Source organism: Lemur catta, chromosome 3, assembly GCF_020740605.2.
Source record: "Lemur catta isolate mLemCat1 chromosome 3, mLemCat1.pri, whole genome shotgun sequence".
Lineage (NCBI taxonomy): Eukaryota > Metazoa > Chordata > Mammalia > Primates > Lemuridae > Lemur > Lemur catta.
In genome coordinates, this window is record NC_059130.1 from 65331417 (window position 1) to 65403505 (window position 72089).

The following is a 72089-nucleotide window of genomic DNA, read 5'->3' on the forward strand; positions in this document are numbered from 1 at the left end:
CCCATTTTTTGCTTTGCCTTTTCACTCTTTTAATGGAATTCTTAATATAAAAAATTAATGATTTCTATGTGGTTGAGTTTTCAGTCTCTTTAGTGGTTAGTTTTTTGTGCCTTATTTAAGAAATATGATCTAATACATACTTCCTTATCACCAAATTATAAAGATATCCTTCTATTTTGTCTTCTAAAAAGCTTTTTGGAATTTAGCTGTTTAGTCTACCAGGAACTGATTTTTGTATATAATTTTAGGAAAAGATTTAGTTGTATATTTTTCCTTATGAATTACCAGTTCACCTAGCACCATTCATGAATAGTCTATTGTTCTCTCATTCATCTGCAATGCTACCCCCACCGTATTGCAAATATTCGTGTATGTTTGAGTCTGTTTCTAGACTGTATTCCATTTTATCCATTTATTGATGCATCTCAAGTCAAGTTACAGTCCCTTCATTAATAATATGTCTTTTTACACCTGTTTTCCCACCTTCTCCTTCAAGAATGTCTTGGCTATTTTTGGCACTTTGCACTACTGTGTAAGTTTTAAGATGAAAGTGTCAACTTCTTCATGATGCTACTTCTCATTCTCAAATTATATTTCAAAATTGAAATACAGTAGATTCCCCTCATGAAATGTTTATTATTATTCAAAATTGAGCACACTAAAAGTTATATGTTTTTTCCATGCTCTATAAACCAGAAAAAGCTTAATGTAACAGTTAACCCAAACAGAAAGTATTAGACTAACATTAGAATAATGAAATAATACCACACTATAACATCTATGTCAGAGTTCCAGTTATATTCACCCAATCAAGCCAACTAGTCCTTCATGTCCTTTTCATTACCAATTTTTACCAACAGATATTCTAAATTGCCCTTTCCAATTCTTTTTTGGAGGATGGAGATAGAAAATATTTTTTAATAAGTTTGGTGCAGTTTTTCTTTTCTTTTCTTTTCCTTTTTTCTTTTTTCTCTTTTTTCTTCTTCTTTTTTTTTTTTTTTTTTTGGCAAACATACTGGAGAATCATGCAATGCTGCCAGCATTAGACGTATCCAGGGCCACAGTTTTCATACTCCTTTGCAACTAGTCATGTAATCCGAGAAACTTTCATCTTGCCTTTCTTGTGTCCTGTGTCCCTTGTGTTGTCTTCAAAATAAAGACACATGCCATCCTTTCTTCTCTATGATTTTCATTGTCAAGTTATTAATATCACTGCTGGATATACCATCTTTCTGAGCTCTGGTTTGCCTTTCTTGACCGTAGCCATCACCATGTCACCCACACCAGGAGCAAGAAGTCTGTTCAGCTGCCCCTTGATCCCCTTCACAGAGATGATACACAGATTTTTGGCTCCTGTGTTGTCAGCACTATTGATCATGGCTCCTACCAGAAGATCCAGGAAAATCTAGAATTTCACACTAGAGGACCCGCCACGTCCTCTCTTAGACGTACTGAATGCTGGAAAAAAGCAGAATGACTCTTTCCAGTTCTTGATCAAATAGCTAATATATACTGATATGGATGAGTCTATATGATGTTAAACTCTCATAGCTCATTTTTGTACATAGACAACAGTGCTGTGTATGCTCTGATTTGATAAAATATAACCTAGGAGATTGAATTTATTCACTTTCTGTTGTTCCAAATCTTTATGGCAGCCTAAGTCATTGCTATACCCAAAGGATAAGCAAAGTCAAAGTCCAACATTTATTTATTAGAGTCAGAACACAGATGAGGCCACCTGGGGCTACTAGCAAGGATCTTACATAATCTAACAGCCATTCTTTGCCATCAAAGAATCTTACCCAGAGGCATCTTTTGGAAATTCTCTTGTTATTATCATTCAGGATAGTGTACATTACTACATGAGCAATTTCCATAAAGGAGCATGTCATGATTCCACCCAATATTTATAGCTCAAGTAACAATGGCCCTGTTTATTTCATGCACCCAAGTAGATATATCTAAGGAATGGACCAGTGATCAGCTGTTGTATTCTAACCCCTCAATGAGCCAGCAACCAGGTTTTATCTGGTGGTCATTGACATGGCCTGTTTGAATTCTGGTTTAGCCATGTGACTTGCTTTGACTAATGGCAAGTAGGCAGGAAGAATGAAGTATTAGTTGTAAGCCTAGGCTTTAAGGAGCCTTGCACATTTCTCCTTGCTTTCCTGTAATTCTGCCACATAACAAGAAGAGCTTCTCCCAGAAAGCCACTGTCTCTTCAACCTGGGCCTCACAATGTATATGTATAGAGGGAAACAGCCCCTGCCAAGCCACCCCAACAGCACAGTCTGAATCAAAGCCTCTTGGGTTAGCCTACCCTGGATGACAAACCTGCAGCCAATCCTCAGACATAGGTGACAACAAATGATTCTTGTTTAAGCCACTAAGTTTTGGAGTGGTTTCTTAGCAATAGTTAATCAAATATAAGATACTAATAAGTTAAATGTCTTATATCTCTAATTCAAAATATCTAATTGAATAATTAATGTGGACTTGTGGATTTAAGTTAAAATCTTAATTTGTGTCATATATTGGGAAATTTAGAATAACTTTAAGTTTACTGTGATTACAAGGTAAAGATATTAGATCTATAAACTCATCCAGTACTCAGGAAGGTCTAAGTCAAACAATTGAGCCACTAAAATAGGAAATTAAATATAGTAAAGTTCTATATGGAATTTAAAATATTTGAAGAGATTTAATTCACTAAAATTTATAATGGAACAAAATATTTTTTCAAAAGTCCTTAAAAATGGATTGTTAATATTAGGAAAGGTAAGTATGTGCATACTCTATGACTCAGAAATTTGGTCCTAGATATAATATATACTCAACAGAAATGTTTCCATATGTTCTCCAAAATGTACATACTGGAATGCTTATAGTAGCATTATTTGTAGTAGCCCCACACTGGAAACTACTCAAATGCCCATCAATGTTAGGACAGAGCAACAAAACAAATCAAACAAATATATTATCACATGAAAAAAATAAGACCCAAAAGAGTAAACAGTGTATAATATTATTTATTTAAGAAATAAAAGCAGGCAAGACTAATCTATGCAATTAGCAGTCAGAATAGTGAATAGCTTAGGTTATAACTAGACTGGGACATAAAGGGGACTTTTGTGATGTCTGCCGGTGGCATTCTGTTTCTTACATGAGTGCTAGTCTCTTGGGTTTGTTAAGTATGTGAAATGCATTGAGCCATATACTGATGAGTCATGCACTTTTTATGTATATACTAAATTTTAATAAAAAGTAATTGTTAACAATTTTAGACTCATTAATAAGATTTTTTTAGCTACTCTGACTTTTTTTTTTTTTTTTTAGGACAGTCTCTGTTGCCCAGGCTGGAGTGCAGTGACACAATCACAGCTCACTGCAACCTCAAACTTCTGGGCTCAAGCAATCCCCCCACCTTGGCCTCCCAAAGTCCTGGGATTACAGGCATGAACCCAGCACACCCAGCCCACAAACCTTATAATCTAAAAGAGGAACTAGATAAAAAAAAAAACTCCCCAGAGTCTGTAAGATATATACAGTGATGCCTCTTAGCTCAGTTAATCCAACAGTGGCCATGTCCATGATTAACTCTCTTCTTCCAATAATAAATCACCCTCCTCGACAAGGTATGACCTCAGAGGGGCTAGTCATATTCCCTTGCTCCTCTGGACAAAGTAATTGCTCCTGGGGGTAGACATATGACTCAAGCCAGATCAGTTGCAATCTTTTTTTGGTGTATTTCACAATGACACGAGGAAAGTGTCATTGTCCTTTTCTTTTCTGGTCACAAAGTTGGATGAATGTGAGCCTGAAGCTTGGATTCAGATCATTTAAGATTATCAAGAATGCTAGCCTGAGATAATGACAGCAACGTGGAAAAAGAAGAAACGATAGGAGTGAGTGTGTGTGTATGTGTGTTGGGGGGGGAGGAAAAAAGAGAGACAGACAGAAACATAGAAGGGCAGAGACAGAAAGATAGAGAGAAAAATAGTTTTGAATTCCTAGAGTCAAACATCCCTGAAGCCAGTTCAATCCCAGCCCTTTCTATAAACCATAGGGTTTGATGACTTGATCTAGTGCTATAGTCCTCTTTTTCTATTTATATAGTTCAAGTTGTTTTTATCTAAACTAAAATAGCCATAAGTGATAGAGCAATCAAGCTATAGTCCCTTTTAGTTTTAGTCTTGTGAAATTCTTACTAATACTAATTACCACATTCTGGAAGAGGGGTTCAAATATTAAGCAAAAAATGACTTTAGGTTAAAGAACATAACATTTAGGTTAAAGAATATAACATGGGGACCCACAGGGACAAAAATTAAGTACTTGGGAAAGAAAAAAAGAAGGGAAAATTAAGATTAAAAGAGTATGCTGCCAAGTCATGTTATAAATATTTTCCAAAATCAATGTCTCTCTCTCTCTCTCCCTCTCTCTCTCTCTCTCTCTTTCTCACACACACACACATTAAACCCAGGTTTTATAAGAAACTTTGTCTTTTCACAGATACAGAATATAAATTCAAGAGAAATTATTATGGTTTTTCACAATTGTGACTTTGCTGCTGTTCCCAGTTATTTACAGGTACTATGATTTGGTATGTGTGTCTCCATCCTAGGCATAAACAAGGTACACTTCTTCAGTCTCCATTACTTCTATTTTTTCTGTTTTCTCCTTTCTCAATGTCACTCTTCTGTGATGAGATGAAAATTATTAATATGTGAAGGTTTCATATATATATTTTCTATTTATTTTCTTGTTTGAATTCTCCGATCCCTGAGAAAAGAGAAACAAAATATTCTCAGTAGATTATCTGGAAAAAAGTAACCAGAGGGAAGAGGAACATCGGGCCACTGGAGGTCTAAACCAACCTTAACATTAGTAGCCCATGCACCACAGGAAAAGAAGAGATGGGGAAACCAAGATAGCAGAGTCAGGACAGCAAAGTTAGTAATAGGAGAGTTTCCCAGCAATTTGAGAGTAATAGAGAATTGGAGAAAATGTAACATTCTTATTTTATCCAAGCACTAAAATAAGATTTGAATGTAATAATCTGAAACTTCTGTCTAATCTTTGAATGGAACACTGCAGCATGTACTATGCACAGGTTGATTACAGAGAATATACACAATGCCAAATTCTGAGGCCATAAGCATAAAAGTAACAAGGTCTAGCTAGCACTGACCACGCTGCATGAAGAGGGAGTAAGATGAGGAAGAGGAGTAAAAAGGCAAGTCAAAAAAGACAGAAGCATCAGGTCCCAAGGAAGGGGCAAATAATGAAGGATCACATCTGATCAGGAACATTGCTGATTCAATCCAGTTCTAGGTACCAAGGAAAGAAGCACATTCAGAGGGCAGAGACCAGGGATACAACTCGAATGTTAAAGTAGTATGACTGACAGAGGTGGATTACTTCAAAACTTCCGCCTTAAGACAAGAAGGAAGATAAAGTGCAGATTCCATAGGACGTACTCTAGGAGGAAAAGAAGAAGAAACTGGGGGGGGCGGGGCTGGGAAATACATACAGGCAGTGGGTTAAAAGGCAGGACTAATCACAGGGAAACAACCCATAAAGAGACAAAGAACTGCCAGGTATCCAGTAGATCCAGGCAGGATGTAGCCAAGTAGCTGTAGTTGAAACCTTCGAGCTTCTACACCACCAAATGCATCTACCTTCTTCCGTAGGAGGCAAATCTTCTAAGAAGTCATCTGCGGCCCACAGCATCTGTCTCAGTGCAGAGAGGATTAAAACATCCTTTACTGGGTCCAGCTCCCACTCGGAGGTATAATTGCTAACCACCAAGATGTCAGAAAGAGCAAATCCAAATTCTCTTTGGACTGCCTTCAGCTGTAATATATACAGTAATTAAAATCCCAAAATCTCAAAATAGTGAAAAATATTTATGTCAATATAAATTATGAAAGTAGTAACAAAAAGTAGTAACTCGGCAATAATTTTGCTGTCAGAAAAAAATGGAGATATGGTCCTATAAAGTACTTTTTTGAAGAACTTCACATATCAAGTTCTAATATCACTGCTAATTTTCATTTGGAATACATATATTGGATTCAATATGAATTAGAAATGAGTGATAACTAAAAGTTATCTATCTAGATAACTGTATAACTATAGTTCTATAGAAACTATTATGACATTGAGGCATTTCTAATATACTTACACTAGAGTCTGTAATTTTTCTGTTCCTTTTAAAAAATATTCTTAGAATAAGTCAATTTTATTAGACTACTTTAGTGTTTAATTCTTTCTGAGACTAGCTTATCCCTGGAGCCAGACTGCTTGGGTTCAAAATATGTCTTTGTAACTCCTTAGCACTGTAAGTAAACATTGGCAAATGCTTTACTCTGTGTGCTTTTGTTTTCTCATCTGCAAAACATGACAATGATAGTACCCATCTCATAGGACTGTTATAAGGATTGAATAAGAAAATCTATTACATATTAGTGCTGAACAAATGTTAGCTGTCATTACATCCTCCCAACTGGTATTTTCACATCCAGGTTACTTTTTTATTCCAATCTATTCTGCACACAGTGGCAGATTAATTTTTGTGAAGTTTAACTTTGATCATACCACTCTTCTTTCAAAAAATTGCTGTAATTCCTCATAATGTACTTCATTAAGTAAAATCACCTTATACCAATGTTCCTTTCTCCTTTTATCTCCCCCTACAAGGATCCAACCAGTCACTAAACTGAACTCCACGCTTCCCAAACATGCTGCCTTTTCCTCCATTAACATACTGACTTGTGCTGTCCTCATGGCCTGAATTTGTTTTCCCTTTTTCTATCTTCACTTTCTAAACCACTTCTCCTTGAAAACCATTTCCCAATTAATGAAATCTTCCCCCATCCCCTTTAGCAGGATATTCACCTTCTCTAAGCTTTTATAGCACTTTATTTTTAGTCATTTCATAATATTTATCATACTCCATCATATCATATTCTCTTGTCAACTTTTTCTTATTCCACTTCCCCATCCCCTCACCTTCAAATATAAAATTTTAAGTTTCTTAGTACAGGAAAATTGTTTTCATTATCTGTGTATCTGATTAGAGACTATCACACTGGCTCAATCTTAAAGGTAATCAATAAATATTTTTTGAATTGAACCTAATGGAATTAAATTGTGATGAATGGAATTTTGTCTTATCATTATTTCCTAAACAACACAGTATAACAAATATTTATATAGCATTTACATTGTATTAGGTATTATAAGTACTCTGGAGATGATTTAAACCATACGGGAGGATGTAGGGTTACATAGGTTATGTGCAAATACTATCGCATTTTATATCACGGACTTGAGCATCCACGAATTTTAGTATCAGCGGGAGGTCCTAGACCCAATCCCCTGCAGATATCAAGGGACAGAATGATTGTATTAATTTTTAAAACTTGGAAAATGAGCCCTAATTAAGCAATTTTTAAAATACTTCTTAAACTTGGTAGGTGTCTTTTTATTTTTATATGCAATAATATTAATGTGATAATAGTAACATACCCCAGGAATTGTGTTTACAAAGAGCATCATTCATTACCTTTAACTTGATAGGCACACATCTGTCTGTTTCTATAAGGTCACCTTTTGTAATCAGATCCATGCTATCCACATGAGTGAGCAAAGCCACGTGTACTATACCTATGCCAAACAGATACATATGGTTTTTATCATTTCAGACAGCATCAGTATTTTTAAGTTAATCACCTATCAATTATGCAATAGGCTACTTATGGAGCAATTTCATATTTGAGAAGTTCTTCCACCTCCACCCCCCACAAAAAAAAATTCCCTTGGAATACTCATTAGTACCTGGAATTTCTCTGACATGGGAAGTCACATTCATTGCTTTCCATGGTAAGAAATGAGGCTTCAAATAAATGAAACCACCTCTTGGAAGAGGTAACTAAAATTTATGCTACAATATTGGTGATTGATTTCACATTCTGTCCAAAAGTTGTGTTCTGATAAAGACTAGAGAAAGAACCAAAGGGCTCTAATAAACAAGATGGGGGAGAAGAGGCCTCAAGAAGGAGATAGAATGTGTCAAAGCATTACAAATAAACTGTTCCTGTTTCGTAAAGTTAGCAAGCACCTCCCCGCATACCACCTTTGCAAGGTTTTAAATTTCATTGAGCAGATAATTCAATTACTCTCTGATTCTAACTTAATCCAAATTGTGATAAACTGGCTCTTTCCTACTCAAAATGGGTAAGGCCAAAAGCAGTCAGAATGGGGCACCCTAATTCTCTAATCCTGGTTATGTTCTCCAAATCCTTTATTCTACCTTTTCCTACCAAACATCTTAACTTCCTGCTTCTTTTTTTTACTGATTTTTTTTTTTTTTTAACCTTCTAATCCTTTAGGGCTGAAGGGGAAATCTATGACTTTTGCTCAATAAATGCATGCCAGGATATAGCAATAACAGGTAGTTCGGATTGTACTACTCTTCATATATACATTAATTTGTTTAATCTTTACCAAAAAAAAACCCTCTAAGGTATGTGCTATTATATTAATTTTATTGATTAGAAAATTAAGGCATAGAGAGTTTAAGTCACTTGCACAAAGTCATACAGTGAGTGAGTGCTTAATTGGATTGAACCATGCTGGGGGGGCAGGGGAGATTGCAGTATGCAATTACTTAGAAGTTCTACGTTTCTACAGCCTGTCCAAAAACCATTCTACAATATGGTCTAATCAATTACCCTTCATCGAAAAGTGGAATGAGACTCACTCACCACACTTTATCACCTCCCTTCGAATACTTTTGATCTTTACCACTATCTCAGGAGAGAGATGTTCAACAGAGTTGGCATCAAACACAAACACCACACAATGGATTCTGTCCTTCACCAATGGAGAGCCAATATAGTTTTGATGACCTGATGTGATTGGTTTCATGGAATCAAACTGTAAGGCAGACATAAAGCAACATATTAATTCAGTAAATACTTACGAGCACATACTTTATGCCAGGCCCCGTACAAGTGAACAAAACAGAAAGGTCTCTAATAGCATGAGGCTAACAATCTGGTGGAAAAGACAGGCATTATGCAAGTAGCTTACAGTAGTCTTTTCACCTCTTCAAGTAAGTGAGGAAAGGACACGTAATCTGAGAGCTAAAATAAATGGGAGTTAGTCTGATAAAGAGGATTAAGAGATGGCAGAAAGTGTTCTAGAAAAGAGAAGCAATATGGGCAAAGATGGAGTTTAGAGCATTCAGAAAAAAAGCTGGTATGATACAGCAGAGGGCAAGGTGGGAGGGGGAAGAGGTTCAAGATGAGAAGCCTTTACTTTCGAAATAGCAGTTCCTCTGCTGGAACCTGGCCCACAATATACTGGCAAAAATATAAAACACTGTATTCCCAAGGTTTGTACCTATGGGACTATTTGTAGCAGCAAAAATTTGATATATCACTAAAATACAGTATTCTACTACTTCTCTAAGAGAGGAGGAGCCACAAATTTATACTTATTTTCTTATGTATTAAAAAAGGCAAGTAAACTATAAATTTTATAAGGTTACTTATAGAAAGAGAGAAGATATTTATTTGAAGGAGCAGAGAAGGAAGATAGGTTCTTTCAACACACTTTGGTTTGTATTAAAAAGATTTGACTTTAAAGCCATATAAATGTTAAATATAAAACAAAATTCAATTAAAAAAAATCAATCACTAATTTAATTAAACTGGTGAACTTTTGCATCCAGTTGAGATCATAACTACAGACACAAACTACTTCTGATTGACTTTAAAACACAATAATTTGTATATGCCTATAAGGAAACATGATACATCATAAATACAATATTAAAATCTGCAAAATTTTTAAATTATTTCTAGTTTTGATTGTGATTATATGCAATGATATTAAATTAGTTATGACATGATATTCTGTCATCTCTGGTATTTTTGAGAATGGGAATTCTCCATTTGGGAGAAAGCAGAGACACAGGATACATAGAAGAAGCGATCATGTAAAACCTTTCTAGCCCTGAATTTGAATGAGATGTTTCTGTATCCATTTATAATTTATTTTTCATGAAAATATATATCTCCTAACTCTATACACTGAAAAAAACAAGAAACAATGACCAACCAAGTAACAATGAACAGTTCTAATGCACAAAACTAGGACTTCTTGGAGAAATAACTGATTCAAAAGCTATGGCAGGAAAAACACAAGATGTAGCTGAGATATCTAGTCATACCAGAAATAAAAAAACATAGCAAAGACTTTTAGGTTCATGTCAAATGGACTCAGGATCCAAACTGTAGAGGCTCCCACTGGTACAAGGTGGTATACTTGGCATCAGCATGGAGAAAAACTACAATGGATTGAAACACATAAAATATGTTCAACTCATATTAAGCTCATAATGACAATAAAATAATAACTGTTTGCTACTGGCAAATGCGAAGGAAACAACTTACTACTTCAAAATCGTGTAAAAAGGAGAAAATATTCAAGCATAATTCTGCCTTTCCTTTTTAAACTGTACCAGTAGGTAATCAAATAGTGGAGGAGGGGAAGTTTCCCTTTCATGTGTAAAACAGTGAAAGAATGATAGAAATAGAATATCACTATTTTCATACTCTAAGAAATAAATGGATCTAGGCATTGAACATCAATGAATGCCAATATCAGAAAACTGAGAAAATCCAAAATTGTGTGCCTCCTCATAGAAGAACACAACACCATCTAGGAAGTAGAATCTGAATTGGAACATGCCTCTAGATTCAAATACCAATTTTCAGGACATATAGAAAACAGTGAACCATATAAAACTACCTTCAGGGATGCAAAGAGCAGAGTTCAGACTACACAGAAGTCTACAAAACAACTAAATTTCCTGAAAAAAAAATTGTAAGGAAAATAACAAAAGAGATAAAGGTAGAACATACAAGTTTAAAGAAGTTGAATAGATTTATTTGAATTATTTTTCAAACAAACTGTTAAAAATGCCTGATACATATAAGGCAATTAGAAATTTGAGCATTGAGTGATATTTGATAAGGAACAATTATAAGGATATTATGGCTATGTTTAAGAAAAAGATATATATGCTCCTATGTATATATTTATATGTGTATAAGTATATATTCAATAATCCATGAAATGCTATGATTTCTTGGGTTTGCTTTAAAATAATTCTGAAAAAAGAAGGTGGGTAGATATAGATAAAACAAGATTGGCTATCAGTCAAAAAATTTTTAAGCTGAGTACATGGAACTCCATTAAGCTATTTTGTCTACTTTTGCATAGCTTTAAGATTCTCTTCAATAAAAAAGTTTATTTTAAAATAGAATATTTAAAAATAAACTTGCAGCATCTATAAGATAACTTCATACTAAATGATAAAAGAAAAAATAGAAAAATAGAAAAGATAAAAGAAAAAATAGAAAAATAAAACATGCTGTGTTTTTGAATAAGCACACTGAATATGTAAAGATATAAATCAACTTTCAGTATCAAATGTTAATGTAATTTTAATCAAAACAACAAGAAATCAAGCACATATAATCAAACAAAACACAAATATGCTCAACTGGAAAAGTATATGTGTGAAAATTGTCGAGAAACACAAATGGGAGGCCAGGCACAGTGGCTCACGCCTGTAATCCTAGCACTCTGGGAGGCCAAGGTTGGTGGATCATTTGAGCTCATGAGTTTGAGACCAACCTGAGCAAGAGCGAGACCCCATCTCTACTAAAAAAAATAGAAAGAAATTATCTAGACAACTAAAAAAATATATATAGAAAAAATTAGCCGGGCATGGTGGCACATGCCTGTAGTCCCAGCTACCTGGGAGGCTGAGGCAGGAGGATTGCTTGAGCCCAGGAGTTTGAGGTTGCTGTGAGCTAGGCTGACGCCATGGCACTCTAGCCCGGGAAACAGAGTGAGACTCTGTCTCAAAAAAAAAAAAAAAATGGGAGAAATGAATGATGAATGTGACTTATCCAGTGATTTATCAAGTCATAATTTATTGCTTTGGCAATTAAAACAATTAAGATATATAGTAATTAAAATATCATAAAAAATAGATAAATACATCAATAGAAAAAATTAGAGAATACAAAAACTGACCCCTATATTTTCTAAGGCAAAGATACAAAAGGCATTCAATGAAAGATGCTGGCATGATTGACTACCCATTTGGAACAAGGTAGAGTAATGATCAATTTGAGATCTGAATGTTTATCAAGAGGACTACAAATTAACAAATAAAAAAGACAAACTGAGGTGGCTCTGTGATCTCACCTTCCTCTTGCCTGGGAGTACTGACAGTGATCAATGTGACCATCTTGAGAGTATAAGGATGGATGAAAGTTACATGTCTTAGTCAGGTGAGGCTGCTGTAACACATTACTAGAGAGTCGGTAGCTTAAACAAAAGCATTTATTTCTCACAGTTCTGGAGGCTGGGAAGCCTAAGATCAAGGTGTCAGCAGATTTGGTGTCTGGTAAGGGACCTCTTCCTGTTTTGCAAACAACCACCTTCGGGCTGTATCTTCACATGGCAGAGACAGAGATCATCTCTCTCATGTATCTTCTCATAAGAGCACTGATCCCATTCACGAGGGCACTACCCTCATGTCCTAATTACCTCCCAAAGGCCTCACTTCCAAATACTATCATATTGAGGATTAGGGCTTCAACGTATGAATTTTGAGGGGACACGTTCAGTCCATAACACCCCATGCTGAGGGTCTCAGAAAGTCAGAAGGACTTCTGAAATTAATAACCTCAGAGAGCTGCCACATGGCCCACAAACTGCCTACTTTCAGACTTCTTGTTACATAAGAAAAAATATCTTTGTGGGTAAATAGATGTAATTGCATTTCTGTTTCACACAGCCAAAAGCAAGTGAAGGTAAAGCAGCACGCATAACTGTTATGACAGAAGAGTCTTTGGGATGTTTTTATCCTTTGTGGGGAAAAAAATATCAAAAAGGGAAAAAGAAACTTGAACAAGTATAGCTTAAGAAGATAAATGCTGATGCACCAAGCTAGACTAGAATCTGATGTTTTGGATAGGGGCAAAAATAAGCATTTTAAAAATCAATTATAATTTTTCATTGATTAGCCAAATCTTACCTGGTATCTGTCAGAAATGTGGCCTTTTAAGATGCAGGATACATCCCCTATGCACAGGCCTTCTTCTTCCTCACCCAGCCCCAGTGTGTCACACAGAATAAATGGCAGGAAGTTGCCATCTCTCCCATCCTTAATAGAGTATGTCCTGTACTGCAGAGGGGAGAAAAGCAACTTTAAGGGTGCATTTTTCTTTAATTGTAAATTGAGATGAAAGTTTTCATGCAGTAAAGTTTATTGGCAAGAGACTTTTCAAATGTAATTAATTTAAACAAGAAGCAAAGGCTAGGTGACCTAAAATATATTTACCTTCTTAGATATCCCACTAGTATCAGAGCCCACCAAAGCCTGACATGTTACATGGCCTCGGAAAACAGACTTCACTGAGTTGAAAAAGCTAGACTTCCCAGCTCCAGTTGGACCCAGCAGCAGAATTCGTACTTGGGGAACTAGGTCTCCATATGGCTTGTAAGTTCTCAGAGTACACAATAAACTGTTCCTGAGCCTGTTGAGACACAGCAATTATTAAGAGTTGACTGAATTATTACTAGGTCACAAGATCTCACCATAAGTTTTTGTAGAATTCATTTTTTGTCTTATATATTATTATTTTTTATTAGCAACTTGCCTTCTTACATAAAAAGACACAATTCTACCCTACTCAAATCCTATTTTAAAAGAAAGAAAAACAAAAATAACATTTGTAACTAAAGCCAATCAGACATAAAATCTTTCAGAAGCTCTGATTTGAGGGGGGCAGGCAAGGGCAATATACGTAACCTAAACTTTGGTACCCCCATAATATGCTGAAATTAAAAAAAAATCTTTCAGACTTAAGCTACTAGACCATATAAATCTAAAAATAAATAACAGCTATGTTAAAGATGAAGATAAATTATTCAGTAATAAGCCTCAAAAATCATAATATGTGACTTTTGAAGTTTTTGGAAGTAGCCCATTTTTAACTTGTTCTTGAGATTCATAATAGATATTCCCCATCTATCACTCCTTCTACAACAATTCTTTTCTTTTTCTTCAACTATATAAAATTAGAAATGTTTTCTCTCTACCCAATGTTCTTTTTGTTTTAACGTTACTATCAACAAATCATTTTATGACTATAGATATAGTTATAGTTTGCTCTTGATGATCCACAAGTTATCTGTGATAATTTGTGTTACCAACTTTATTGATGGAAACTGTCATAGAATAAATCAAAGATAATAAAGAGGGTAATAGAATGTTAAAAACATTGACTTACACAGTGACCCCTTCTATCTTTCTTCCATCCAGTAAATCTAGTAAAAATATCAGAAAATGATGTAGATTAGAAGTTATTGAATGATTAGCTGGCTGAATGAATGTCAATGAATTCATTAGAGACATAAATAGCCTTTATGTATTTATGCAGCATAGTGAAAAGCAAGTGATTTCATAGAGAAAATTCTGGCAAATCTCATTAACATCATCTCATTTGAAGCAGCTAGAAATAGAGGCAAGGTAAACACTACAAAATTATAGTTTCAACAGATCTCTTCTTACCCAATTACTCAGCCCCAATGTGTAGCTCACTCCGACATGGGAATTAGGCATGGGAGGGCTTTCTGAATAAGAGAAGCAAGGCCTACAGACATGGGAATGCTCTAATAAGATATTTTCCCCTCCATAATCCAATAGGTCTGGGAGTGATAATGTGCAAAGACACACTAACAAAAAACCAACAGGCACCACCAGATTTTCTCCGTAACCTGCTATCAGTAACTGGGGCTCCAGGAACTTTCAGTTCAATTGATTTTATTCCTGGCTCCAGAAGAGAAGGTGAGACTCATACCTAGCAAATGAGAGCACAGTTAATAGTTTAGGGGTGAGCAGAGGACTTCATTCAGACCCATGAGACACAGGCCCAGAATTTTTTTTTCTTGGAAAGAAACAGTCTTTTATGGTGGATTTAAAACTGAAAGGGTTAGGTCTAGTGATGCTAGCAAGTCTCTAAACTACAAAAGAGGAATATCATGCAACACATTTATAAATATGTCCATATGTATGGTAACAAAGTAAACCTCACTAAATTACAAAAGTAGAAATCATGAAGACTTCAGTCAATGACTACAATACAACAAAACTAAAAATGTACTAGTATAAACAAACAGAAAAGCAGGCTCTTGGGATTCTAAAAAACACTCTCTTAAATAACTTTAATAGCCAAAAGGAAATTTAAAAAACATAATTACAAATATATAGAAAATAATGGTATGAACACTTTATGTCAACTTCATGATAAAAGCACATTTCATTAATGACAAGAAGAAAGGAAAGTTTTGAAAATTGAAAATAGAAACAAAAGAATATAGAAACAAAACTTAGGGATATAAAAAGAAGTAATTGATAAAAATATGAAAACAAATTTAAAAACTTGAAAAGGGGCAAATTAATATAGTAATTGATTATTTTAAGATATAAAATAAATAACCAACTAGTCTAATCAAAGACAACCAAATTTATTAAATGTCATAATCCCACTAACATACCAGAATAGTTACATATGTAAAAGTGATAATACAAAGTGCTGGAGAAGATTTGGAATGACAGAGACTCTCATACACTACTTGTGGTGGCAGAAATCGATACAACTATGTCAGAAAATTTCATCAGTATCCACTGAAGCTGAACATACGCATACCCTATAATGTAACAATTTCATTATTTTTTAAAAAAAATATGTATATGTGTGAACCAAAAGATGTGTACCAAAATGTTTATAGCAGTATTATTTGTAATGGATAAATACAAATATCCACCAACAGTGACTGGATAAGATGCTGTGAAGGATGCATTATAATGGAATACTATATAAACGTGAAAAGGAACAAATCATTGTGGCACACAATAATATGGATGGACCACTCCTGAGGTAGGAGTTACAGCAGCTAGACTATAATAATACATCCATTCACTTTACTCAAGAACATTCTCAGGAAAACAAAGAAAAGTGACCAAGTATAATTTCCCTATAAATAGACTAATAATATTATGTCCTGGTAAATAGACTAATGATAATTGCTACAAGGAAGAGTACTCATCTCTGGAATGTGTTTAACAGGCTTGCCATGGCTAATTACTTAGAGTAAACAAATCCAGATTGTATGGATTAAGGAGGCGTGTTTTCCCAGAAAATGTTACATAGCTGGTATATAAATGTTCCATAGCTTGACCACTCTCCAATATGTAAGGTGGCCTATAAATGTAAAACCCTGCCTGTTGTTCTTGTCCAGAAAGCATATGCCCAATATGGAAAGGAAAGATCTGGAGAGCTTCACAGAATAGCCCAGTACTCTTTTTGCCTTCTCTGAAATTTTTGATTGCCTTTTCTTTGAAATTACTAGTACAGTGATGCTGGGTAAGATATCTGATTTGCAGGAATTAGATTTTTAAATCCAATTCATTGTATTAGCTCAATCTCAAATATAATATTGACTGGAAGAGGCCAGACACAAAAGAACCCATGGTTTGGTATGGTTCTATATATATAATATTCAAAAATAGGAAATATTAATTAATATTGATACAAGATAAAATAATGGTTACCTTTGGTTGGCAATAACTGGAAAGAGTCATAAAGAAATATTCTGAAATAATAGCAATGATAGATTTCTTCATCTGAGTAGTTGTTACATGTGGGTGTTCTGTTTCTAAAAATTTTGTCCACTGATACACTAATCAATTGTGTACTTTACTGTTTAGGTGCTGTGTTATATTTCAATAAAAAGTTTACTTAACTGACCCAGGATAGCCAACATCATGACACAGCCAAGTAAATTTACTGGACTTACACAAAATTTTTTTAAAAAAATGTTTGGGGCAAAAAGGAAGAATGATCAAATGACTCAAAGGGAAGTAAAAAAACAAGTGGTAATAAATAAATCTGGCCTGAGGTTTTCCATAGCAGCATCAAGACTACAGAAACATTACAATATCCCCCAAAGTAAAATATGATTCAAGAATTATGTACTCTGATGATCAATCAAGTATAAAGACCACAGACAATTAGTTTAGAACATGCAAATGCTCAGGAAATAACTATTCACAGGAGATCTTTTAAATGGGTAAATATAAACAAGTATTTCATAGAAGAAATGTAAATAACCAATGCACATAGACTTGTAAGTGATCAGGGATAAGCAAAAATGAAAATGAGAAACTGTCTTTTCACCATCAAATCAAGAAATATTCTAAAATTTGATAATCAAAGATTGACAAGGATACAGGGAAACTGGCATTTCTGTAACTATTGGGAGTGATATAGACAACTGAAGCTTTAAAAGGTGTCTATCTAAATACCAATGAACATAATCCTTAAATGGTAATTCTACTTCTAGGAAGGTACCACAAGGAATTATTTTTGTGCACAAAGTTATATGCCTAAAGATATTACAGGAGCACTATTTGTAACAGCAAAGGTTGGAAACAACTTAAATATACTTTAATAGAAAAATAAGTAAATTAACTATGGTCTTTTGATATACTGGGAAACTACAGCATGGAAGCAGCCTAAATGTTTATCAAGGAATAAATGGATTTTTAAAATGTGGTATTTACATAAAATGGAATATTATTCCACCTTAAAAAAGAAAAAAATTCTGTCATTTATGAAAATATGATTGAACCTGGAGGGTATCATGCTAAGTGAAATAAGCCAGACACATAAAAAGAAAAAAAAAAAACACTACATGGTCCCACTTATATGAGGACTCTAAAATAGTCAAACTCATAAAAGCAGGGAGTTAGAATGGTAGTTGCCAGATACTGTGGGGAGGGGGGAAGGAGGTGTGTAGGTCAAAGGGTATAAAGTTTTATTTATGTAAGACTAGAGATCTACTGTAAAGTATAGTACCCATAGTTAACAATACTGTATGGTATAGAGTAAGTCCTCACTTAATGTCATTGATAGATTTTTGGAAAGTGCGGCTTTAGGCAGAACAACATGGAGCAGGTCCTCCAATAACTTCTTTCCTCCATAACATTCATGAGGTAAAAAAACTGGCTTCCTGTTCATTGTTTCACTTAAAGTCACAGCCTCCAAGAAAGTATAGACTACATAAAGCGAGGACTTACTATACTTAAAAATTTGCTAAGAGAGATCTTATGTTAAGTGTTCTTATTACAAATATACATATTATTGACCGTGGTTGTGTCTTAGCAAACAATTTGTGGCCAGGTTTCAGTCTGGGCCATCTAATATAAGGACAAGTGAAAAGATTATTTTTCCTTAAAAAGATGGGTCAGCTCGAACACACCAAACATGCAGAAGAGAACTCTATATAGTATGATCTCATTAAACCTACCTTCACAACGGAAAACTTCATATTCCTGAATGGAAATAGGATTATTTTGAGGTAGTCCAAGGTTTTCAATTATCTTGGAGGCCAGGTTCACATTTTTTCTTTCAAAATTTATCAAAAGTTCACCTTTACAACTCTGTAATATACCAGAATGATCTGATTTCCATGGTATAAGAAGACGCATTTTGCATTTTGAAATATTAGTATCTTGAAGTACAAAAAGAATGATGGAAACTTCCTTTCTTTCTTGGTAACTTTCTTGTGTATATACTCCCATAACATTATCTCCACTATAAATCACTGTCATAGTAGGTCCTTCATTAAGGCATCTTTCAAGCAACTCTACTGTAGAGAATCCATGGACACTAGCCTTATAGAGAAGGCTAAATTTCTTTCCTCCAAAATAATTTTGCAGTAGCTTTTCTTGCAACCATGTCAAACGAGTTGTCAATGCCATAATTCTCAATCTAGTGGAAAATCAAATATGTTTACCATTAAATATTGAAAAACAGGTAATATGTACTGTCACAAAACTTGCATTCATGTCTCTTATTTACTCTCCATAACACAAGAAATTAGTAAACACAGGATGAACAGATCCCAAGAAAAATCATTAGCTAATTTTTTACTCTAAAAGATTATTTTAAAAATTAAAAAAAAAAGGAAAGAGATTGGCAAGTGACATTATCACCTGAGAGAGACAGACAGACAGACAGACAACTGTTTGATAGGAAAAGTGGAAAGTAGCAAGTCATTCACCTGTTGTAGTATCCACACAAGGGCTGCAGCTGAGGTTAGCTGCTCTGTCCAGACAGCTACACAGGCACAAAATGGAAGCAGAAATTCTGCAGCAACCTTGAGGCTTCGGAGACTCAGAGAAAGGAAACTGAAACTCAGTCTGCCCAGCCCAAATGGCAGTGTGCCAACTTCCTCAGGAAAGGAGCATAAACTGATCTAATTTTAAACAGTAAAGTCGTATTAAAATAATTGAAATCAGAGGGGGAAAAAAACATAGCCGCTCCCTCACTTTTTAAAAGACTTTTCTTTTTTTAGGAAAATTCAGCCAGTTTATGTATATGAACATATACAAAAAGTGTTGCTGTCTCCAGAACACGTGTCTCAAATTCAGCTACTTCTTTTGGTCCCTGCCATCAGTTTATTCCACACTACCATACTTCCTCGGGTGCATTGTTGTGAAAGCCTCCCAACTGGTCCCTTTGCTTTTCTGTTTGCTCCTTCTCCAGTGCATTCTTCTCACCACAGCAGAATTCATTCACTTCATTTGTAGGATGTAAACCAAATCATGTCAATTTCACACCAAAACCCCTTCTGTGACTTCACGTTGCTGAGGATAACAAACTCATGTCCCATAGGCAGAATACAACCCGCAGATTTGTTCAGTAGGGCCAACACAATCCCTTTTTTTCTTCTTTTTCATTTTGAATGTGCATGCTTTCACATTGCTGGGCAACCACTGTGCAGTTCTCCACTGTCCTCACAGATCCCCCTCTTGCTTACACCTGGCTGCTTCTAACGAATTTACATTACCTGCCTGTCCCAGAAAGAAATTTTTAAGTTGTTGACCCTATTAAAAAACAATAGCAACATCAAATAAATACATTTAAGCAGCTTATGGGTATTTCTTACTTAGCTAAAAAAAAATCCTAAGTTATTATATGCTTATTTTTTTTAATTTGGGCAAAATTCCGGACTTTGTTTATATAAAGTATTAACCATCAAGGCCAAATGTGGCAAATTTAGAACAGTTTCACATTTGCCAGGCACTTTACATATATCTCACATAAGATTTCGTTAACCTTGTGAGGAAGATACCAATATTATCACCATTTTTCAAATAAAGAAATATAATTTTGGAGTATATGTGAGAAATAAGAGGAAAAGGAGAGAGGAAAGAAGGAATCTGCTGCTTCAGATAGCATCCTCAGGGAAGGTCTAGCTCGTGAGATGACATTGGAGAAGAGTCCTGAATGGAGTGAGGGAGAGTACCCTGGAAGTGCCTAGGAAAAGAACATTGTACGCAGAAAGAAGGGCAAGTATGAACATCCCTGGATGGCAGTTTGTGGCAGTAATGAGGTCAAGGTGGTTGTAGCAGAGTAGGTTGGCAGGAGAACAATGGCGGTGAACACTCTGGCCACTGTGTGGAGGCTTTCACAGTCTCGGGTGAGAGCTGAAGATGAGGAGTTCAGACTAGAGTGATAATGGTGGAGGTAGTAGAAAACGATCAGATTCAGGATATCTTTCAAAGACAAGAGAAAGCCAAGAGAATTTACTATTGGGCTGTATATAGAGTGGCAGGAGTGTGGGGAGATGAGGGAAAGAGGAGAATTTAGTATGATCTCAAGATTTTTTGCTTGATCACTGAAAAAATGGTGAAACTATTTATTCAGATGAGCATACTGGGCGATTTCTTGAGGGGAAGCCAAGTATTCTGCCTTCCCCTGAAATCTACAAGTGATTATAGATTATATAATATAGGTAGTTGCTTATATGAGATCAGAGACCAGGGAAGGGGTCATGGTTGGAGATTAAATGTTAGAGTCATTGGCATATAGATATCCCTAAAGTGAAAAGTAAATTTCAATTAGTAAAAGCAAGCAGTCCTATGAACCAAGCCCCGCCCCTCCCCCCAACTTTTAGAGGTCATAATTATTAAAAAGGATTTATCCAAGAAGACTAAGAAAGTGTGGCCAGAAAAGTAGAATAAAGCCAGAAGAGTGAGTCATCCCAGGAACCAAGAGAAAAAGGAGGAAGTGATCAACTTCATCAAATGATGGGGCTCTTTCTTTCAAAGCCTCCTCCACTTACACATCCAGAGGGACTCTCTTTCTGGAGAGCTATGAATTTGAGGGGTAATCTTGCCTCATTCTGAGAGGGCACATCTCCCTGCAATGCTAGAAAGTGCTAGATATGGAGACTGTAGCTCTGCTACCACAAGGGAGTGAAGCCACAGAGCAGCTTTCTCCACAAAACTGAGTTACATGCTTCAGTCTGTTGCAGACAGGCAAACTGAGGTTGGCCTCTTGCCCTGCTCTGAATAAATCTTCAAGGGAGAACAGTTCCATTTCTCTATTTTCATGCTCAGTGGAAAGGGCCTCTTGCCAAATTGGCCAATCCTCAGAGGGTCTCAGTGCTTTTGTTTTCTTGCTATGACTGTGGGCAGGCTTTCTGATGCTGATGCTAACCATCCCCTACAATCTGCCCCCGCTGCATGTGGCCCCTTGTTAGTTACAACATGACCTTCCCCAAAGCCTGTGGCCCTCCTTTAAAAGCCCATGATCTCCATTAGTCAGAGAGATGGATTTCAGGCAGCTTCTCCTTCCCGTTCTCCCGACAAGATGTCTTTTGTATTAAAAATTTCTTGGCAATCCTTGTTGTCTCAATAATTGGATCTTTGTGTAACTAGCAACTGGACCTAGAACAAAACCCCCTTGCAGTTTTGACAACACTAGAGCAGGATTTGTGGTCAATGGGTGTTTGCTCCCTTGTCGTTAATTGGCTAAAATTAGGTAGGCTGTAATCTCTGGGCCACATCAGAATAAGAAGCTATGTCAAAACAGGAAACTGAACCAGTCTCACTTGGACTGCTTCCTTAACCCCTATTCTTATCCCCGTTTTCTCTTGATGTTAAAGTTATTTTATTTAATGTGGACATTTTAATCAGTAACATTTATACATTGATTAAATATACTACTATGTATGGTTTGCAATTTTGACTGACTTGTGGAGTGGCTTGAGCCTGTATGTCTGTGGCTCTGATGACTGAGCGAACAGGCAGTACTATGGAGATTGCCTTCTTGGAAACCCCACATAGCTCATGGCTTTTATGATCGAAATACCATCAATAAAAGTCTGGCATTATGGAAAGACAAACGTGTGTGGACCTGGTTATCTCTTACCTTGTACCACTCATGACAGTGAGTTTGCACAAAGCTACAAATTTCCCTCAGAAACAGTCACTTTCTAATGCAACCACCTAACCTACCCACCTACATGGCAAAGGCTCTAGCACTGAGGCTTAAACTTTCTCCACAACATCCCTCTTACTTTAGGATGATATTCTACCTCCCATTATACTTGTGTTTCATCCGCTATGTCCCTTAGCACTATTTTGCTAAGAAAGAATTTAGCAACTTTGGCTGAGCTATGCACCTTGCTCAATGGTAAATTATGTAAAGAGCAAAAATCCTGGATGACCTCTAAAATAAGTGGTGGGATAAGTCCCACCACCCCTCAGGGTGGTAGAGAAAGATCATGGAAATCCACAAAGTGGAAAGACCCCTCCCAGATGAAAGATAAATTTCTCCCTTTTTGAGATTGTCTCACCAATATTTCCCAACCTAAATTTCAAATATACATTTAACTCTATTAGATGTTTAAGTGTTCCCAAAGCAATATAGAGCCCAAGGATGAGGAGTTGTGACATCATTTTGCTAACAATGGCCTTCTTAGCACAAAAAGGAGATCTTAGCTTCAACATTTATGCTCCTAAAGGATGTTGGTTCATATAGACAGTCCCTCATTGTGTATCTCTCCTGATATCTCCATTACTCCTCCTTTTCCTTTCAGGATCTCCATCTTTTTTTTTCTTTTCTCAGTTTTAATTTTACTCTAAGGCTATAGTAATTAAGATTGTGGTATTGGAAAAAGAACAAGCACACAGATCAACAAAACAAAATAGAAATCCAAGCTTGATAAGGGTACTCTATGCACCCCTTTAAACAAAATTAAAAAGTCCCATTTTCTACCCAGATGTTTTTCTGGCTCCACCATAGGGATGGATGAGTTATGCCCCTGTAGTTGCTGAGGACAAAGATGAACCTTCAGCCACCTCCAGTCTCTCCCAATCAACAATGGCCATGGCCTGTTTTCTCCCCTGGATTACACAGAGAAAAACATGCCCTAATGTTTGTACCTATTACTTCTATATCTATATCATAACTGTTCTGGTTGCCACTCTACTTTTGTTCCCAATATCTTCTGGCTCTACTCCTCAATTTCCTTGACCAGTCTATTTCTAGATCTTTTTTGAAGACTCCATTTTTCCCATTGAATCATGGCTCCTGAACATTCACTTGAGCACAGATTCATCTGCAGCTTTGCTTTAGGAAATATCCTGTAACTTGCGCTAAGCAGCTCTTGCCCTCTTAAAACCTGTGACTACCCAAAAGAGAATAATTCTGATCAAAAGTAAATTAGACTGTTGGAATGTAGATAACTATTGAACCAAGCCATATCCTTTTGAAAATGATTAAGAAATTCATAGAAGAGAGTTAGGAAGTCTTTAAGAAAAAATCCCTGAAAATGATCTTTTGGAATTTTTTTTATTAATACTCCTAGCTTAGACAGCTACCAAGAGGACTTCAGAATCATTTGGGGCACTTATATAAGAGCCCTCTTACTGACTTCCACCAGTAACCTGATTTGGTCACTCTGCTTTGGAGACATGGCTAGGATGGCATGGAATTCAGTTAATAAAAATCAAGCATGGGTTTATCAGAAGAAGAAAATTTATTTTTTTCCACAGAAATAAAATGTAAGTTGTTAAAAATATTGGCTCATTTTAATTAATTTAAATCAATTATTAAGAGTATTCATATTTTTATTCAGAGATAAGCAAAGCATTTCATCTTCTTCATTGCTATTTTCTCTCTTCAGCATTTCATTCTCTCTCAATCTTCCCTTCTATATGGAGAAAATGTTAAAGTAAACATCATCACCCTGGGGAGGGTGAGAGGGAAGAGTAAAGGCAGGTGTGCTTGCTCATTACCAGGCACTGTGCTAAGTTCTGTGGAAACAAAGACAAGTAAAATCCAAACCTTGTTTCTCAAAGAACTCACAGTCTATTTAGGAAAGCATATATCTATATAATCATTTTATAATTATTATTCAGTATGATTAGTACTCACATAGCTTTATATAAAGTGCTATACAGGAATAAGTAAAGGAACAGCTAATTTTGCCTGGAGAGGTTTAGAAAGGTATCACAGAAACTAAATTAGAAATGGTAACATCTAGAAATTGTACAGAATTTCTACAGAAATATGCAGGGTGGTTTGTGGTAGGGCCTATTTTAGCCCACTACTTCTCAGGCTTGGCCTTTTTGGACTTGAGGTATGACTGATACAAGGACAGAAGGCAAAACATGAACAAAAGCAGAGTCTGAAGGAGGCTGTCAACAGAGATGCACTGTAGTCGGGGCACTCCAATACAGGATCGAGCCAAGCGTCAGAATCAAGGTAACCGATGTCACAGGCTAACTAGAAAACAAAACAAACAAGCATGGAAATGAAACACCTACCCTAATGTGGCTGTTAGAACCAGGGCAGGCAGATGGGCCCCAGCCATCTAAATGAGGTATAGCTTTAGGTTTTTCAAAAGGCACCAATGCTTTATGAGGGGCAGAAAGGGACCAGTTTACCAGTTTCTGCAAGTGGCAAATCCTCTAAGATGTCATCTGCAGCCCGCAGTATCTGCTTCAGTGCAGAAAGAATCAGAACGTCCTTTACAGGGTCCAGCTCAAACTCTGAAGCATAATTTTCAACCATCAGGATATTACGAATAGGAATGTCTAGCATTTTGCTGACTTTCATTACCTATGGAAAATATATTAGGAAGCATAAGTCTTATATTTGAAATTTGACCAATTTTAAATACAACTCAAGAAATAAACCAAAAAAAAGCAATGACTTGATAAATTCTCTCCAGAGCATAATATATAATTCAGATAATTACAGTTTTAAAGTGGAATATAAACTTGAACTAACTGCAATTGATCATTATCTTCATTTACCTGCGAAGATGTCATGTGATCGCACACACACACACACACACACACACACACGTATGATTGTGATTCTATTACAATAACATCTAGTTAAAAACAGCATTCTTTACCTGGCTTTGAGAAGTCATAGATCTATTCATGTTTAAAAAGTTGCCTTGAAGAACTTCATTGTAATTTTTTACTTTAGTAAGCAAGGCTACATGTGCTATACCTGTAACAGATAAATCAGTTATTTTATTTCATAAATAGCAATATGTCAACAAGTTATTAAATAGGTGTGAAAGCAACTTTATACGGTGACTTTAAGAGTTGGAGAATGAAATATCCCCAATAAATCTTGATATGGAGTCTGAAGCTTTTGTAATGGAAAAGTGATCTTTTACTTCCAAAGTAAAAGATCACTTTTAAATGCAACTAAATTCGTACTAAATTGCAATAATCTATCCCACTTAAATAGTGTATTTTAAGTGGTGAAGGGGAAAAGTAGTTGCTGGACTTCGGGGACTAAAAAGAAAGAGAGAAGGTGGGGAGGGTGTGTATGAGCATTTACAAAAGCAAACTACTAATTTCATAGTTCTACTAAGGATCTGCCACCTTCTCCCTCAAACCACAGAGATCGGGTTAGTAAATCACACTTGGCTTGTAAACGAATCAAAATCCTGCTATGCTAACAACTGTTTCTAAGAGAAAAATATTATAAAATTGAGAATTTCAAATGCCAGTCAAGGAATCCCCTGAGACTCTTTTACCAGAGCTTTTAGTATTTCTTCCTCACAGAAATCTTGTGTTTCTGATTCCCATTACTAAATGATTGGCTTTACTATCCTCTCTTCATTCACATCCCAGAAGAATAACTAGCAAAGTTGGCCACTTAACACCTGGTCTCTGGTGGAGGTCAGTTCTCAATTGACATATATAATATTAAATTCGTATTTAGGGCCTTTCTTCCATCAAGCTTGTACATGATCTCTCCTTGCTATTACCACCAACTGAGGGCTCAGGAAATTGTGTGAAGGGTATATGAAATCTTTCTATACTCTCTTTGCAACTTCCTGTAAATCTATAATTATTTAAAAATAAAAATATTTGATAAGTACAGTTAGACTCACCACAGTTTAATACTTCTTTGTGAACTTGTTTGAACTTGGCCACCATTTTAGAGGAGAGACTGTTAATAGAGTTGATGTCTAAGACATAAGCCACACAGTGAATTCTGTCCTTCAGTGATGGAGAGGTAATGAAGGCGGAATGCTGAGGTGTAATTGGTTTATGGGGATTAAACTGTTATGGAAACATAAGGTAACATTCAGAATTTACAGAGCCTCTGCTAAATTCTTTAAGATGCAATTAATTCATGTTTCAAATCAATGGCTATTTGGGAAAAACAATATTAAGCAAAAAAGAAGAAATCTGGAGAGATCACATTACCAGACTTCCAACTATACTACAAGGCTACAGTAACCAAAACAGCATGGTATTGGCACAAAAATAGAGACATAGACAAATGGAACAGAACAGAGAACCCAGACATAAAACCATCTACACACAGCCAACTGATCTTTCATAAAGCAGACAAAAATATACACTGAGGGAAAGAAGTCCTAGTCCATAAATGGTACTGGGAAAATTGAATAGCCACTTGTTACCATTGACAAAAATTAATTCAAGATGGATAAAAGACTTAAATGTAAGGCATGAAACCCAAGAATTCTAGAAGAAAACTTAGGAAAAACTCTTCTAGGTGTCAGCCTAGGCAAAGAATTTATGAAAAAGACCCCAAAGGCAATTACAACAACAACAAAAAATAAGTAAATGAGACTTGAATAAATTAAAAAGCTTCTGCACAGCTAAGGAAATAATCAAAAGAGCAAATAGACAACCTACAGAATGGGAGAAATTATTCAAAAGTTATATATCCAATAAAGGACTGATAACCAGAATCTACAAAGAACTCAAACAAATTAGCAAGAAAAAAACAAAAACATTAAAAAGTGGACAATGAACATAAACAGAAAATTTTCCAAAGAAGATAGACAAATGGCCAATAAATATATGGGAAAATGCTCAATGTCACTAATCATCAGGGAAATGCAAATTAAAACCACAATGAGATATCACCTTACCCCAGTTGGAATGGCTTTTATTAAAAAGTCCAAAAACAATAGATACTGGTGTGGATGCAGAAAGAAAGGCATGCTTATACACTGCTGATGAGACTGCAAATTAGCACAACCTCTACAGAAAACAGTACGAGATTCCTCAAAGAACTAAAGGTAGACCTACCATTTGATCCAGCAATCCCACTACTGGGTATTTACCCAGAGGAAAAGAAGTAATTTTATCAAAAATACACCTGAACTTGAATATTTATTGCAGCACAATTCACAATTGCAAAGATGTGGAATCAATGCAAGTGCCTATCAATTCATAAGTGGATTAACAAAATGTGGTATATGTATACCATGGAATACTACTCAGCCACAAAAAAGGATGAATTAATGCCTTGTGCAACAACTTGGATGGAACTTGAGACCGTTATCCTAAGTGAAGTATCTAAAGCAAACACATGTACTAGCTATTAAACTGTAACTAACTGATTAGCACACATGTGCACAAAGGGAAGTAAAACTCAATGGAAATCAAGCAGCAGAGAAGGGGGTAAAGGGGATGGGTGAAAACCTACCTAAGGGGTGCAGTGAATACTACCTGGGTGATGGGCACACTTTTAGCCCTGACTCAAGCATTACAAAAGTGATCCATGTAACCCAAAACATTTGTACCCCTGTAATATTATATTCTGAAATAAAAAAATACCATCACTTCTAACCTCCAACCTGAAACTTTTCCTCATGCCCCTCAGCTACTCCTTCCCCAGGTATCCTCTTTAAACTTCCTTTCCACTGTAAGCAAAATGCTATTATATCTTTTGCATAGAAAAAAAAACTTCATTGCTTGGTAAAACTGAAAATTATTCACTGTCAATATTGCAGGAAAGTACAAATTTTTCTTAAAGAAAGCTAACTTCAAATCCTAGTCTCCATAAGTAAATACCGCTAACATTACCATTCAAGACTCCTCTTGAAGCACTTGCATGCTTAAATGGACTAATGGATAGAGAAAGAAGAGAGAAAAATACGTTGAAAATGCCATTTAAACTAAGATACTATAATTTATTTTAATTTTACAGAAGAAAATTAAACATAAGTGAAAAGAAAGAAATGCCAGCTTTCAAGTTAATATCTACTTACCATGAGACAGTAATCTCCCCAAGATTAAGAAAATAGATTACAAAACATAGCAATAGTTTGGGAAAGTGTAATTTTTTAACTACATCTTTCAGTGTTGGACTGAATTAACTGTCCCTCTGCTGTGAAAAATTAGGGTGTTAGTATACTCCTGAGTGCTCCCATTTCTCTACTCTCTTCTTCCTCCCTGTATCTTTATGTCTCCTTTTCCCTGACTATATTGTGAGACCCTTGAGGATAAAGACTGTGTTTTTATTCAACTATGTGTTTTTGATAACTAGTTTAGTGCCTGGCACAAATTAGGTTTTTAATAAATAGTTTTTGAATGAATAAATTAGTACATAGATAAGGTTTCCAATCAAGCACAATTGGGAGGGAAAAGAGGTTACTGTTTAGAAATTGAGGCTGATTCTATTATACTCAATACCAAAAAGAAAGGTAATAATTATGGTTTTTAGCTTTTTGAGAACTTAGAGTGCATCATCTCATTTAATCTCTTTGGCCACTCTATGAGATGGACACTATTAATACCTACATTTCTCACTTGAAAAAAATAAGACTTAGAGCGACAAGTATGTAAATTACTTATGGATATACATTTAATTAGTGGCAGAGCCAACCTTTGGATCTAGGTATTTAGTAGTGAAGCCTAAGCACTTACAGTATAATATCACACTTCAACAGAAAGTAGTTACTTGTCCCAATATTTTGCCTATGTTAATCAAAAAGTGCAAGAGATTAAACCTCTACTTTCCTATAAGTTTACACCATTATAAAGAGGGATATAAACACCTTATCCCTCTGGCCTTTTACTGGAAACTGGATGAGTAGAATCATACCTTTTGGTTTTATTTCTCAGTGTTATAGAAAAGAACATTCTGTTTTTCTTACATGAATACTTGTTCATTTAAAGTACAGTAGTGTTGGTTGATATTGAAACTAAATTATCGCAGGTGAAATCACCTTATGAGGTAAAAATTCAATGAAAAGTCCCAATGAAAATGATTTGAAATGTTCTGGATATTGAGGAAATCTTACCTGATATCTGTCTGGCATACAGCCTTTTAAGATGTGAGGAATGTCATCCATACACAGTCCTATTTTCTCTGTCTCATCCAGCCCCATGGAGTCACACAACATAAATGGCAGAGATTTTCCACCTATTCCATCTTTAACAGAATATGTCCTATACTGTTAAAAAAAAAAAAAAAAAGTATATCAAGTGTAAAAGTTCATTCTTCAGCCAGCATTCAAGAAATGACAATAAGAAGAATAGAGACTGGTTAATGTTTTAACAGTATCATCCTCAAACATTTTGGTCTTAGGAAGCCTTTAGACTCTTAAAATTATGAGGACTCCAAAGATGTGTTATTTATGGGGGTTATATCTATAGATATTTAACAATTAGAAATTAAAACTGAAAAAAATTAAATGCTTGTTTTTTAAAATTAAAACATAAAATTATGTGTATTCATCATGTACATGTATATATACATTGTGAGGTAACTGAAACTAGCTAATTGACTTATGCATCAGCTCATATATTTATCATTATTGTGGGGAAGACATTTTATATCCACTTAGAATTTTCCAAAAATACAATATATTGTTAACTATAGTCATCATGTTGTGCAACAGACCTCCTGAACTTATTTCTCCTATCTAAATAAAACCTTGTATACTGTGACCACTATATCCCAACCCTACTCCCCAATCCTAACCCCTGGACCACCATTCTTCATAATTCTATCTTGCTAGATTGTGTGTATCAAATAATTTATCCATTTCTTCTAGGTTATACAATTTGTTGGCATATTATTGTTTATAATGGTCTCTTAACATCCATTTCTGTGTTTCTGTTGTATCAGATGTAATGTCTTTTTTTTTTCATGTCTGATTTTAATTTATTTGCGTCTTCTCTCTTTTTTTTCTTAGTCTAGCTAAAAGTTTGTCAATTTTGCTTATCTTTTTAGTAAACCAACTCTTAGTTTTGCTATTCTTTTCTATGGTTTTCTTTTTTGGTCTTTATTTCATTTATTTCTTCTCTGATCTTTACAATTTCCTTCCTTCCACTAACTTTGAGCTTAGTTTTTCTAGTTCCTTGAGGTACAATTTTAGGTTGTTTATTTGAGATCTTTCTTTTTTGATGTAGGCATTTATTGCTATAAACTCCCCTCTCAGAACTGCTTTTGCTATATCCCATAGGTATTGGTATGTAGTATTTCAATTTTTGTTTGGCTCAGGAATTTTTTTATATTTTCCTTTTAATTTCTTTATTGATCCAGGAGATTTATGTTTATGTGGTACATGAGTAAAAATGAACATCAAATATAATGGACAAGGATTTCCACAGAGTTTTTAAAATTGAAAGCTTCTCTGTGTAATATAACTCAATGGAGGCAATTCTGACTCAACTTTTACTTCCGTTTTGCATTTGATTTAGGATTTAAGTTTGCAGATCAGGAGATTTATGTTCTGAGACAAAAAAAAGCAAAGAAATGAACAAATGCAATGATTGTGATCTATAAGATAAAATTCTTAGGGAATCCTAAAATAACTTACCTGTTCAGTAATGCTGGTGATATCAGACCCCACTAGTGCTTGGCGAGTCATGCGGCCATGGAAAACAGACTTGACTGAATTGAAAAAACTGGACTTTCCAGACCCAACTGGACCCAGCAAGAGAATATGAACTTTTGAAACCAAGTCCGCATAGGGTTTGTAGGCTCTGAGTTCTTCTAGGAGTCTATCTCTGTGCCTGTTAAAATGCAGTAGTTTAATAGAACAGCCAAGCTTTCAGATAGAACAGCACAATTCACCTGGAATTTCTTTTACTTCCCTTTTGAGGGTATATTTTAATAACTTATTATTTTGACAGTAGCATCTTATAGAATATGATTTGAAATGTCTAAAGTTATACATTTTGTGCTTGAAGAAAATGCATGTATTTATATCTGACTAAAGTTAAACATTAACCAGCAACCAAAACATTGTTAAACTATTAGCCTTAGATGACATAAATCTAATTATAAATATCAGTAACACTGAAGATGAATTATTTTCACTAAAAATATATTAAGCAGAAATCAAAATAAAATATATACAATGTAGCTATCTATCTATAAATCAGAAAAAGAGGGTTTGTTTTTGCCATTTACTGAGAATTTTCAAAAAATGTATTCTCAAGGAAAGGATTGAGAGAAATTATCTAAAATGGTTTCCAGACTCTACCTCAAAAACTCTGAATCTAAAGGTTCAAAGGGAAACATGGAGTCAAATTGGTCAATTGTCATCAGGTGGATTTTAAAAGTTTCACAGTTTGGTAGTGGTTTTGTCATTGTTGTTCTCGACCACCTTGAACATTTAATGTCAACATTGTAACTCATTTTTTCTCATTCCAAGTGATATGATATTTCTCTTTACTATTTCATGGTCATCACCCTTTATACAATTGTTCTAACTGAAATGAATAATGGATAGTCCAAGAATCTAACTTACTGTGTGACGTTCATTATTCTCTTTATGGAGCTTAGACCACCTTTAACTCCTATAAGAAATAAACACAGCATAATAAGTTTTTAAAATTGTCTGGTTAAATGTGGTCATCTACTTTTTAAATAGGACATTGAGTCTGCTTGAATAACACAGGACTGCACTGTTCATTAGGAGTTAGGGCTGGCAGCATAATGAGAGAAGGAGGAGGGAATATTATCCTCTCAGCACATTAATTCCCTTTGGAAACTCTCACACAACTATGCCTAGAGGTCCTAAAACTGATCTTTGAGTCATATGTCAGAAAAGACTGGCTCTGATGATAAGATAGCTATCTCCCCTTCTCCCCTCTTCCTCAAACTCCATCTCATTCTCCATCTCTATAAATACACTCTCAACTCACTTTGCTCAAAGCAGCCTATACTTTCTGGGTAATAACCTTATAAACTTTATGTCCCCCAGGTTTCATTTTGGATTTTATCAAAGTCTATCAACTGGCATGAAATCTGTTTCTCTCACTTTTCCTTGTTCTTATAAATTAATTATTACCTACCAAACACAAAGACCAGAACCAGAATGTAGAATATGGGATTATCTAATTAGACATACCTTCAACTCGAAAAACCTCACATTCGCCATATATAAAGGGATCCATAGTCCTTCCTTCAAATAGTCCTAATTTCTTTTTTACACTTCTAAGTAGATAAAGTGTTTTATTGTTTGGACACAGAGAGAAAATCGTCTCATCAGATAAACGATACATCAGTTGATTATCAGCAATTTCTGGTGCCATATTTAAAAGAAAAGTGTCCGTTCCAGTTATGTTATCTTTACTTCTAAATAGAAAACAAAAGGAATAATGTGGTTCTTCAAAATATTTACTTAATGTAGGATAATTCCCAAGCATAAAGACCCCAATAATATTGGTTTTAAGGTAAATCATTGTTACAGTGGATCCCTGATGACTGCATCGCTGAACCATATCTCTAAGTCCAAATCCATGAACACTAGACTTATAAAGAAGACTCAGTGAAACATTTCCAAGTTGCTTTTGCAGTCTCTTTTCATCATTCCATGTCAATCTTGTTGTCACTTCCATTGTTTTGTATCTAATGGAAAAACAATTATAGGTTGAGAAGTGAGTATAACTTAGTAGCTTATAGCATAGCAGAGATTCTACTTCTAGTTTCGGTGTGTTCTTTTCTTGTCTGACTCAATTAAAACACATTATTTGGATTGTAAGGCAAAACCATAAAGAGATGGCACAATAATAAGTAGATATGAAACATATAATTTAGAAATAAAAATATCATTAAATTTTTAAATCATTTGACAAAATAAATTTCAGAATGGATAAAAATAAAGAAAAAATAATAAATTAGAATAGAAGTGAGCAAACTTTTTCTTAATGAACCAGATATTAAATATTTTAGCCTTGTGGGCCATATGGTTTCTGCCACAGCTATTCAACTTTGCCATTGTAATGCAAAAGCAGTCAGAGACAATATGTAAACAAATAAGTATGACTGTGATCCAATAAAACTCTCTTTACAAAAATAGGTGGCTGGAACACAGCAGGCCATACTTTGTCGACCAACGAATTAGAAGATAGAACTGAGGAATTTATGGAGAAAATCACTCAGAAAGAAAGAAATTGAAATATGAAAGAAGTTAACAGTTAACTCCCTATTCAACCCCAAGCCTTTTTATAAGAACCGTAATTCCATCCATAAGGGCTCCACCCTCATGACTTAATTACTTGGTAAAGGCCTCACTTCTTAGTATTATCACATTGGAGATTTTGGATAGGACACAAACATTAAAATCATAGCACCATACATCTAATAAGGGGTTAATATTTAAAATATAAAAGAAATTCACACAACTCAATAGGAAAAAAAAAAAAACCTAAATAATCCAATTACAAAATGGGCTAGGCATCTTAACAAACATTTCTCAAAAGAAGACATACGAATGACCAACAGGTTTATGAAAAAGTGCTAAGCATAAATCATAAAAAAATGCAAATTAAAATTGCAATGGAATATCACCTCACACCTGTTAGAATGTCTATAATCAAAAAGGTGAAAGATAAGTCTTAAAGAGAATGTGGATAAAAGGGAAGGTTTTTTTCCACTATTGGTGGAAATGTAAATTAATATAGCCACAGTGGAGAACAGCATGGACGTTCTTCAAAAAACAAAAAATAGAATTGCTATATAATCCACCAATTCCATTTCTGAGCATATACCACAGTTTGGATATTTGACCCTCCAAACCTCATGTTGAAATCTGATCCCCATTGTTGGAGGTAGGGCCTAGTGGGAAGTGCTTTGCTCCTGGGGGTGGATCCTTCATAAATAGCTTGGTCCCAACCTCATGGTAATGAGTGAGTTCTTACTCTATTCCTTCCTGTGAAATCTGGTTGTTAAGATAATTTGGAAGTCCCCCTCTTTCTCTCACTTCTTGTTGCTTTCTCTCACCGTGTGATCTCTGCACATAGCAGCTCTCCTGTGCCTACCTTCAGGAGTAGGAGCAGCCTGAAAGCCCTCACCAGAAGCAGATGCTGTCACCATGCTTCTTGTACAATTTGCAGAACTGTGAGTCCAATAATCCTCTTTTCTTTATAAATTACCCAGCCTCAGATATTCCTTTATAGTAACACAGACTATAGCAGTAAATATCCAAAAGAATTGAAATCAGTATGTTAAAGAGATATCTGCACTCCCATATTCATTGTGTCATTATTCACAGTAGCCAAATATGGTATCAACCTAAGTGTCCATCAATAGACAAATAAAGAAAATGTGGTGTATATACACAATGGAATATCATTCAGCCATTAAAAGGAGAAAATTCTGTTATTTGTAAAAATGTGGATGAACCTGAGAACATTATGTTAAGTGAAATAATTCAGGTGCAGAAAGACAAATGATCTCACTTACATGTGCAATATAAAAAAAGTTAAATTTATAGATGTATAGAGTAGAATGGTAGTTACAAGAGGTGGAGGAGGGAAAGGGTAATAGTAAGATGTTGACCAAAAGGTACAAAGTTTTAATTAGGTGGAACAAGTTTTTGATATCTATTATATGACATGGAGACTATAGTAAATAATAATGTATATTTCAAAATTACTAAAAGAATAAATTTTAAATATTCTTATAAAAATTAAGTATATGAGGTGATGAGTTAGCTAATTAGCTTCATATAATCATTCCACAATGTATGCATATATTAAGACATCATATTGTATCCAATAAATATATACAATTATTGCAAATTAATAATAAAAATTTAAGTTAAAAATAAACCTACACCTAGATATATTACTGTCTGTATCATCTGCATAACAACATCTAGGGTCAAGAAAAAAATTCTTCAAAATGACCTCCAAAAGAATAACAATTAGAATGTAAACAAAATTAATGTTAGCATCAATAAATTCTATAGCACAATGGAGCAATAGTGCAAATTGTTGAGGGAAAAACTCATTTCAATCTAGAAATTGTTGTAGCAATAATATTTTTTTAAGAAAGAGAGCAGAAGTATGTAATGACATTCTCACAAAGATAGTGAATCCAAGGTTCTTATATACCAGTAATCACCAGTTGGAAAATATACTACAAATTTTTAAAACTTCATTCTCAAAAGCAGAAAACAAAAAAAAATGTACTTAGAAGTACATTTTTATAGATATGTGAACAATTTCACATATAGATATGTGAAGAGATAATTAAATGGAGAATTTTACAAAGAGCATAAAAGATGATTGCAATAAATGGAGATTTATACTATATTATCAGATGAAAAGAGCCTTCTTGAAAATGATGTCATTTCCTCCAAACCTTATCTTTAAACTCAGTGTGAGTACAATCAAATGCCCAAGAACATTCTATCCATTAGATGTAATAAAATTCACATGATTCACATGCCCTAAAATTCACATATTACAAGAATAAAAAAAGCCAAGATACTATTGAAGAATAATAAGGTGAGAGTTTTATAAAATTATAGTTATTAGGAGAATGTTGTAGTTGCACTAAGATAGGTAAATAGCCCTGTAATTGACCAACTTTCATAACCTAGGCCCCCTAAGAAACAAAGCTCAAGGCTAAGTTCACATGCAGAGCCTTTATATAGTGGGGTGCCATTTGAGAGAAACAAGCATGAGTAAAACAGAAGTGAAGCAAATAAGGACTTAAACCAAATACAAAGTTGGCATAACTAATTACTCAGCCTTGAGGGCAAGTGGATAGCTCTATAGAAAACATTTTTAAAAAATTAAATCATATCATTCTCATAGCCCAAAAATCTCCTTAAATATAAATTTCAGTTTGTATGAAACACTAAATGTAAAAATTCTTAGAAGAAAACATTGAAGAATATCTTTTATGACCTTTGTATTAGGATAAATTTCTAAAATAAGGCACTAAAAAGTCAAAGAATAAAGGAAAGAATGATAAATTTGACTACATTAAAATTTTAAAATTTTCTTATAACAAAATATACAACAAATACAATTTAAAAACAAGGCATACCCAAGGGCAAATTATTTATAATGTATATTCTATAAATACTATCCAGCATATATATGTAGAATTCCTATAAAAGAAATAAAGAAACCACAAACATCCTAATAGAAAAGTAGTCAAAGTGTATGAACAGGAAATTCACAAACTGAGGTAACCCAAATGGGCAATAAAACATGTGAAAAAAATGTTCAGCAACTCTTGTAACATGGAGCTGTAAGTTAAACAATAATGGGATGTCATCTCACATCAAAACAGAAGTCCAGCAATACCACTAGTTGATCAGGATATGGAGATTCAAGAATATCAACATTGTCCTGATGGGCATGTACATTTTGGAGAAAAGTATTGGAGATTGGATGCGCAAATTTTGGTATAATTTACATAGTGAAATACCTGACAGCAGTTGAAGTCATTGAACTAAAACTACTTTTATCAACATGGATAAAACTCAAATAATTAATCTTGAGTGAAAAAAAGCAAGTTGAGAATGAGATACTTAGAATAACATCATTTACATAAAATGTTAACACAAAGCAATACTAGAGATCACTTTTAGATGTTTAATACATATATACATACAGTAAAAGCATAAAGACAAGCATGACAGTAATCTATACCAAAGTCTGAATAGTGTTTCCCTCTGGGAAGGAAGGGAAGAGAAGAGAATATAGGAGAGATTCACAGATCACTTCAACTCTATCTGTAATGCTTTTGTTTCTAAGAAAAAAATCTATTCCAATATACAAAGCAAATCATTTAAAAAATCTAATAAAACTGTGTGGGGATTACACTAGGGTTCATTTACTCTATATAGTTATTCATGTGTGAAATTTCTATCAAAATAAAAGAACAAATGAAAGACAAAAATATGACCATTAGTGCCAATTCCATTCTGAAACCCTGTTCCAAAGAAATGAAAGCAGGCTATTTTCTTCACACATAGCTAGGAAACACTGGATAGCAAGAAATCACTTACCTGTCATGTTCTTACTTATATGTGGGAACTAAAGAAAAGTTGATCTCATGAAGGTAGGGAGTAAAATGGTGGTTACTAGAGATTGGAAAGGTTAGGGGGGAGGAGAGAGTGAAAGAGGTTGGTTAATGGCTACAAAATTACCATTAGATAGAAGGAGGAAGTTCTAGCATTCATAGCACAGTAGGGTAACTATAGTTAACAATAATTTATTGAATATTTCAAAATAGAAGATAAGATTTGGAATGTTCGTAACACAACGAAATGATAAATGATTGAGGTGATGAATATCCAAATTACCCTAATTTGGTCATTACGTATTGTGTGCATGTATCAAAATATCACAGGTACTCCATAAATATGTACAATTATCATCAATAGAAAGAAAGAAGTCACTTACCTGTTTCTAAGAGTTGGATCACGCTTAAATTGAGGATTAACAGTTCTAAATTTATCAAGCAGCCGCAGTTTTGAGACAAAAGATTCTAAGGAACCACGGCTTCAGAGACTCAAGGAAAGAAATGAAACTGAAACTTAAAGCAGCTAACGTTCAGCTTGCAGCGTTCCAACTCACATTAAGTTTCTCTCCTGCTGAGAAGAAAGAGAAAACAAACAAAAAATTTCCTCCTGAGCACATGAAAAAGATTGAGCCCCTTGTGGCCCACATGTAGACACACATGAAATGAAAATTACTAATAAAAAATTGCAATAAACCAATGGTTAACATTTCTTGTGCTTTTAACTATATATGTAGCACTGTGTAACTACATGCGCTTTCCTAACTTTTCCTCAGAACAACCTCGTACAGTAAACACTATTAGTAGCCCTATTTCTCAAAGTATAAAAATGAATCTTAAGGATATTAAGTGACTTTGACCAAAGTAATTCAGCTGCCTGCTGAATGGTAGAGCTGCCTGCTATTCAAAATCAAGTCTGTCTGCAGTGGTACAAACGGATGATGATTTAGCATTTCCTTAATTCTTAGGGCACTTCACAGTTCATTTTCCCATTTATTCATTCACTCAGTCAGCATTGGACTAGACCCTGGGAAGGATAATGGTGAGTAAGATAAAAACACTGCCCTCAAGGAGACTGCTGTGTACTTAGGAAGATAGGTACTCAAACCATTACATTACTGTGCTAAGTGCTAGAAGCCAGGAAAAACAAAATTTCCTGAGAGCCAGGATAACAATGGCCTCATCCAATTTGGGGGCACTAGTAAAAGGCTTGCCAGCAAACCAAAGTTTAAACTGAGACATCAAGTGAAGGCAAGGAAGTGAAGCAGGAGAGCATGACGTCATCAGGGCCATCCAAGTATTTCTGTTTGTCTGGAATGGAGTGACAGCATCCGATTCACAGCAATGAGGCTAGGGAGGTAATTAGGACACAGAATGGCCCTAAAAGTCTTTAATTAAACTGGGTTTTATCATGAAGACAATGAGAAGTCATTAGGACTATAAAAGCAGAGGAATGGCATGGTCAAAACTGAATGTCTTAGAAAGAAGAGTATATCAATTTTTTCTTGCTTTGTGACAAATTATCCCCACTCACAGGCTTTAAAACAAATCAAATTTATTATCATGTAGTTTCTATGAATCAGGAGACCAGCATGACTCAACGGGATTTTCTGCTCAGGGTCTCTCACTCAAGATGTTAACTACCTATGGTGTCATATCAATCTCCAAGAAATGAAACCAAAGCTCCTTGGAGCAATATTTGACTCCAGGTCTGGGCCAAGAAAACTACAGGATAAGCCTGGCACATTTTCTGAAGCCAGAAAGTAAGGAGGTGTTCAAAAACAAATGAGGCCAAGTCCAAAGACACAGAATGATCAAAAGGGGAGTAATTTGAGAAAATAAATAATGATTTCTTTTTCTGTTTCACTGTTTTATTTTTTTTTATTTCAGCATATTATGGGGGTACAAAAGTTTAGGTTATGTATATTGCCTTGCCCCCCCAAACCCCCCGAGTCAGAGCTTCAAGCATGTCCACCCCTAGATGGAGCACATCACACTCATTATGTATGTATACACACATCACCTCCCCCCGCCCACATCTGCCCAACACCCGATTAATGTTGTTCCTAAATGTGCTCTTAAGTGATGATCAGTGAAATCAATTTGATGGTTAGTACATGTGATGCTTATTTTTCCATTCTTGGGATACTACTTCACTTAGTAGAATGGGTTCCAACTCTTTCCAAGAGAACATAAGAGATTCTACATCACCATTATTTCTTATAGCTGAGTAATACTCCATGGTATACATATACCACAGTTTACTAATCCACTCATGTATTGATGGGCATTTGGGTTGTTTCCACATCTCTGCAATTATGAATTATGCTGCTATAAACATTCGGGTGCAGATGTCTTTGTTATAGAATGTCTTTTGTTCTTTTGGGTAGATGGCCAATAATGGGATTGCTGGATCAAATGGTAGGTCTACTTGTATCTGTTTAAGGTATCTCCATATTGCTTTCCACAGCGGTTGCACTAGTTTGCATTCCCACCAGCAGTTGTTAGAGCCGGTTTCCCTCGGCCCCGGGAACAGAAAGACAGAGTCACTGAGGCTGCAAAGGCAAAGGAGTTTTATTTACTAGCTTGAGCTAGGGTCCAAGTCCCAGAGCACCAACGCAGTGGTCTCTGTACAAACCAGGACCCCGCCCTGGGGTAAAAACAAAGCTTTTATACTTTTTCTTTGCTGGAGTCTGTTGCTAGTTATTTCTGATAAGAGACTCTTTCCCAAGAGATTCCTTCCCAGGAGATTTTTTCCTCAAGGACATTCACCCTGCACAGCTGGCCTCTTTATCGTAACCAAGCAATAAGCAAGCAAGCTTTGTGTACAGAAGCGGAATTTGGCTGTTAGCTAAGAGCAAAAACAAGTTACCATCAAACAAACTAAAATATTGTTTTAGTCCTACTCTACATTCCCCCCTTTTTCTTGTTCCTACGAGCATTCTTGCTCGTGCATGGGGTCTCTTATTTTATGAGCCTTCTATGTCTTTTATTTTTAAGCCCTGGTATTGCTGTCGTAAGACCAGTAATTGCACGGCGCTGACTCGGTCTCTGACAAAGTTAACCAGCTTATTTTAAACATATGGTCTAAATGTGAGAATGAGTAAGAGCACAAGCAAAGGCCCTAAAAAGGTGGAGAGCAAAGTAGTCAGCCAAGGGGAGCTATTGAACCATGACTCAAACCAACCTTTTTTTTTGTTTATGTTTTTGTTTTTGCTTTGTCAGTCTTTTCCTGACTTTAGGCATAGATTCTCTAACCACCCCAGTATGGTCTGCGTGGAAGCAGCATCTTTTTTTTCTCAGGGCTGCACATAGCCCCCCCTGTTGGAGGAATACTAGGTCTAGTCCTCTCTGGTTCTGCAGCACCACCTCAGACAGTGAGGTTAGTGATCTCCCACGTGAGGTTATAAGGCACGTGGGGGTTAGAATTAGAATTAGTCATTGTTTTTTTGTTTTGTTTTGTTTTTTTATAAGGGTTATGAGTATAACAGTCACCACAAGTAATTTTAGTCCGTGTGTCTTTTTATTGGTCCTGCTGCTGTCCGGTTGTCACGCGAGACAGTCTGGTCCTCAGTGGGTTTTCTGGATCCACCGAGGCTCTCCACTGAACTTGCTGCTGCTCCTGTTTGTCTTTGTCCGCAGGTCTCACGTGGCAGTGGTGTATTCAGGCCACCAGTCTGTCAACCCTTAGGGCAGTGGGGGTAACAAGGATAATCTGAAAAGGTTTTTTTTACCTGGGCTCCAGGGTTTTGTTATTATGTCGCTTTACCCATACCCAATCTCCCGGCTGGTAGGGATGTCCGTTAGCCTTTTTTCTCTCCTGTCGGGTGGCCTGATAAATGGCTTGGAGGGCAGGCCAGACCTGGCTCTGAACCCGTTGTAGGGCCTGTATAGCCTGCAGCACTTTTTTAGGGTTTTTAGGCAAAGCCTCAGATCTCATCTTTGGTATTATAGGTGGAGGAGCACCATATATAATCTCAAAGGGGGTTAGGCCTAGATGATAGTGGGTGTTCCGAGCTCGGAACAGGGTGAAAGGAAGGAGGGTCACCCAGTCTCCGCCAGTCTCTGGGACCAATTTAGTCAAAGTCTCCTTTAGGGTTCTGTTTATTCTTTTTATCTGCCCCGAGCTCTGGGGATTATATGCATAATGTAATTTTTAATCTGTCCCCAGCACCCAGGCTAGTCCCTGACTAATTTGACTTGTGAAGGCTGGTCCATTGTCAGACTCTATGCTCTCTGGCAGCCCATATCTGGGAACTATTTCTTTTAATATTTTTTTTGTCACTATTAAAGCAGTTTTTTTTTTTTAGTAGGAAAAGTCTTTATCTATCCTGAGAAGGTATTTATTATGACCAGTAAGTATTTGTACCTATATTTTTCTGGTCTTATCTCTGTAAAATCTATTTTTTAAAATAACCTTGGTTGTCTCCCCCGTTTTTTGGTACCTGTATGGGTCCCTCTGACCTTTCCCGGCTGCATAACCTGGCAGACACGGCAGTTTTTGACAATGTCCTCTGCCGTCTTTTCTTGTGATTTGAATCTGAGTCGTGCCGTGGCCAGCAGCTGTAACATCTTTTTTTTGCCAAGATGCGTTGTCTGGTGCAAGTGTCCTAGTAGGTGATTCCCTAAGGCCTCAGGGACTACCAGGCGATGTTCTCCGTCTTGGAACCAGCTGTCTTTGTTTGGCATTGCCTGCAGCTTTTCTGTGGCCCACCTTATGTCCGTGCTGGAATAGTCCGGTTGGGGGGGCATCTTTCTCATCCCAGGGGGCGGCAAGCTCAGATGCAAAACATCGGTTAGTACAGCCCCTTCTGCAGCCCTTTTTGCCTCAATGTCCGCAGCCCGGTTGCCCCTGGCCTCAAGGGAGTCCCCCCTCTGATGCCCCAGGGTATGGACTACAGCCACTGCCTTGGGTAGCAGGATGGCTTTTAGTAGTTGGAGTGTCTCTGGCTTGTGCTTAATCTTTTTGCCTTCAGCTGTATAGAAGCCCCTTTCTCTATAGAGGGCTCCGTGTATATGCACTGTCCCGAAGGCATAGCGGCTGTCAGTATACACCGTCAGCCTCTTCCCTTGGGCCCGGCGAAGGGCTTCTGTCAATGCGACCCGTTCAGCCTTCTGGGCCGAGGTCCCCTGTGGGAGGCGCATGGCCCAGATAAGCCTGCCTTGCTCATCTGCTATGGCCGCCCCTGCATACCTGTGTCCGTCCCGGACGAAGCTGTTCCCATCCGTGAACCAGGTCAGGTCGCTGTTCACGAGGGGGTGGTCTCGCAGATCACTCCGGGCCATCTGGGTCTCGGCCAGGATCTCAAGGCAGCTTTGTTCAGGCATTGTTGGCACTGGATCTGGCAGAAGCGTGGCTGGGTTCAGGATGGCAGGAGTCCGGAATCCGATGCGAGGGGCGTCCAACGGAAGTCCCTGGTAGTGAGTCAGCCTCACGTTTGTGATCCATCGCCCCGGCGGCTGCTTCAAGATCCCCTCTATGGCGTGAGGGGTGGTGATGTGCAGACGCTGGCCCAGGGTGAGCTTGTCGGCATCTTTGACCAGCAAAGCGGTAGCTGCAATGATGGGCAGGCACGCTGGCCATCCTGCTGCTACTGGGTCTAGCCTTTTGGACAGGTACGCCACTGGCCGCCTCCAAGGTCCTAGTGTCTGTGTAAGAACCCCCTTGGCTATTTCCTTTTTCTCACCTATAAACAGGTGGAACTCCTTTGTGAGGTCAGGGAGCGCCAAGGCCGGGGCCTCTAACATAGCTTTCTTTTTTTAGGGCCCAGAAGGCGTCTTCCATTTGCATAGTCCATTCCCATGTCTGGCCCACTTTACAGCCTTTATATAAGGGGTGAGATTTTTTTGCAAAACCTGGGATCCAGAGACGGCAGTACCTTACTGACCCCAGGAATTCTCGCACTTTTTGACATGAAGTTGGGGTGGGAATCCCTGACACAGTCTGTTTCATTGCCTCAATCAGCCATCGCTGACCTCCTTTTATTTTATATCCTAGATAAGTGACTTTTTTTTGCAGATCTGGGCCTTTTTAGCACTGGCCCGATATCCCCGTTCACCTACCACCCTAAGTAGGTCCTTAGTGCCTTTTAAGCAGGTCTGTGGGGTTGGGGCAGCTAGTAGCAGATCATCTACATACTGCAGCAAAGTCACTTTTGGGTGGTTGGCACGGTATTCACCCAAATCATCGTGAAGGGCCTCATTGAACAAGGTGGATGAGTTCTTAAACCCTTGAGGCAGCCTTGTCCAGGTCAGTTGCCCCTGAATTTTCCTCTCTTCATCTTGCCATTTAAAGGCAAATATTTCCTGGCTGCGCGGGACTATTGCCAAACTGAAGAAAGTGTCCTTTAAATCCAGGACAGTGTACCAGGTTTGTGTCAGGGGAAGGGAGCTTAGCAGGGTATAAGGGTTGGGAACTGTAGGGTGGATGTCTAGGACCCTCGCGTTGACCTCCCTGAGGTCCTGCACTGGCCGATAATCTTTTTTACCTGGTTTCCTCACTGCCAACAATGGAGTGTTCCAAGCTGACTGGCACTTTTGGAGGATTCCAGCATCTAGAAGCCTTCGAATGTGGGGCGTTATGCCCGTCTTGGCCTCCTGGGGCATAGGATATTGCCTGACCCGGGCTGGTTCAGCTCCTGGTTTCAGTTTAATATAGAGAGGCGGCCGATGCTTTGCCTATCCTGCACCCCTGTCTCAGCCCAGGCTTCAGGAAACTCGTGAAGCCAGTAGCTCATTTCCCCTTCCTGATTGATCTTTATGGGCTGATATAGTCGGTACTCGTCTGCCTGAGCCAAGGTCAGGATTTGAGTAACCCGGGGGCTACTGATAAGATTGCCTTTATTATCAGTTATTATTATTCCTTCTTCTTTTTGCCCCGCTAGTAAGACTCTCTTAGGCGATGCTCTCCTCCCTGGGCCCCCCTTTTTCTTAGGACATTCTCTAGCCCAATGTCCATGCTCCTTACAGTGGGCGCACTGATCCTTGCCTAGTCTTTCCCTCCGGGGTCGTCTTTTGCCATCTGCCCCTGACTGTCCCCTTTCCATGGCTGCAAGTAGGATCTTAGTCATCTCTTTATTTGCCTTATGTGCCTCACCCGCCTGGAACTTTTTATCTTCCTGTCTCATTCTTTTTAACTTCTCTTCCGGCATCTCCCTATTGTTATAGACTTTTTCCGCCACTTCCAGCAGGTCTTTTAAAGTTTTTTCACTCAGCCTTTTTATTTTCTGCACTTTACGCCTAATGTCAGGGGCTGCCTGGTTAACAAAAGCCATCATTACTGCCACCTTGCTCTCTTCTGCAGTAGGATCTATGGGAGTGTACTGTCTGAAAGCCTCCATAATCCTTTTTAGATAAGCCGCTGGACTCTCCTCGGGCCCCTGCCGAATATCCTCTACCTTAGCTAAATTGGTCGGCTTCCGTGCCGCTGCCCGGAGACCGGCCATCAGAGTCTGGCGGTAGACCCGGAGACGCTCCCTACCTTCAGCCTCATTGTAGTCCCAGGGCGGCCGTTCAAGGGGAAAGGTCTGGTCGATGACCCGAGGGTTGACCGTAGGCCTGCTGTCCTCTCCAGGAACTAACTTTCGAGCCTCCCCCTGGATTTGCTCCCTCTCCTCCGTGGTAAAGAGAACCTTAAGTAACTGTTGGCAGTCATCCCATGTGGGCTGATTAGTGAAAAGGACAGAATCTAAAAGGTTAATTAGATCTCTTGGATTATCAGAGAAATTTGCATTTTGAGATTTCCAATTATAAAGATCACTGGTGGAGAAGGGCCAGTACTGATGTGCCTGCTCCCCATCCACTCCCGGGGGTCCCACGGCCCTCAAGGGAAGCGCCCTCACTGGTTCAAGATCTGGAGTTTGTCCAGTCCATTGTCTAGTGCCATACGCCGCCCTCCCCCCCCCCCCCGTCGGAGGCCCCATCCTCCCCTGGGCCCTGGGAGCCGCAGGAGCCTCCTGGGCCCCCTGGGCCACCCTGGGATCATAAGGTGGGGGTGTATGCCACTCTAGGTCTATTAAATCAGGATATAGATTAGAGTCTGGCAGCACAGGTGACCCTGTGGGCTGAGGATACTGCACCCCACTTTTCTTTATCTCTTTGGTAACTAGGGCTTGTGTCTTCTTCCTTGATGCTGGCAGGAGGGCCCTTAGCCAAGGTGGTGGATCCTGGACCAAGTCTTGCCAGACTATAATATAGGGGGCTTGGTCCGGATGGCTGTGATGACCAAAGACTATCTCTTTTATTTTTTCAATAAGCTCAGCATCAAATGTTCCTTCCTGTGGCAATCCTACCCCGAAGCCCGGCCACTCTGCCTCACACAAGGTGATAAATTTCTTTTTCTTTATATCCAAGGAAAGGCTGTGTGCCCTTTCTCTAATACTTTTAAAATGATCAATGAGGATAGACAGAGGCGTTGTCTGAGTCTGTCCCATGCTCACAAAGGAAACGGGGAAGGGGGTTTCTCTCAGGTGTCCGCCTGGCTGCGTCCCTCATGGGAACTTAGGCACGTCTTGGCTAAGGTGTACCCGTATAAAGCCCGGGCCAGGTCACTCCTTTTTAGGGGAGTGAATCACCATTATGCCGTACAACGTCGCCACAGAAACACAGGTTAGGACCCACTCAGATTCCGTAGCCATAGCCGTGGAACCTCATACAGTCACACTACATTCACTCAGACAGACAGACTTTACCTCTTTAAAAGGGGGGGTCGATCCGGAACCACGCTAGGACTCCCACTACGACCCAGTAGAAAAATGTAAATGCACACTTCTGCAGGGGACCCCAAGACGGGGAGTTACAGTGTATAGACGGATGCCAAACACCAAGGAGAGTGAGCAGAGAAGGAGGAGTTGCACCCAGAATATTGCACCTTCAGAGACCTGGGGCGTCATGGAAGCACAGACGAAGAACACAGACGAGGCGACAAAGTAACGACAACGGGGAACAAACAAAGAAATGACAGACAGCGGCCCCGGACTTATCCCCGCTCGGGGTGCCTCCCACTAGTGACAGACAAAAGACAAACAAGGAAACAACAGACACTGAGCCGGCTGCCATTTGGATTCCTCGTCAAACGGATCCACTTGGTTTCGCCTTTCCAAACAGAGTTTCCACCGAGTGGCCCCGGACTTATCTCCCCCGCTCAGGAGTGCCTCCCACTGACTGGAAACAAAAGGAAGCGAAACCAACCGAAGGGGCGACGGACGTCTCCTGTCACTCCCGACCGGCGACCCACCAGCGCGTCGGCCTAAGTCTTCTGCCAGTCACTTTCCAGGGCCCAGTTACCTACACTGTATGGATTTTCAGAGTTCCAACTCCTCCTCAGATCCGGATTCTGTTCCGGGGGGTTTTGGGATCCTGGACGAGCCCCCAAAATGTTAGAGCTGGTTTCCCTCGGCCCTGGGAACAGAAAGACAGAGTCACTGACGCTGCAAAGGCAAAGGAGTTTTATTTTGACTAGCTCGAGCTAGGGTCCAAGTCCCAGAGCACCAACGCAGTGGTCTCTGTACAAACCAGGACCCCGCCCTGGGGTAAAAACAAAGCTTTTATACTTTTTCTTTGCTGGAGTCTGTTGCTAGTTATTTCTGATAAGAGATTCTTTCCCAAGAGATTCCTTCCCAGGAGATTCTTTCCTCAAGGACATTCACCCTGCACAGCTGGCCTCTTTATCGTAACCAAGCAATAAGCAAGCAAGCTTTGTGTATAGAAGCGGAATTTGGCTGTTAGCTAAGAGCAAAAACAAGTTACCATCAAACAAACTAAAATATTGTTTTAGTCCTACTCTACAAGTGTATGAGTGTTCCCGTCTCTCTGCATCCACGCCAACATGTATTGTTTTGGGACTTTTTGATAAAGGCCATTCTCACTGCAGTTAAGTGCAGGGAGTTAGCTACACTCCCCGCAAAGAGGTTTTTCTTCCGGTCAGGTCTCTCAGGTCGTCGCAAAGGATGAAAAAATAGTAGGAAACAGAAATAAAAAATAATAATAATGCGCAGAGCCAAAGATATAGTTTATAAAGTAAAGGTTTATGAAGATAGACAAAGGGAGGGTATCCGGATGGTATATGTTTCTCCCGTGGAAATATAACAAAGACTGAACCTTTTACATGGGTATTTATAGGACAGATACATGCTTATTACGTTGCCAAGGGCAATGGGATTTACATAACAGGCAGTTTGATTTAGGGTCAAAGTCTTTTAAAAGGCTATTACAGATACTTTAACTAACTCTATCTAGGTGAACAATGAATTGCAAAATCTTCTTAGGGCAAACTTCTAAGTTTTATGATAAGGCTATTACTTTAGCAGAAAACAGAGACATCTTGGCTCCAGTAATTGTGTTTCTGGAGACAGAGATGATCTCAGAAATCAACATGAGCTGTGCCTTGTGCTAATTACTTTAACCGCATGTTTCCATCTGGGCCCAACTTGGGCATTGGCATATCTATTTGATCAGCTCTCATCTCTGGTGGCCTTTGATCAGTTCTGGCAACCTATGGCCCCAGGTGAAGCCTGTCTTGTCTTTCAAAACAGGTGAGAACCATAGGCCCAGCTTACAGCTGTCTCTTTGAAATGCAGCTGTCACTGACCAATGAGATGCCCTCCTGAGGCGAGGCAGCATTTGAACTAACACATTTACTTTTTCTTTAAGGCAAAGCCTTATTTGACTTTTGAAATCAAATCTTGTGTCCAAAAATACAGGGGGCATTTCCATAACTCAGTATTCTTAGGCTCAACATTAAGTGGTATCTCATTGTGGTTTTGATTTGCATTGCCCTGTTGATTAGAGATGTTGAGCATTTTTTCATATGTTTGTTGGCCATTCTTCTGTCTTCTTTTGAAAAATTTCTATTCATGTCCTTTTCCCACTTTTTGATAGGGTTGTTTGATTTTTTTTCTTGCTGATTTTCCTGAGTTCTAAATAGATTCTTGTTATCAGTCCTTTATCGGATGTGTAGCATGTGAAAATTTTTTCCCATTCTGTAGGTTGTCTGTTTGCTCTCATGACTGTTTCTTTGGCTGTGCAGAAGCTTTTCAATTTAATCAGGTCTCATTTATTTATTTTTGTTGTTGCTGTGATTGCCTTTGGGGTCTTCTTCATAAATTCTTTGCCTAGGCCAATGTCTATAAGAGTCTTTCCCACATTTTCTTCTAGAATTCTAATAGTTTTACACCTAAGGTTTAAGTCTGTTATCCATCATGATTCGATTTTTGTGAGAGGTGAAAGGTGTGGGTCCTGTTTCAGTCTTCTACATGTGGCTATCCAGTTTTCCCAGAACCATTTATTGAATAAGGATTCTTTTCCCCAGAGTATGTTTTTGTCTGCTTTGTCAAAGATTAGATGGCTATATGAGGATGGTTTTATATCTGGATTTTCTGTTTTGTTCCACTGGTCTATGTCCCTGCACTTGTGCCAATACCATGCAGTTTTAATAACCACAGCCTTGCAGTATAGTTTGAAGTATGGTAAATTAACACCTCCCATTTTGTTTTTATTGCCTAAAATTGCTTTTGCTAAACGGGGTCTTCTCTGGTTCCATACAAAGTGTAAAATTATTTTTTCTATATCTGTGAAAAATGATGTTGGTAATATAATAGGGATTGTGTTGAATCTGTATATAACTTTGGATAGTATAGACATTTTAACAATATTGATTATTCTGATCCATGAGCATGGTATGGCTTTCCACCTGTTTACATGCTCTGGGATTTCCTTCCTCAGTGTTCATAGTTCTCCCTATAGAGGTCTTTTACCTCCTTACTTAAATATATTCCTTGGTATTTCATTTTCTTTGTTGCTATTGTGAAGGGTATTGAGTCCTTAATTTGGTTCTCCATTTGACTGTTATTGGCAAATATGAATGCCTCTGATTTGTGTGTATTGATTTTGTACCCTGAGACTTTACTGAATTCATTTATCAATTCCAGGAGTCTCTTGGTTGAATCCTTAGGGGTTTCCAGATATAATATCATATCCTCAGCAAAGGATGAGGATTTGATCTCTTCTGTCCCTATTTGGACACCCTTGATTCTGCTCTCTTGCCTGATAGCTCTCGCAAGCACTTCCAGTACTATGTTGAAAAGCAGTGGGGACAGTGGGCAGTCTTGTCTGGTTCCAGTTCTGAGTGGGAATGCTTTCAATTTTTCCCCATTCAGTATGATGTTGGCTGTGGGTTTGTCATATATGGCTTGTATCATTTTTAACTAGGCCTCATCTATGCCTATTTTGTTAAGCATTCTTATCATAAAAGGGTGTTGAATTTTGTCCAATGCTTTTTCTGCATCTATTGAGAGGATCATATGGTCTTTGTTTTTGCTTCTATTTATGTGAATTACATTTATAGATTTGCATATGTTGAACCATCCCTGCATCTCTGGGATAAAGCCCACATGGTCGTGATGGATTATTTTCTTGATAAGCACCGGGATTCGATTTGCTAGGATTTTATTGAGAATTCTTGCATCTATATTCATAAGAGATATTGGTCTGTAGTTTTCTTTCTTTGTTGCATCCTTTCCTGGTTTTGGTATCAAAGTTCTGTTGGCTTCATAAAATGTGTTGGGGAGAATTCCATCCTTCTCGATGTTGAGGAATAACTTTTGTAGGATGGGCACCAGTTCTTCCTTGTAGGCGTGGTAAAATTCGGGTGTGATGGCATCTTGTCCAGGACTTTTCTTTTTGGGAAGGTTTTTTATTGCTGTTTCAATTCCAGTTCTGGATATTGGTCTGTTCAGGAATTCTATTTCTTCCTGGTTGAGCCTAGGGAGGCTGTGTGTTTCTAAAAATTCGTCCATTTCCTCCACATGCTCCAGTTTGTCTACATAAAGATTTTTGTAGAATTCGTAGATGATATCTTGTATCTCTGTGGCATCAGTTGTGATTTCTCCTTTCATGTTCCTGATGTAGGTTATTAGAGATTTTTCTTTTCTGCTCTTGTTTAGTCTAGCCAGAGGTGTGTATATTTTGTTTATCTTTTCAAAGAATCAACTTTTTGTTTTATTAATCTCCCATATGGTTTTCCTGTTGTCCATTTCATTTAGTTCTGATTTGATCTTATTAATTTCTCTCCTTTTGCTGGGTTTGGGGTCAGTCTTTTCTTCTTTCTTCAGCTCTTTGAGTCAATTCTTTAGGTTGTCTATTTGCAAATTTTCGGTCTTTTGGATATAGGCATTTATGAAAATAAATTTTCCTCTCAGGACTGCTTTAGCTGTGTCCCATAGATTTTGATAACTTGTGTCTCCTTTGTCATTTAGTTCAAAGAATCTTTGATTTCCTCATTTATGAAATGATCATTCAGGAGAAGGTTGTTTAGCTTCTATGACTTTGAGTAGAAATGAGAATTTCTGTTAGGGTTGATTTCTACTTTTATTCCACTGTGATCTGAGAAGATGCTGGTATAATTTCTATTTTTTTTAATTTTTTAAGACATTCTTTGTGTCCTACAATATGGTCAGTTTTAGAGAATGTCCCATAGCTGATGAGAAGAACGTATATTCTATTCAGTGGATTTTGGATAGAATATCCTGTAAATGTCAGTCAGGCCCATTTGTTCTAGCATTCTGTTTAAGTCAATTATTTCTTTGTTTATTTTCTGTTTGGAGGATCTGTCCTATGCTGTCAGCAGGGTGTTGAAGTCTCCGGCTATTATGATGTTGCTGTTTATCATTTGGTTTAGATCAAGTAGGGTTTGCTTTATGAATCTGGGTGCACCTAAGTTGGGTGCATACATATTAAGTATAGTTATGTCTTCTTGTTGAACTGTACCCTTCACCAGTATATAGTGACCATCTTTTTCTTTCATTACTTTTTTTGATTTAAAAACTAAGTTATCTGAAATTAAAACTGCCATGCCAGCCTTCTTTTGACTTCTGTTTGCTTGAAATATTGATTTACACCCCTTTATTTTCACTGTAAATGCATCTTTGCAGGTTAGATGAGTTTTTTGGAGACAGCAGAAGCTTGGATTATATTTTTTTATACATTGGGCCAGCCTATGTCTCTTGAGGAGGTAGTTCAGGCCATTCACATTTATTGAGAGGACTGATAGATGGGCCAGATTTCTGTTCATCCTGTTGGGTAGAACTTCATTGCTATGTTTTCTTTCTTGAGCCATTGTGGTATCTGGCCTTTGATCTTTAGCTTTTGAGTAGTTCTACAATCGTGAGTGTTTCTTGTGCTTGTCCATGTGCAACTCTGCTTTGAGTACTTCTTGAAGGGCTGGTCTTGTCTTAGTGAATTCCCTTAGTCTTTGTTTATCAGAGAATGTCTTAATTTCTCCTTTGTATACAAAACTTAGTTTTGCTGGGTACAAAATTCCAGGCTGGGAATTGTTCTGTTTCAGAAGAGTGAGAATGGGGCCCCAGTCTCTTCTTCCTTGTAAGGTTTCAGTTGAGAAATCTGGCATCATTCTTATGGGCTTTCCTTTGTATGTTACTTGCTTCTTTCTCCTTACAGCTTGAAGAAGGGCCTCGTTAGTGGATATTGTGGTCAGTCTGATGACTGCGTGATATGGAGTCTTCCTATTTGCAATTAATCTCCCAAGGGTCCTTTGGGCTTCTCGTACCTGTATATCTAGATTTTTAGCAAGGCCTGGGAAATTTTCCTCAATCATATGTTCAAATTGCTTATCCAACCCTTGCATATTAGCTTCTTCACCCTCAGGAATGCCCGTAACTCTCACGTTAGTCTTCTTCACATAATCCCTCATTTCTCGCAGATAGCCAGTTGGAGGTAAAAATCCAGCTCCAGCGTTTTGATTTGACCTAAAACCAGTCTGATGAGTTAAGTCACTGGGCTGAAACTTTTGATCTGCAGCCAAGATTCACACTGGCTGCAGAGAGAAAGTGGCTTTTTCTTGTCTCTCCCTATTTTGAGAGGTGGAGCCTACCACTTTCCCCGAAAAAGATGCTGGGGAGGGGGAGGGGGTGGTGCCACTGTTCACCCTGCACCCCAACAGGCCACAGATCCTGGGGACGATGGTCTCCCTTGCCCCAGTGCCTGCAAGACCCAGGCACTAGTCTCTCATGACTAGGGGAGCACTGAGAGTTCACACATCAAAAAGGCCCATTAACCATAGGTCGTATAAGGGCAGAGCTCATAGTGAGAGTCCCTGGACTAGGGGAAGGGAGCTGCCCTACAGTGACACCGTTATCACACCACAGTGGCTAGGCTGTGGACCCTGAAAATGGCAACCGCCTGCCCACAGCTGTGGGGGATGATTGTTCAAGGGTCGATAGGTGCTGGGTTGGGGGGCTGAGTCATCAGGATGCCCCCTTGTCCCTTTTATGTTGCCCTCCCACAATGTCACGCCTATTCAGCAGGAGCTCTTGCTCTTTCTGATCCACCCTGAGGAGGCCTATTAGCCCTCAGCGGTTTCCAGGTTAGAGTCCCCTAATTAGTTTTCACCTCCCTCGATCTGGACCCAGTGAGTGGTAGAGGCAATTTACCTGTCTCCTAACTGCCTCCAGCAGTAGCCCAGACCTGTCCCTCCCCCACCCAGTCCAGTCCTGCCATGAGCTTGGGGAGTTCAAGATGCTTCCCACTAATGTCTCCTCTCCACAGAGCCCCACAACTCCCACAGTGATTTTGCACCAATTTCAGGCAGATCCCTGTCTGCGTGGGTGTGGAGGCCAGTGGGGAAGCAAGACGTTCTCCTATGGGACTGATCCCACCTCACTCGCTGGCAAGGCGGGTGCAGCCATCCCACGCTCTACTCTGTATTGATTGTCTCACACTCTCCAGATTTGCACGAACTTGTCTCCCGTTCACCTTTTCTTTTTCCTGACTTTTGTGTCCCACGCTGATTCTCTGTCGATTCACAATGCTGTTTTTGCAGGGGAGTGATCCACTCACAGGTAGCAGACGGAGATCTATGCCTCCCTCTCTGGGAGCAGGAATCCAGGAGGTTACCTCCACTCTGCCATCTTTTTTCCCCAGTAATGATATTTAATGGTATTTGATTACAATCCATAGAATAAAACAAATATCTATACTAATATAAATAAATAAACAACTAAACAAATGAATGAGAAAGTACAATTCTAAATTCCAAATAATAAATATAGGAAAAAAATGACAGAAGTAGGAAATCAATATTAGGTTAACTCCATAGTAGTAATTTTTTGCAGGCAAGATCCAGCAAAGCATGCTAAAATTAATGAGTATGAATTTGGGGAGAAATAGAATATCTGCATAGCCTCAAAGAATCTCTCTCAACATATTTATTAATTTCAAAGGAAAAAAGCAGTAATTTTAAAGCGGGTAAATCCTACAAACATCATCTTAACTAAATGATCAAGGTTAATATTGCCAGGACGGACATACCAGTGTGATGTACATCTAGTTATCATTCACTGAAAATGACACATTGCTTCTGTAATATACTTGCCAAAAATGCATAACCTTCATCTAATCATGAGAAAACACCAAACCTAATTTTGCAAAATAACTTTTCATGATTCTTCAAGCATCAAGGTTATGAAAGACAAGGAAAGACTGAGGAACTGTCACAGACTGGAGAAGACCAAGGAGACAACTAAATACAATGTGGGATCTGAAATGGATTCTGGAACAGACAAAGAACTTTAACAGAAAAAATAATGAAATTTGAATGAGGTTTATAATTTAGTTGGTAATATGGTACCAGTGTTAATTACCTGGTTCTGATAATTGTACTATGGTTATGGGAAATGTTAATATTAAGGGAAGCTGGATCAAGGGTCTATGAAAACTCTCTGTACTATGTTTGCAACTTTTCTATAAGTGTAAAACTATCACAAAATAACAATTTAAAGAACCATCTCACAAAGAAAACTCTCAACCCAAGTGACCTTGCTAGTGAATAGAGAACAAAATATCAAGAGGAATTAAAATATCAAGAGGAATGAGAAATATGGGAATATGTAAAATGGCCAAATATAAGAAATTTAGGCATCACTGAAGGCGAAGAATAAAAAACACAAGGCTGGAAAGCCTATATGAGAGAATAATTAAAGATAACTCTCCTGGTCTTGCTTGAGATTTAGATATCTAGATACAAGAAGCTCAATGAACAACTGAGAGAGTCATTGCAAAAAGGGAATCACCAAGACATATACTCATCAGACTGGCAAAAATCAACATGAAGGAAGAACTCCTACAAGATGTGATGTGAAAACATCAAGTAACTTACAAAGGAAAACCCATTAGATTGACAGAAGACTTCTCAAGAGAAACCTTACAAACCAGAAAGGAATGAGGTCCTATCTTTAGTCTCTTTAAACAGAATAATGCCAGCTGAGAGTTTTGTGTCCTGCTAAAGTAAGTTTCATAAATAAGGGAGAAATAAAATCCTTCCCAACAAGCAAACATTAAGGGAATTTGCCACCACTAGACCAGCTTTACAGTAAATGTTCAAAATTGCATTATAATAATACATGCAACACCATAGTAGATAACATCAGTGTAAAATTACCCAAGAGTTATAGCTCTTAGTTCTTAGAAAACAATAAATAGCACAACAGTGAAACAAAACAATCAGGTATCATCCACATGCTGAACAGAGCAGCACCCCATATATCAATACTAACACTCAAAGTGAATGGTCTGAATGCCACACTTAAAAGACACAGACTGGCTGAATGGATGAAAAAAACACAACCAAAGTATTTGTTGCCTCCAGGATCACATCTACCACAAGGACTTACACAGATTCAAAGTAACAGGATGGAAAAAATATTCCATGCAAATGGAAACCAATAGTGAACAGTTGAAGCCATTCTCATATCAGATAAAATAGACTTTAACAATGGTAAAAAAAAAAAAAAAAGAGAGAGAGAGACAATTAGGGTCATTATATATTGGTAAAGGGATCAATTCAACAAGAAGTCATAGCAATGCTATATATATAGGGATCCCTAACAAAGGAGCTAACAAAGTAGCTCCCAGTTTCATAAAGCAAATTCTTCTACATCTAAGGAAAGAAATAAACAGTAGCATCTTAATAGTTGGGAACCTCAACACTCCACAGACAGAACAGGACAGGTCATCAAAGCAGAAAATGAATAAAGAAACACTGGACTTAAACAGGACTCTAGAACAAGTGGACCTAACAGATTTACAGAGCATTATATTGAAAAACTGGTGAATATGTGTCAGGAGTTCATGAGCTCCCAGCAATACAGGTCCCAGGCAGGGTCGTTGCAAGGGATTTGTAAATAATAGAGACAGAGACAAAGTGTAGTTTAATATGATGGAGAAGTCAGGGGTGCTCCAGCATTCCCATGAGCCAGGGGGCACTGAGTGAAGTCCCACATCAGTATTTATTGCTACAGCCAGAGGTTGTCCTTGATCATAGAATTATGTGTACAGATCATTCATTTAGGTTTCAAGGCTCCTCAAGGGTTTCAAGGGATCCTTACCTAATTATGTCTACAAGAGTAAATGGTTACAAAATTTTTCTAAGATAAACATTTTAAGCCCTAAGTTAAGAGTAGACCTAGCTGAGCATACAAGTTAAAGATAAAATTGCATAAAGCAGGAACACTGAGCCCATATACTAATCTAATCTATTTCTCTATATACAGAGACATGTGGTCAGGAGTGAAGCAGGAATAGCCTTGAAGTTTATGATAGTTCCAGCTACAGGTTGTCTGCTGGGCTGGAATTTTTCAATCAGTTTCTTAGCCTTGGGCCCCGTGCTGAGCTCTGCCTTGCACGAGCACCAGGCACTGGCTTGCAGGCCTTGAGATCTGGCACTGCCTTGCAGTCACCCCTGATCGATGGAATGCCCTCCTTGTTACTAAGCAGCTTCAGGTCTGTGAACTAACATGCCCACAGATTCCTTCAAGGCAAAGCCCTGCAAAACTCCTGAAACTTTCCATGTCTCTTAGCTCTATTCCCAACAAATGTGCATTTTTATCATCTGCACATGGAATATTCTCCAAGATTGATCATATCTTAGGCCACAAAAAATGTCTCAACAAATTCAGAAAAATAGAAATCATACCATGTACCTTCTCAGACCACAGTGGAATCAAACTGCAAATAAATTCCATTGGGTAAATATCCAGTAGTGGGATTCCTGAGTCAAATGGTATCTCTATTTTTAGTTCTTTGAGGTATCTCCATACTACTTTCCATAGAGGTTGGACTAATTTGCAGTCCCAACAACAATGTATAAGTCTACCTTTATCTCCACATCCATGTCAGCATCTGTTGTTTTGGGCCTTTTTGATAAAAGCCATTCTTACTAGAGTTAGGTAATATTTCTTTGTGGCTTTCATTTGCATTTCCCTGATAATTAAAGATATTGAGCATTTTATCCTATGTTCATTGGCCATTAATCTATCTTCTTTTGAAAAGTTTCTGTTCATGTTTTTTGCCCAGTTTTTAATAGGGTTGTTTGATGTTTTCTTAAGTTCTTCATAGGTTCTGATTATCAGCCCTTTATCAGATGTATGGCATACAAACATTTTCTCCCATCCTGTAGGTCATCTATTCACTCTATTGATTATTTACTTGGATGTGCAGAAGCTTTTTAATTTAACTCTGCTCATCTTTCTTTCTCTGGTGCTGACCATCCAAAAACCTTACAAAAACCATCATAAATAAGTGCTATGGTCTAAAAGTTTGTATCCGCTTAAAATTTATATGTTGAAACCTAATCACCAATGTGATGGCATTAGGAAGTGGGGCCTCTGGGAAATGATTAGATCGTAGAGGCACAGCCCTCATGAATGGGATTAGTGCCCTTATAAAAGAGGCCCCTGAAAGCTGCTTTTCCCTTCCACCATGTGAGGACACAGCTAGGAGGTGCTGTCTATGAACAAAAAGCAACTCTCACCAGAAACTGAATCTATTGGTTCCTTGATCTTGGACTTGCCGGCCTGCAGAATTGTGAGAAATAAATTTCTACTGTTTAAAAGCTATCCAGTTTATGATACTTTGTTATATGAGCCTAGACAAAGACAATAAGACAGTATGTTATAAATGCAAAGAGAGGCAAATTAACCAACTGAACAGAATAAAGTCCAGAGACAGACACACGCATACATTGCCACCTAAAGACAAACACAACATGAGAGTACAGTCAAGAAATGATGATTTATTCAATAAATGGTTCTGGGTTAGCTGATAGGCATACAGGAAAAATTAATGTTGACCCATTCCTCATACCATACCCCAAAATAAATTACAAATTTATTACAAATCTGTGAAAGGTAAAACAATCATACTTTTAGAAGAAAATATATGAGAACATTTCCAGACTTTGGAGCAGGCAAAGAATTCTTAAATTGAAGGCAAAAAGTGCTAACTGCATAATATGATAAAGTGAAAATATTATTATTAACAATTTCTTATCAAAAGACACACCATCGGGAATAAAAATATATCTGACAAAGTTGAAGATATTTCTAATTCATATATTCAACCGAGAACTAATATCCAGAATATTTAAAGGAAAACTAGAAATCAATATACACAAACAATAGAAAATGGGTATTTTATAAAGGGCTAATAGACATACGCAAAGGTACTCAACTTTGTCAGTCATCAAGAAAATGAAAATTAAAGTTACAATGGGCTACCATTTATTCACCTACAAAACTGTTTAAATTTAGAAAGGCTAACCTACTGTCAGCTAGAATGTGGCACAATGGAAATTCTGGTAGCGGAAGTATAAATTGCTACAACTATTTTAAAAATTGGTGAGATGTATCAATGAAAGCTGGACATATGCATACCTCATGACCCAGCACTCTCTTATTTATACTCATATGCATATCCATCATAGGACATGTACAAGAATGTTAAAGCATCACTATTTGTAATAATCCCAAACAAAAAGCTACTCAAATTGACAGTAGAAAATTATAGTATGGTATATTCACAAAATGAAATACTGTAGAACAGTGAAAATAAATGAACCATGTCTATACATAATATGTATAGATGAATCCCACAAACATGTTAGGTGAAGGAAGCCAGATGAAAAAAGAATATGTACTATATGATCCCATTTATCAAAACATAATCAAAACCTATTTATGGTGTTAAAAATTAGTACAGTGGCTACCCTTTGTGGGGGTAGTGACTAGATGTGCAGACAAGGAGAACTTTCTGGATGCTAGTAATATTCTTATGCTTGACCTGGGTGCTGATTACATAGGTGTGTTCAATTTGTGATAATTCATTAAGCTGTACGCTTATGATTTGTATTCTTTTCTGTATGTTTATTATACTTTAATAAGTTGTTTTTAAAAAGAGAGAAAAGGAAAGCAAATGAAAACAAACAAACATGAGTACATCAAAATAATGAATATGGTATAATTAACTTACAATTCAAATATACTAGGGCTACAATTTTAAAAAGATAACTAGCTCTAGTTAAAGTCCTCATTTGGAATAAATGTTCTCTGGCCACAAGGGGGTTCTCTTGCTACATTCCTTTATTGGCATTGACCATACTTTTTCTGGATTCTCTTCCTGGTATCAAAAATAAATCTCTTTACTGATCAACTTTAAAAGGTTCAGCAAGACACACTCTTCTGAAACTCTTCATCTGTAAACCTATATAATATAATATAAAAATCATGAAGCTTCTTTACAGTTACTCTGAAAATGGTCATCCAATGAGTGCTGGTACATATTTCTCCAAAAACTGTTATCCAATTGATAGAAAGTGCATCCTAATTTAATATTTAAACCTACCCCTTATAATTTCTAGTCTTTGTTCTAGTTCTGCCTCTCGGGATCAGATTTCTGTGTTTTGGACAGAACATACACTTCTGTTAAGGCAACGGAGGTATTTTTATGAGCTATATCCTATCACCGACTGATCTTAAACTGACAGTTGGCTAACACCCATGGAGGGATGATTTTTTTCTTAATGTTGTTATGTTTAAACCATTTGTACAATCAGCATTGCTTGACTCTCTTAATCCTTATTAGTTTTTAATAAATTTAGGTAGTCATTTCAATCTATCACAATAGTTTTTTTAACATCAGGATATTACAGGAGTAAAAACATTTTGGTTATATGAGTTGTTTTGTACAGTTTGACTCAAAGTTATAAGTGTATACACCACAGTTAGTGTGCATTGTACCCATTAAGAGTAAATTTACCTATCCCTTCTGCCCCACTCCCACCTTCTCTTGTCCTTTGAATTTTACTACCATATGTGCACATCAGTGTTGATCAATTCTTTCCAATTTAATAGTGAGTACATGTGGTGTTTGTTTTTCTATTCTTGTGATACTTCACTTAGAAAGATAGTCGCCGGTTCCATTCAGGTTGTTACAAAAAGTATTAGTTCACCATTTTTTATGGCTGAGTAATGCTCCATGGAATACATATACCACATTTTATTAATCCACTCATGTAGTGAGGGGCAGTGGGGCTGTTTCCACATCTTTCCAATTGTGTATTGTACTACTATAAACATTTGAGTGCAAGTGTCCTTTTTATAAAATGTCTTTTTTTCCATTGGGTAAATATCCAGTAGTGGGATTCCTGAGTCAAATGGTATCTCTATTTTTAGTTCTTTGAGGTATCTCCATACTACTTTCCATAGAGGTTGGACTAATTTGCAGTCCCAACAACAATGTATAAGTCTACCTTTATCTCCACATCCATGTCAGCATCTGTTGTTTTGGGCCTTTTTGATAAAAGCCATTCTTACTAGAGTTAGGTAATATTTCTTTGTGGCTTTCATTTGCATTTCCCTGATAATTAAAGATATTGAGCATTTTATCCTATGTTCATTGGCCATTAATCTATCTTCTTTTGAAAAGTTTCTGTTCATGTTTTTTGCCCAGTTTTTAATAGGGTTGTTTGATGTTTTCTTAAATTCTTCATAGGTTCTGATTATCAGCCCTTTATCAGATGTATGGCATGCAAATATTTTCTCCCATCCTGTAGGTCATCTATTCACTCTATTGATAATTTACTTGGATGTGCAGAAGCTTTTTAATTTAATCAGGTCCCATTTATTTATTTTTGTTGTTGTTGTGATTGCCTTTGGGGTCTTCTTCATAAATACTTTGCATAGGCCAATATCTCTAAGAGTTTTTTCAAGTTCTTCTTCCAGAGTTTTTATAGTTTTGTGCCTTAGGTTTAAGTCTGTTATCCATGATGAATTAATTTTTGTGAGTGGTGAGAAGTGTAGATCCTGTTTCAGTCTTCTGCACGTGGCTATCCAATTTTCCCAGCACCATTTATTGAATAAGGATTCTTTTCTCCAGTGTATGTTTCTGTCCACTTTGCCAAAGATCAGATGTCAATATGAAGATGGTTTTATTTCTGGGTTATCTTTTCTGATTGATTGGTCTTTGTCTCTGTTCTTGTGCCAGTACCATGCTTTTTTGGTTACTATAGCCTTGTTGTATAGCTTGAAGTCTGGTAAGAAGATACTTCCTGATTTGTTCTTTTTCCTTAAGGTTGCTTTGGCTACTTGAGATCTTTCCTGGTTCCATACAAAGCATAGAATTATTTTTTCTACATCTACAAAAAAATGATGTTGGTATTTTAATGGAGATTACATTGAATCTGTAAATCATTTTGGGTAGTATAGACATTTTAACAATGTTGATTTTGCAATCCATGAGCATATGTTTTTCCATTTGTTTACATCCTCTGCAATTTCCTTCTTCAGGGTTTCATAGTTTCTAACAGTAGAGGTCTTTCACCTCCTTGGTTAAATATACTGCTAAGTATTTTATTTTCTTTGTTACTATTGTGAAAGATATTGAGTCTTTTATTTGATTCTCAGCTTGACTATTGTTGGTGTATAGGAACACTACTGATTTGTGTATACTGATTTTGTAACCTGAGACTGCTGAATTTATTTGTCAATTCCAGGAGTCTCTTGGCAGACTCTTTGGGGTTTCCTAGATATAAGATCATATTGTCAGCAAAGAGCAATATTTTGAACACTTGTTTCCCCATTTGGATACCCTTGATTTCCTTCTCTTGTCTGATTTCTCTGCCTAGGACTTCCAGCACTATGTTGAAAAGAATGGTGACAGTGGGCAACCTTAACTGGTTCCAATTCTAAGTGGGAATGCTTTCAATTTTTCCCCATTCAGTATGATAGTGGCTGTGGGTTTGCCATATATAGCTTTAATAATATATGGAATTATTCCATAGATGGAATATATCTAATTTTGTTAAGAGTTCTTATCATAAAAGGGTTCTGGGTATTGTCAAATGCTTTTTATGCATCTATTGAGAGGATCATATGGTCTTTGTTTTTACTTCTATTTATGTGGTGAATCACATTTATAAATTTGCATATGTTGAACTATTCTTGTATCTCTGGAATGAAGCCCACTTGATCATGGTGGATTATTTTTTTGATGTTCAGCTGAATTCGGTTTGCTAGGATTTTATTAAGAATTTTTACATCTACATTCATAAGGATTATTGGTATGTGGTTTTCTTTTTATGTTGAGTCCTTTCCTGGCTTTGATATCAAGGTAATATTGGCTTCATAGAACAAGTTGGGAAGGATTCCTTCCTTCTCTATGTTATGAAATAATTTCTGCAGCGTAGGTATCAACTCTTCTTTGTAGGTCTAGTAAAATTTGGCTGTGAAACAATCTGCTCTGGGACTTTTTTTGGTGGGAGATTTTTTATTGTTGCTCCAATTTCTTTACTTGCTACTGGTCTATTTGAGTTCTATTTCTTCTTGATTGAGCTTAGGGAGGTTGTGTGTTCATTTCAGTTTATCACAATGTTTTTAAATCTGTCTGTTATTAAACTAGATTCACAAGTCTTGTGTTATAAATGAATGTACTGAATGCATCATACCTCATAAAGTACCTCTCATATAATAGAAACTCACTTAATCTTGGCAAAATAACATATTTAGAAACACAGCAACTTGAATCCAAACAATTGTAAAGTTAATTTACATTTCTCTATCTTGTTCACATGTTTCACAATATTTTTTCTTTTAGGTTTTACTTTTGAAATTCATATATCTTATGTCTACAACATTATCCAAATCTTTAGGTCTAGAAAAATGTACCAACAAGGAGAACTAGGTTATTCTAGCAGGACCTAGTTTTGACTAATTTATGATAGTACCTGATGATCATTTCTTTCCTTCTTAGTTTGTTCATTCATTCATCTAATCATTCATTTACAAAACATATATGGAGTGTCTAAAAAGTACTAGGCACTTTCTAAGAGCTACGGATGTGGGCTCTGAATGTGACAGAAAAGGTTTCTGCCTTCATGGAGCTTTATTTTCAGTGGGGGGAAAATGGAAAATAAACATAAAATAAATAAATTAGCAAGATAATTTTACATAGCAAAAAAGTTCTGTTAAGGTAATAAAGGCAGGCTTATGTGGTAGACAGTTATTTTAGATAGGGTGGCCAGGAAGGATCTCTTTGCGGAAGGATCATTTGAGTGAAGACCTGAATAAGAAGGAACTAGCCATGAAAATGACAAGAAAAAGAATTTAGGGAAGAGAAAACACCAACCAAAAGGAGCTTTTGAGGCAGCAAAAAGCATGACAAGGGAAAGGAGGAAGGCTGAAGGAATGTATAGGGAGCACCAGGGGAAGAATTATGGAATGAGGTAGGTGAGGTTGGCGAAGACCAGATCAAGTGTGGCCTTAATAGGCATTTTAAGGAGTTTGAGAGGGCTTTTGCATGTAATTTTTAAGTGTAATGGGAAGACGTGAAGCTTTTCAATGGAAGAATGATATGATCTGGTTGATAGATTTAAAAAAAATTACTGTGGATACTGGGAAGAAAACAGATTGCAAAGAAAGAGTGGGCAAAAGCAGACGGTAATCCAAGTGAGTTATGATGGACTTGACTAGAGTGATGCAGGTTAGGGTAAAAATAAATGAAAAGATGGGAAAAATATTTTGTAGGTAAAGCTAGAATAACTTGCTGGTGGTTTGTGTGTGGGACTGGCAGAAAGAGAGAAACGAAGAACAGCTAAATGTTTGGCTTAAGCAACTTGTTGTATGGAGGTGTCATTTTCTGAACAAAGGAAAACTGAAGAAATATCAGATTTGGCACAGGACCCAAACATTCCATTTGGGATGTACAAAGTTAGATGCTAAACAATCTGGTAACATTTCTTAGGTGGCTGTTGAACATAGGAGGGTTCAGGAGCTCCTTAAGAGTGACTCTCACTGCATTATTTGTTCATCCCATTTATCTTCCCCTCCCCTCTCTCTACCTTTGAGCTGCTTTTTGAAAACTCCATCACAATGCATATCCCAGGTTATATTTAGATAATGTGTAATGAGTCCTTCCTGTACCCCCACAACCTAACATGCTCCAAAACAGCCATTCCTTAAAACGGAGAGAGACCAGTTTAATTTCTACCTCACACATGGTATATTTATCTCATTTCTCTCCCCAGAGAGTAGTAATTGTCAGAGATCAGGAACTATTCCTTGTCCATTTTTGCATTACCTGAACCAATCTAATATTTATGTAAAACAGATAAACTAAACCGGGATTATATAATCAAAATGTTATCGTTTTTAAAAAACACTTTTTAAGCCAGCTCAAAGAACAAAACTTTGACACTTTTTTATAAGGCGGATACCCATTGTTTGCCTGACATACATTTGTTTTCTGCACTAATCTAATAAGTCAAGTCAAACCTAGTAGACAAACCAGTTGGTAAAAATAGATGCAGATTTACCTAAACTGAAATTAGACACTACTTAAATATCATTCTTACCAGATGACTTCACTTTCTGATTTAAAGCATAATGCTTTTAAAAATCCACATTTAAATTTTAGTTAGAATGTAAACTAATGAGAAAGGGAGAAAAGAGAGAGGAAGAGAGAGTCAAGAACAGAGAATGAGAGAGAGAAAAAGAGAGAGAGAGAGAAGAGGAAAGAGATCACAGAGAAATATATTCTCATGTCTACATTTAGGTCTGCCAGTGTCCAAGATCAACATGTTGACAGATTCAACGTCTGGTGAGGGCCCACTTCCTCATAGATAGCTATGTTCTCACTCTAACCCCACAATGTGGAAGAGTCCAGTGGCTGCTCTTGGGCCTCTTTTACAAAAGTGCTAATATAATTCATGAGGGCTCTGCTCCCATGACCTAGTAATTTCCCAAAGACCCTACCTCCTAACACCATCAATTTTGGGGTCAGGGTTTCAACATATAAATTTGGGGAGAATATAAACTTTACTAAATAACAAATGTGGAAAGAATTATAAATAAAATTCTCCTTTCATTAAAATGGTCATGAATTCATACAGTTCTTGAAATTAAAGAAAAGCATTCAGATTCTACCAGTTCAGCAAATATTGCTCCCTACAAGTGTTCAAAAATTAAAAATGTGGACAAGATGGCAGACTAGAAGCAGCTCACACATGCCGCTCTCAGCAAGAGGATCGAAAGTTGCAGGCAGATGCCTACCTATGAATAGCTCCTCTTGGAAGGACCATTGTAAAACACTGGAGAAACAATGAGGGACATTCAGAGTGAAGTAGAAGGTGATGGGGTGATTCATTTGGCAAGGTTGGATGGAACTCTGGAGGAGGCATACACATAAGGGGAAAATCGGGAGGAGGAGCCCTGGGGCTCCACACTTCTCCTGCAGGCTCTGTGGCTGAGTTGTGAGGGGGGCCCCAACACCACCACAGACCTCTGGTCTAATTAGGGAGCTGCTTGGAGTCTGTGCAGCAACATTACACCAGAGAGCCAGCCCAGCAGGGATCTGATGGCTACCCATCACGGTTACTACAACTAATGCCATTCTGAGCTCTCAGGTACAGGGCACTAGGTATGCCTGGCACTCAGCTTTGTGGAAGCTGCCTTCATATCACCCCTGCCTGGCTGGGGAGGAAGTGGGTTGAGTGGACAATGCCCTGGACTGTGCCCTGTGACTGGGAGCAATGACCCCTACCACCCAGCATGGGATCTGAGCAGAAGGGGTGCCTCAGAGTCCCCAGACATCACATGAGAACCTTTGCAGTGACTACCTCCAACAGACCCAGGTCAGGGGGTGAACTCTGGCCTCCTGGTGGCCCCAGACTGCAGTCCCACCTCACATGACCTCCACACTGCTGCCCACCATGTGCAGCACAACCTCTGCAGTTCCTGTGTTGCTGGAGCCATGGTCCACTGGCACAGCTCCACCTCCACAGTTTCCATGCTGCCAGAGCCAATACCCGCCCCAGGCAGTTCTACTTCATGGTTCCAGTGCTGCTTTCTGACCCCAAATCCCCTCCTACATGTCCCCTGTTCTGCCTACAAACCACAGCTCTGGCTTTCAAGGCTTCCACTGTGCCTAAGCCTGTGGCTCCACTCTCAAGACTCCAGTGCTTCCCCTGCTCTGCCCCTGAGGCTCCTGCACTTCCATAGGGCCCCAGGCTCTACCACTGAGGCTTCCTTGCAGTTGCCAGTACCATGGTTCCACCCTGAAGTCTCTAGCACCACTCTTAGACCTTGAGACTCTGCCCAGAAAGCTCCAATGCTAATGCTGGGCCCATGGCCCTACCCTCTGAGGCTCCAGCACTGCCCTTGGGCCCCCTAAAATCTCTGCCCTTGTGGCTCCAGTGCTCCCACCTACAACTCATCCCAGAGATCCCAGTATTGCACCTGGGCCCTGAGACTTTAGTCCCAAGGCTAGGCCACTGCTGCTGGGCCCACAGAACCACCCTGCAGTCCAACACTCCACCAGCAACCCTGCAGCCTAGAGCAGCCATTATACCTGGAACCGATTTGAGAAACAACTACAGCCCAGACAGCCATGACCACTACTAGGTAGCCACTATCATCTGCACAGCGAGACCCCAAGCAGAGCAATCCCCCACAATACAGGCCTCCATGGAGAGGGTCTCACTGAGCCCAAAGTTGAGCTTCCAACAATAACCTGGGGAATAACCCACCACTCTGCATGAAGATCATCCTGCACTGGTTTGAACTGTAACAATCACAGGGAAATGGGATAAAACAGAATAGCTGCATTCCAGACTTTCATTGTGCCCACCCCTCCACTGCTGGGTCAATCGTCAAGATTAAGACACAAAAGCACCCTCTAGAGACCTCCCCTTCTTCTCACTAAGTAGGAGATTTCCCAGCAGAGGATAACAGGTGCTTTGCAAACCTATCGACAGTGAGCTGAGAGAAGAATATCAAGATTGGAGAAACCAGCAAAAGAACTCCGGCAAATGAAAAAACAAATCAGTTAGACACCCTCAAGGGATCACAAAGGATCTACAGTTGTGGACCCCAACAAAAAGGATATTGTCAAAATGTCAGAAATCGAAATCAGAATATGAATGGCAAACAAGATTAAATAGAATTGAAGACAAAGTGGAACACAAACAAAAAGAAGGCAAAAAAATATTTCAGGGCATCAATGAAGAAAAGGAAAAAGTCACTAAAGAGCTAAACAGCATAAAAAAGGATATAACAGAACTTAAAGAAATGAAAGAGTCATTTAGGAAATTTTAAAATACAGCAGAAAGCTTCAACAACAGTCTAAGACAAGCAGAATAAAGAATTTCAGAGTTGAATACAAGGCTCTCCAGCTAACCTAGTCACTCAAAGATGCAGAAAGGAGAATAGAGACTGAACAATCACTCAGAGAAATGCCAGGTTATGAGAAGTGAACTAATATACAAATTATAGGTATCGCTGAGGAAGAACAAGAAAGAGCAAAAAGCATGAAAAATCTATTCAAGGGAATTATGGAGAAAAACTTCCTGGTTATCACTAGAGATTCAGACATCCAGATACAAGATGGTTATTAAACTCTGGGAAGATTCATACCACATAGGACATTTCCAAGACACATAGTCATCAACTTGGTCAAAGTCAAAATGAAGAAGAAAACTCTACAAGCAGCAAGATAAAAGCAACGGCAACTAACTTACAAGTACAACTCATCAGGCTGATAGCAGGCTTCTCAACTGAGACCTTGCAATCCAGGAAGGATTGGCCCCATCTTCAGTCTTTTTAAACAGAACAACAGCCAGTCAAGAATCTTGTATCCAACAAAACTAAGTTTCAGAAGTGATGGAGAAATAAGGCTTTTCCAGGCAAACAAGCATTGAGGGAATTTGTCATGATGAGACCTGTCCTACAGGAAATACTCAGAACAGTATTATAAATGGATCAGCATACACACCAGTGTAAAATAACCCAAAAGCTAAAGTTTACAGCTTGTATAAAACAACAGCATGAGAGGGACCTAACAAACGTTTAGAGAACATTGTACCCAAAAGCTTCTGAATATATTAGGTCATTAAATATAAAATGTCTGACTTAGAATCAAAAGTGTAGTGTATTATATCTCAAACAACAAGCAGTAAAATGAATTTTAGTACTTGCCTAAACTATCGACAAAGTTTTGCCATCTTAAGGGTGGCTTATTTATGCCAGCAACCAAGAAGCCTAGAGAGCGAGTGGCAATGAAATCACAAAAGGCATTTTCGACAGCTTGTTGAGAATTGAATATTTTTCCTTGCAAGTGGTCCAAAGCCTAGAAGAAGTGGTAGTCAGTTGGTGCAAGGTCTGGTGAATATGGTGGATGACAGAGAGTTTCCAAGTCTAGCCTATGTAGTTTGAGCAGCATTGTTTATTGTGACATGTGGTCTTACAAGAGAATTAGCCTGTCTCTATTGACAAATCTCAGCTGCTTAATGGCAAGCATCCTCAGAATTTCATCCCACTTGTTGCAGTAGAGATCCACTGTAATCAATTGACCAGGTTTCATGAAGCTGTAGTGGATAATACCAGTGCAAGACCACCAAGTAGACACCATTAGCTTTTTTTGATGAATATTTGGTTTTGGACTGTGTTTTGGCACTTCGTCTTTATTCAACCATTATTCAACATTGTTTACAATTGTCAGAAAGAATCTATTTTTCATCACATGCAACAATACAGTGTAGAAATGTTTCACCTTTGTGTCATAACAGCAAAGTAAGGCAAATTTTGAGACAATTTCTCTTCTGACATTCATTTAATTCATGCAGTGCCCATCTATCCAGCTTCTTTACTTTGCAATTTGTTTCGAGTGGTCCAATATTGTTGAAATAGCAACGTCAAACCTTGCTGCTGATTCACACATAGGTTGAAATGGATTCATTTCCACTACAGCTTCAGCTCATCACTATCCACCTTGGTCTCAGGTCACCCACATGGCTCAATTTCAAAATTAAAATCACCAGAATGGAACTTCTCAAACCATCGACATACTGTGCATTCTGAGATTAGCCACATCCTTCCCAAACACTTCGATGATATTTCAAGCCATCTGCATTGCATAGGTTCTCATATTAAAAAATAACACAAATTTTTGACTTATCTATAGTTTCAAAAAATTGCTGAAAAAACTGTGAAAGATAATCAATCACAAGCCAAAATGTGCATTTGAAAAACTGAGGATGTACCTTTACAATAGGAAAAAAAACAAGAAGTGTCAAAGTGAAATGTCAGAGATTTCAACTGTCAAACTTAGTACTTAAGGAAATCAAACATTTCATACTTAATGACCCAATACATTCTGCTAATAAGCACAGGGGGCAGTGTCCAAGACTGATCATATCTCAGGCCACAGAACAGGTCTTAACAAATTTTAAAAAATAGAAATAATACCATATATCTTTTTAGACCACAGTGGAATATAACTGCAAATCAATTCCAAGAGAAATACTCAAATCTATATAAAGTCATGAAAATTAAGCAACCTGCTGCTGAACTAGCCTTGGGTCAATGATGAAATTAAGATGGAAATCAAAAGATTCTTCAAACTTAATGACAAAGAGGACATGAGCTATCAAAATCTATGAGATTCAGCAAAAGAAGTTCTAAGGGGAAAAATTCATAGCCTTAAAAGCTTACATCAGAAAGACAGAGAGATCACAAATTAACAACCTAATGTTACATCTCAAAGAACTAGGAAAGGAAGAGCAAAACAACCCAAAGCCAGCAGAAGAAAAGAAATAAAGCTCAGAGAAGAACTAAATGAAATGGAAACCAAAAAAAAAACCAAAGTATCACTGAAACAAAAAGTTGGTTATTTGAAAAGATAAGCAAAATCACTAGGCCTCTTGCTGGATTAACCCAAAATAGAAGAGAAAAGATTCTAATAAGCTCAAAAAGGAGACATCGTAAGTGATACCACAGAAGTACAAAATATCATCCACGTATACTATGAAAATCTCTATGCAGGTAAATTAGAAAACATACAGGAAATGGATAAATTCTTAGAAACACACAACCAACTATGACTCAATAAGGAAGAAATAAAAATCCTGAACAGGTGACTAATGAGCAGTGATATTGAAGCAGTAATAAAAACATCTCCCAACAACGAAAAAAAGCCCCAGATGAGATGTACTCATAGCTGAAATCTTGTACACCTACAAAGAAGAACTAGTAACCATCCTACAGAAATTATTCCATAACATCAAGGAGAAGGGAATTCTCCTTAACTCATTCCATGAAGCCAGTATCACCTTCATACCAAAACCAGAAAAGGACACAACAAAAATAACATGCCAGAGATGCAAGGATGTTTCAACGTATAAAAATCAATAAATGTGATTCACCACATAAACAGAAGCAAAAAAAAAAAAAAGACCATATGATCATCTTAAGAGATGCAACAAAAGCATTTGACCAAATCCAGCACCATTTCATGATAAAAACCCTCAACAAACTTGGCATAGAGAGAAATGTACCTCAAAATTACAAATGTCATATCTGACAAACCCATAGCCAACATCATACTGAATGGGGAAAAGTTGAAAGCATTCCCCTAAGAACTGGAACAAGACATGGGTGCCCACTGTCACCACTTCTACTTGACATAGATCTGGAAGTCCTAGCCAGAGCAATTAGGCAAGAGAGAGAAATAAAGTGCATTCATATTGGAAATGAGGAGGTCAAATTATTGCTTTTCACTGATGATATGATCTTGTATCTAGAAAATCCCAAAGACTCCACCAAAAGACTCCTAGAATTGATAAATAAATTCAGTGAAGTCTCAGGTTACAAAATCAATGTACAAAATCAGTAGCATTTCTATATACTAATAACAGCCAAGCTGAGAGTCAAATCAAAGACTCATTACCATTCACAATAGCTACAAAGAAAATACCTAGGAATATACTTAACCAAGGAGGTGAAAGATCTCTGCAAGGAGAACAATAAAACCCTAATGAAAAAAATCACAGATGACACAAAAAAATGCAAAAATATCTTATGCTCATCGATGGGTAGAATCAACATTGTTAAAATGTCCATACCACCAAAAGTAATTTACAAATTCAATGCAATCCCTATCAAAATACCAAAATTATATTTCACGGATCTAGAAAAATTAATTCTTCACTTTGTTTGGAACCAGAAAAGAGCTCAAATAACCAAAGCAATCTTAAGTAAAAAGTACAAATCTGCAGGCATCACATTACCAGACTTCAAAGTATACTACAAGGTTATAGTAACCAAAACAGCATGGTAAGGGTACAAAAATGGAAACATAGACCAATGGAACAGAACAGAGAACCCAGATATAAAACCATCTACCTACAACTAACTGATCTTTGACAAAGCAGACAAGAACGTACACTGGGGGAAAGAATCCCTATTCAATAAATGATGCTTGGAAAATTGGATAGCCACATGCAGAAGAATGAAATAGGACCCCTATCTTTCACTACTTACAAAAATCAATTCAAGATGGATAAAAGATTTAAATGTAAGGCACAAAGTCATAAAAATTCTAGAAGAAAATGGAGGAAAAACTCTTCTAGATACCTGCCTAGGCAAAGAATTTATGACTAAGACACCAAATGCAACTACCGTAACAACAAATATAAATAAATGGGGCTTGATTAAATTAAAAAAACTTCTGCACAGAGAGTAAATAATCAACAAACCAAATAGACAACCTACAAAATGGGAGAAAATATTCACAAACTATACATCCAATAAAGGACTAATATCCAAAATCTACAAAGAACTCAAACATATCAGCAAGAGAAAACAACCCCATTAAAAAGTGGGCAAAAGACATGAACAGAAGCCTTTCAAAAGAAGATAGACAAATGGCCGACAGATATATAAAGAAATAGTCAAAATCACTAACCATCAGGACAATGCAAATTAAAACCACAATGAGATATAACCTTAGCCCTGTCAGAATGGCTATTAAAAAGTCCCAAAACAATAGACTCTGGCATAGATACAGAGAGAAAGGAATGCTTATGTACTATTGGTGGGACTACAAATTAGTATAACCTCTACGGAAAACAGTATGGAGATTCCTCAAAGAACTAAAAGTATACCAATCATTTGACCCAGCAATCCCACTACTTAGTGTCTACCCTAAGGAAAAGAAGTCGTTTTATCAAAAAGACACCTTCACTCGAATGTTTATTACAACACAATTCACAATCACAAAGATGTGGAATCAACACAAATAACCATGAATTCCTGGATGAATTAACAAACTGTTGATATATATACCATGGAGTACTATTCAGCCATAAAACAAAATGAATTAATATCTTTTGCAGCAATTTGGATGGAATTGGAGACCATTATCCTAAGTAAACTATCT

The 72089-nt window shown here is 37.5% G+C and overlaps 2 protein-coding genes across 4 annotated transcripts; both read right to left on the minus strand.

The window, feature by feature from the left end:
• Positions 1-4445: 4445 nt before the first annotated feature.
• IFI44 (interferon induced protein 44) lies at positions 4446-19316 on the minus strand. The gene is made up of 9 exons (XM_045547684.1): positions 19228-19316; positions 18472-18935; positions 14391-14427; positions 13439-13634; positions 13133-13282; positions 8775-8946; positions 7574-7674; positions 5685-5859; positions 4446-4785 (listed from the first exon to the last, which is right to left on the minus strand). The coding sequence occupies exons 2-9, from the start codon at positions 18923-18925 to the stop codon at positions 4754-4756; spliced, it is 1317 nt and encodes a 438-aa protein (XP_045403640.1). The 5' UTR covers positions 18926-18935; positions 19228-19316; the 3' UTR covers positions 4446-4753.
• Positions 19317-24018: 4702 nt separating this feature from the next.
• IFI44L (interferon induced protein 44 like) lies at positions 24019-38055 on the minus strand. Of its 3 annotated transcripts, XM_045547687.1 has the most exons (9): positions 37919-38053; positions 32620-33119; positions 32017-32065; positions 31081-31276; positions 29557-29709; positions 26383-26554; positions 25384-25484; positions 24908-25082; positions 24019-24746 (listed from the first exon to the last, which is right to left on the minus strand). In XM_045547687.1, the coding sequence occupies exons 2-9, from the start codon at positions 33107-33109 to the stop codon at positions 24736-24738; spliced, it is 1347 nt and encodes a 448-aa protein (XP_045403643.1). In that variant the 5' UTR covers positions 33110-33119; positions 37919-38053; the 3' UTR covers positions 24019-24735. The 3 variants fall into 3 exon arrangements, with proteins under 3 accessions (XP_045403643.1, XP_045403641.1, XP_045403644.1); XM_045547685.1 differs by having other exon boundaries at positions 24653-25082; positions 37919-38055; XM_045547688.1 differs by lacking the exon at positions 37919-38053 and having other exon boundaries at positions 24653-25082; positions 32620-32846; positions 32960-33096.
• Positions 38056-72089: the final 34034 nt, after the last annotated feature.

What these genes read in the sequence shown, in the direction of transcription:
- IFI44L (XM_045547685.1), bottom strand. Translation starts at nt 33,109, where the DNA reads ATGGAAGTGACAACAAGATTGACATGGAATGATGAAAAGAGACTGCAA. An exon ending in AGAATAATGAACGTCACACA is followed by an intron (nt 31,277 to 32,016) that starts GTAAGTTAGATT and finishes GCATTTTAACAG; the next exon opens with GCACAGAGATAGACTCCTAG. An exon ending in CTATGACTTCTCAAAGCCAG is followed by an intron (nt 25,083 to 25,383) that starts GTAAAGAATGCT and finishes TATTTTCCATAG; the next exon opens with GTAATGAAAGTCAGCAAAAT.
- IFI44 (XM_045547684.1), bottom strand. Translation starts at nt 18,925, where the DNA reads ATGGCATTGACAACTCGTTTGACATGGTTGCAAGAAAAGCTACTGCAA. An exon ending in AAGGGAGGTGATAAAGTGTG is followed by an intron (nt 7,675 to 8,774) that starts GTGAGTGAGTCT and finishes TGTTTGGCATAG; the next exon opens with GTATAGTACACGTGGCTTTG. An exon ending in TTTGCCTCCTACGGAAGAAG is followed by an intron (nt 4,786 to 5,684) that starts GTAGATGCATTT and finishes CTCTTTTCTCAG; the next exon opens with GGATCGGAGAATTCAAACAA.